Source organism: Phocoena sinus, chromosome 12 (assembly GCF_008692025.1).
Source record: "Phocoena sinus isolate mPhoSin1 chromosome 12, mPhoSin1.pri, whole genome shotgun sequence".
NCBI classification, from domain to species: Eukaryota; Metazoa; Chordata; class Mammalia; order Artiodactyla; family Phocoenidae; genus Phocoena; species Phocoena sinus.
In genome coordinates, this window is record NC_045774.1 from 36,655,749 (window position 1) to 36,716,696 (window position 60,948).

Sequence of the window (60,948 nt, forward strand, 5' to 3'; positions counted from 1 at the left end):
ATTGGTCTTTCATACAATTTTAAAAGTGAAATAGGGGCTTCCCTGGTGGCGCAGTGGTTGAGAGTCCGGCTGCCGATGCAGGGCACACGGGTTCATGCCCCGGTCCGGGAAGATACCACATGCCGCGGAGCGGCTGGGCCCGTGAGCCGCGGCCGCTGAGCCTGCGCGTCCGGAGCCTGTGCTCTGCAACGGGAGAGGCCACAACAGTGACAGGCCCGCGTACCGCAAAACAAACAAACAAACAAACCAAAAAAAAACCTGAAATAGAACACAACACTAGGCCATTTCATGATGATTATAGTATAGTTGGAGCATTCATGTCATTCATTTTGATGTTAAATTTCCAAACTTTTTTTTTTTTTTGGATTTAATTTCTGGTTGGGGGAACAGTTGCAAGTTTAATACCAGATCCATACTGGATTCTGGAACCCATTTTACTGTCTTGCTACTTATCAGCTGTGGATCTTGACCAAGACAATTAACATCTCTGAAATGTGGTCATCTTGTTTGTGAGCAAATGAAAAGGAATTAATGATGGATCAGAGATTTGGGAATAGTAGGACACCTATGTATATTTAAGTTATCCAAAGCAGGGTGGATATTGTGTACAGTATGTATGATTGTGTAAAAAGCGGGGAGGGCTAAATATAGATATTTGCTAGTATTGCTGTAGAATACTCTGGAAAAATAAGTGAGAAAGGAATAAGAGTAATTGTGGTGGGCATCTGGATGGCTGGAAAGGTGGGAGAAGGGACTTTCACAGTATGTCCCACTCTTCCTCCTTCTCTCCCCTCACCCATCCCTGTTGTTCTCATTGCCAGTAATAGCTATTTTAAGAGGTACCATTCTTCTCCTTGACTATCAGTCCGTATCTCAGCACTGTGAATTCTACTTCACAGAAAATGTAGAGATCCTCTCCAGACACGTTCCTCAGTTATATGACCATCTTCTTATATATCACCTGCCTTGGCATTAGATTTTACTTTCCACCATTTTAGATGATAAGATCCCATTCTCTCTCTCTCTTTGGTAGTATTAAAATACCCTTATGTTTTCCTATCCTTAAAAACCTCTCTGTACCCTAGAATTCTTTGCTGCCATTTCCCCCCTTTTCCCCTTTATAGCTAAGTTTCTTCATAGCTAAGTTTCTTCATAGCTAAGTTTCTTCAAGAGTTTTCCATATTTTCTCTCTCTATTTCATCATTAACAATTTACTCCCTACGTCACTGGATTTCCTTCCCTCCACTCCTCTGAAATAGTGTTCCCTCAGCTCACTGAAGACCTCCTTTGTAAATAAGCCTGATGAACATATTTTCTGTCTTTATCTTATTTGACCTCGGCCCAACATATTGTCACTGATTACTTCTCCCTTTCCAAATGTTTTCTTTTATGGCTTCCATAAAGCCTTCTTCCTTTCCCTCCCCCTTGCCTGAGTAGGGAGCTTAGCCTAGTTGTTCTCATAGAAAGCTATACCTACTTCTGTTATGTGATCACCTGTGAACACGAACAGGAATATCTTCTCCATTAAACTGTGGTATCCTGAAGGCAGGAAGTGTGTCATTTTGGTCTTTGATCTCAGTGCCTAGGTCAGTGTATTAATCAATAAATATTTGCTTACTGAATTTTGAATGAGTGAGAAATTTTTCTTCTATAACATCAGTTTTAATATTAACTATGGAAGGAACTGTTCGTTGCCTCTAATATCTGTTTCCCCGTGTTCAGCTGAAAAACTGCATTTCCCAGCCTCCTTGGCATGACCATGTGGCCATATTCAGGGTAATGAGATGGAGGTAGAAATCTCTAGAGTACTTACAGAAGGCTCTTTAGAAGGGACGTGCACCCCTTCTCTGCTTATTGTTTCCTCTAATGTGAAGTGAATGGCTGTAACTTTATCAGCCCTCTTATGACCCTGAGAATGGAGGGCAAAGCAGCAGAAGAAAAGGAGCCTGGCGCCCTGATATATTTTATAGGGTAACCCCGCCAGCCTTGTACCAAATACCGCTGGACTTTTTTTTTTTTTTTTTGGTACGCGGGCCTCTCACCATTGTGGCCTCTCCCGTTGTGGAGCGCAGGCTCAGCGGCCATGGCTCACGGGCCCAGCCGCTCCGCGGCATGTGGGATCTTCCCGGACCGGGGCACGAACCCATGTCCCCTGCATCGGCAGGCGGACTCTCAACCGCTGCGCCCCCAGGGAAGCCCTGGACTTTTAAAATGTAAATTAATGGACCCTTAAGCTGTTCAGTCCATTCTAGACGGCTCTCTGGTATTAGCAGCAGAACTTAATCCTAACCTACACACATCCTAGAATAAAAATTCTTAACAAAGTTTAGCACACCTCAGTGATGGAGAGTTGGAGCCTTTGGTTCCTTAATTCACTCACTGCACAGGGAAATGGGGGACAGATGGCAGTTTGAATTTGGGTAATACACAGAGACCAGACGATCACTGTCATGTTTGATGCCCATCGATTAATGGATTTATCTAGAGCAATGGGCTCCTGTAGGGAAAAAAGTGAGAGTTTATCAGACTAAGATACGTGATTATTCAGTAGACAGTTTTTGAGGGGGTAAGTGACTGGATTAAATCGACACTAGATTATTCAAAAGTGTGATTGGATTAAATAAGCCAGTTAATTCAGCCCAAGCAGTTATCTTCTTTTAAATAACTTTAAAATTGCAAGCTGATCATTCTAAGACAAAATGGAAATTTGGTCACAAAACAGGACATTTCAACACCATAGGATCATGTCACCCAGGAGCAGTCCAGGAATTGCCTTCATTCTAAGTATGGGAGCTAAAAGTAACATTTGGAAGAAGGACTGTGGATCTAAAAGGCATGGACCACAACAGGTAGAGATGCAGGCTGGGTGGTAACTAATGTTTTAGTGTCTTAGAAAGGCATGCAGTTGATTTATTCTTAGCAGGGCTCAAAAGATTTAGTGGACATAATCTTAAAATACATTTTCAAATAATTTGAATACCTGAAGTATGTGAGAGAGTCCAGACTCCTGCATTTACACTGGAAAGTTTGATAAGCCGGAGTTTTTCCCATATAGGCACGCAATTGATTTAACTATAGGCTTGACCCATGGAATTCCCTTGTCAACTGACAGCCATGAGAAAACCCACTCTTGCAGTGGAGTCCTCCTGAAAATAGAGCAGACGCTTCTTGCCCTTTCTCACAGGCCTCTTGGCTGCAGGGAAACAAGAATGCCCTTTGTCAAGGCATACCCAGGAGGAGCATTTTGGAGCTCAGTTTTCTCATGGTGTATTCAAATAAAAGGAATGATGATAATTCAATTTGAAATATGTCCAAGTGTTTCTAGTATCATCCCTGTGCTGTGGTATGTTTCTGAAGCAAATAAGATAATAAGGGATCAAATATGGAGAGTCAGCTAAATGTCTAATATCCTAAAAATAAGACAGATTGTAGATATTTGCCATGGCTTTCTTTTACCCCTCCTTTTCTGAAATAAAATGTTTGATAACCTGATCTCCTGAATCAAAGAAACATACAAACAGAAATGATTACCAGACCATGTCTGTGACCACATCGTGTCTGTGACCACAACGTATCTCAATATATAAAGGAACCATTTCTTCAGTAGTCCTGCAGCTTAACCAACTTCCTTCTGAACACAGTGAATGAGTCATGAGTCCAAGAAGACTTAGCTGGAGAAAGGGTACCCAGGTGCCATCCACACAGACTAAGCCTACAGGGCCCTGCATTGCCGCCTATAAAGGATACTTGGTGCCCTGAAATTATCCCATCCAGGAGCCTCAGTGGGAGGCAGCACCTCTTCAGAATATGACCTAGCAATTTGCTGCTGCGCTTGGCCTTGATCCAATGTGTTACTATAGTTGCAGGCAGCACCTACTAGGCACTCAGTTAAGATGAAATATTGAGGAGTATGTGAAGCTGTTTTCACTTTTTCCAACTTATATACACTTTACTCACCAACTAATGTCTCCATAACCATTATAGGTTTAAGGCTAACGGCTGAAAACTATCTTTAAACGAACACATGCAGTGTTTTAAATTTTGCTGAATGTGATTTTCACGCTATTCACATAACCAAGAAGGTTAAGTCAGACGCCTAGGATCAAATCCTAGATCTGCCATTTACTAGCTGTGTGATCAGGGAAAGTTACTTCACCTAGCTGTGCTTATTTGTCTTATGTAATAAAGGGGGATGATAGCAGCAAGTACTCAATAAAGCTGATTATATATAGTGGAAGGCATCAAATATATAGGATGGAAATTCAGTTGCTACATACATGGAAAGAATTCCAATGTTACAATTAACGTCTGTGTGTGAATGAATCTGGAGATTTGGAATTAGTCTAATTCAGTCTTGCACAACCATATAGAACTCTCTAGGTAAAATGTCTTTAACTGGATCACATCAGATAGTCTGATAATTCATTTGGCCTGCTGCAATGACATTATAGATGTGATTATAAAATTGCAGGATGACTGAAAAAAAAAAAAAAGCACAAACTGCTATGCTAAATTTACATATCAAAAGAACTGTTGACTTTCAAAGCTGTCACCTTGTGAGACATTTCTAAAACTTATTCTAATGCTACTCTGAGATTGCTGAAAATATTCTTGGTTCTTCTGTTTGGGAAGACAGTTTATAGGCTACAGGCAAGAAGTAATCAAACCTATTTTAATTTTCCATCACATCTGACACTGATTGTAACTATCCCCCAAAATCCTATTTAGTCTAAAAGACTTGTTAACACTAATAGAAATCCAAAGAATAACTGGCCCTGAAAGCAATAAATGAATGTATTCCCCATTCATCCATAAATATTTACTTCAATGCACTACAAAAGATGCTTTTACAATATCAATCACACTGGCTTTAGTAAAATATTTTAAGTGATTGCTTTGATAGGAATGTGTGTAAATTCCTGCCTACATTTGATTAAATAAAAGCTATTCAAATTAGTTTATAGACACACGCCAAACTTGAAAGGATCCACAAGGATGCCTGCTGAGGAGACCACGAGAAAATCATGGTAACTGTACTACTTTTTTAATAGAAGTGAAGTTTTAAATGTTGGTGATGTAGACATTATTTAAATTTATTATGACTTAGTGTTATGTTTAAGATTCTCTGCTTAGTTTCCTTGGGCTGCCATAAAAAATACCACAAACTGGCTTAAAACAACAGAAATTCATTGTCCTCACAGTTCTGAGGTTAGAAGATCAAAATCAAGGTGTTGGCAGGGCCACGCTCTTGCTGAAGGTGTCAGTGAAGGATCCTTCTTTGCTTCTTCCTAACTTCTGGTTTCCAGTAATCCTTGACATTCCTTGGCTTGTAAATACATCACTGCAATCTCTGACTCCATTGCCATATGGCATTCTTCCTGTGTGTCTGTGTCCAACTTCCATCCCCCTCTTATAAGGACACCAGTCATATCCAATTAAAGGTCACCCTACTCCAGTATGACCTCATCTTAACTTGATCACATCTGCAAAGATGCTGTTTCCAAGTAAGGTCACTTTCACAGATACCATGGGTTAGAACTTCAACATTACTTATGGGCGGAACACAATTCAAGTCTTAATACCTTATGTGTCAGTTTAGCTAGGCCATAGTCCCCAGTTATTCAAACACATAGACATTGCTGTGAAGATTTTTTTTTTGGTGTGATTAAAGTCTATAATCAGTTGCTTTACGTAAGGAAGATTATCCTAGATAATCTGAGCGCTTTCTGATCCAACCATTTGCAAGGCCTTAAAAGAAGAGCTGATGGGGCTTCCCCTGGTGGCGCAGTGGTTGAGAGTCCGCCTGCCGATGCAGGGGACATGGGTTCATGCCCCGGTCTGGGAAGATCCCACATGCCGCGGAGCGGCTAGGCCCGTGAGCCATGGCCACTGAGCCTGTGCGTCTGGCGCCTGTGCTCTGCAACGGGAGAGGCCACAACAGTGAGAGGCCCACGTACCACAAAAAAAAAAAAAAAAAAAAATAAGAACTGATGTTTCCCTGAGGAAGACAGTCTACCTGTGGACCACAGTCTCAGCTCCTGCCCCAGAGTTTCTAGCCTGCCCTTCCTGATGACCTGCCCTGCAGATTTCTGACTTGCCTATCCAGCTCTCACAATCACGTAAGCCAATTCACTGCAAGAAATCTCTTAATATATGTATATACATATATAGTACTGGTTCTTTCTCTGGTGGAACTCTGACTGATACAATACCTAAAGGAGTATACACTTCTTGAAATCAATATTTCATCATTCAGAAATCATTTACTGAACACCCACACGACAGCCTGCAGAATGGTACAGGGGTTAAGTGTGTGGACTCCAGTGTTAGGCTGCCTGGGCTCAAAGCCTGGCTCCACTGCTTACTGGTTTTGTCACTTTTGGCAAAGGAACATAACTTCCCCATGCCTCAGTTTCCTTATCGGTATGAGAGTATGTGATAATAGTATCACTCGATAGAGTAACTAACGCTTGTTAATACTCAAAGCAGTTGGTACCAGTTAATACTTAGTACCATCGGTATCCTGGAGCTGACTTGTACTGGCTCAGGAAAGCCAATTGTGATCATTTCTCTATTCCATATTCACTTTCAAGAACTTTGGCAGCTTGAACTATGCTGTGGAGGGAATATTTACACTATGGAAATCGACAAACACTGCAGTTCAGGGCTTTATTTTTTTCTTTCCAGAGCTAGATTACCAGCATAATACATGCTTAAACTAATGTCTGCTAGTCCTTGGTAAATAGTAATGATTATAATAGGTAAAGTGCAATATGAAAAAAAGAGGATACTGCTGGTCCATTATGGTCCCTTTGTACAAAACAAACAGACCAACAAAAAACATCCCTCCTTCCACAAATTTCACTGACACTTGCTAGGAAGTCATGATATTAAATTAAATCTATAGTGTGAATGGTGACACCTAGAGTTACATCATGCATAGCTTAGATAACTAACTACACTCAGTATTCCTGCAAGAAACTACACCCAGCGACAATTTCATTTTTCTATTTTTTTTTTTTAATAAATTTATTTATTTATTTTTGGCTGTGTTGCATCTTTGTTGCTGTGCACGGGCTCTCTAGTTGCGGCAAGTGGAGGCTATTCTTTGTTGCGGTGCGCGGGTTTCTCATTGCGGTGGCCTCTCGTTGCGGAGCACAGGCTCTAGGTGCGTGGGCTTCAGTAGTTGTGGCACGTGGGCTCAGTAGTTGTGCCTCGTGGGCTCTAGAGCACAGGCTCAGTAGTTGTGGTGCACGGGCTTAGTTGCTCCGCAGCATGTAGGATCTTCCCGGACCAGAGCTCGAACCCATGTACCCTGCATCGGCAGGCGGATTCTCAACCACTGCGCCACCAGGGAAGCCCCCTCTGTTATTGTTTTAAAGGTAATTTTTCTCAGTAAATATGTGAGTGGTCCCCCTATTTTCATTTTAACCTCAAATGAGCTTTAGTTCTTGTGAAGAAATTACTTGAAAATAAAGATATTTCTCAAATAAAAGAAAATATTTTCTATTCCAGGACATTTTGAAACATTTTTTTCAGAGGAGAAAAGAACCTCAGCAAGAGCATCAGAAAGAGAAATAACCAGTTACTGGGAAGAGCAATGCTGAAGGGAAGGGATGGGGGCACATATTTACAGAATATCTTGACTAAAGCTGGATAATACACAAGGACAGCCAAACAAAACACAACGACAACAAGGACTTCCACATGAAAGGGCCCTTAGAAACTTGTGAGAGCTAAATCTTTCTTGCTAGCGCCCAAGTTTGCATTAAGATGCCCTGCAGTTCAGCCCTTGGCCCGAGCTGGCCGATCCACGCAGCCAGCAATTCTTCACAGGCCCAGGGTGGCCGTCCTTGCGAGGCACCGTGAAGATAGCCTCCCTGGCACATTCTTGGTGCATCCACAGGGTCTGCTGCTTCCCAAGTCTTGAAGATGTGAAATGAAACCCCAAGGGCTACATTAACAAGGGCCCAAAACACAAGCAACCCCAGCCAGCAAAGCATCCTGGATTCCCATGAGAAACTCTCGGGATCTAGTTCATGTGAGTCACATGAGTCTGCAAACAGGAGGCCACAAGAGTTTAAAAATACTGTGACTGAAAAAAATAAAATAAAAATAAAAATACTGCGACGGTTGGAGATTTCCGTGGCCATATTTAGTTCATAGGTCTCGCAGTGGTAGGAAAGAACTGGAAAGAGACAAAGGCAGATGGAGGGAGAGAAAGAAGGCAAGGGGTGCTGCCCGCATTAGGAATCAGGATGCAATACTGCACCACCTTCCTGCCCCCCTCTTCCCTTCACCCCTCACCCCTCACGCCCCACCCGCAAGTCTCCGTTGAGCGCTTGTTTTCTCTCCAAGGAAGCTGCCCCCCAGCGTACTCCTCCGCCATCCCTGGACATCTGCTAGGCTTGTCTATTTTCTGCTACAGAAAATAGAGGACAGGAAGGAAGAGTTTGTTTCCTGTAAATAGAGGGAGAGAAAATTACAGCTATTATTGTTTTGACAACGGAAGCCCTCCCTGAAGCTTGTACCACGGTTCATTCTTGACAGGCATCGGGTCTGAGTTGCCGGCTCTCGGCAGAAATTCCTCTCAAGGGGTCCCCGGGGAAAGCTGAAAGCCTTGATGGCTTTGCATGAGATGTCTAATGGCCTAAAGATGTAATTCTGGGCAATCTTGATATCGGGCTGTGGCAATGGAATGCAGCCTGTGTTTTGATGAATGTTTTGAGGCAAACCTCTGCTACCCCAAATGAGCGTGCTGGAGCTTGACACACACACACCAGTTCATGCAAAACACATACCCCAGGGTTGAAAACACCTTGATAACACAAATTATTTATCTTTTAATTATCTCCCCTTGCTCCCTGCTCTCCCAAACTTCATTTCTTTTGAAGATTCCTGGGCTTTTTAAACTACAGACACATACATATTCAGTGGAAAGGTATAAAATTATCAACTACATACCGGGTGTCCGAGCTTCTACTTTCCACGTTTGATGTGTCCACATGTTCTTGTGAATATATTTGACCGTGATCCTCAGACATAAATTTGTTATTTTCAGATGTTTTAAAGTCACCTTTTACCTGATCACTGTTTGAAATCTAAAAAGAAAAGAGGAAGGAATTAACCAGAACTCAGGCTGGGAGCCAGGGGAAAATCTAATACTATGTGCATTTACTAAGAAGAATGAGATTTGTTACTCAAAGGGAGAGATTTCTCCTCTTGGTAGGAGAAATAAACTTAATTTTGATAGCTGAAGCAGGATTCATATTTTTGTCAAATATATTAAAGAAGGGTTGTTTAGATTTTTTCTTTTTTTTTTTTGGTGAACCTGTAACAGTAACAGAACACCCTATGCAGAATTAAATTGATGGGATCATTTTTACTCTTGGCCGTCTTGACAGTACACCCTTTGTTTGTCCTCTTTCACTGGCTGCTCCTTTTAGCATTCTTTCCTAGTCCCTTGTCCTCAACTCCACCCTGAATGTCCCAAGGCTCAATCTTGGTCTCTCTTCACTGTTCCTTCTAGGCTTATGGCTTTCATAGTATCTATATGCTGATGGTTTTCCAATTTGTGACTCCAGACGTCACCTGTCACTGGGATTCCAGATTCTTAGAAGCCACAGCCTACCTGATACATCCAGTTGACCATCTAACATATATCTCAAATTCGACATGCTTAAAACAGAGCTCTTGCTTTCCCCATCTCCAAACCTGCTCTTACTCAGCATCCCCTATCTCAATAATTGCTACCACCATTCACCTCGTTGCTCAATAAATCATCCCTGAGTCTTCTTTTCCCTTTATCTCCTATATCCAATCTGACAGTAATTTTTCTTATTTCTGCTTCCAGCTGACATCCTCTATTTGTCTGTCTTCCTCCAACCCCATGGCTGCTCTCCCAGTCCAAGCCACCTGGCATACTGCAGTAGCCCCTGTCTGATAGCTGTACTTAGACACTTGGACACCTAAAATCCTTCACACACAGCAGCCAGAGTGATCTTTTGGATATGTAATAAGGGCAGATCCTTTCTCTGCTTAAAGCACTTTAGTACCTTCTCATTGTACTTTGAATATAATTCAAACACCTTACCCTGACCTGCAGAATCCTGCCCCTGGAGATCTCTTCTACAGAACCTTATCCCCTTCACTTTTGCATTCTACCATCTTTCTACTCTCTAGAGCCTTCCTTCCACCACTAGAACCTCTGCTGGAAATGTTCTTCCCTTGGACTTTCATACGATGGGCTCCTTCTTGACACTCAGATCTAAGTCTAGATGTCACCTTCTCAGAGAGGTCTAATGCCTCACCCACTATTTCTATCATTGAGCTTATCACCTCCTGGTGGCTCCTTGTTCATTTATTTGTGCATTATTTCTTCCTCCAACTATATCGTAAGCTCATGTGAGCAGAGGTCTTGTCTTCATGTCCAGTGATATAGCTCATGTACCAAGAAGAGTGCCTGGCATACCCTGATGCTCGATAACTGTTGAATGAATGAGAGAATCAATAAACATACTCTCAGGGGCCCTGATCTGTTCTATGATATCAGGAAAGACTTGCCTGAAAGAGTGTTGTTTGAGCAGAATCCTGAATGATGAGTGGTAATTAACAGGAAGAATTTGGGAGGAGACAGAAGAAACAACAGGTGTAGAGACCTGGAGTTGGGAGGAACACGGAGCATTTGTTACAGCATAAGAAGGGACCCTGTTCAGCGTGCAAGGACAGAGGAGAGCAGTGTGAACTCAGACTGAGAGAGGTATGCAGAGCTTCTAGACCAAGTTAAGGATTCCCAGCTTTACTATGAAAGCTTTGGGAACCACTGTGCATTTTAGCAGGTAGATGCCATCTTAAGATTTGCCTTCTAAAAAGATCCCTTTGCCTGCAGTGTAAAGAAGAGGCTGAGGTGTGGGCAGTGTGGCTCTTATCCTTCCTGCCATTAGGATGTTGCTGCAGTAATCTAGAGGAAAGATCATGGGAGCATGGTCTAAACAAGTGGTGGAGGATAATGAGAAATTGGGACGATTCCAGAGACAATAAGGAGGTAACATAAATGGTGGTGTTCAATTCAGTAAAGGTAGAGTGATGGAAGGTGGGGAAAGATTGTGACATTAGGCCTGAAGCTCAGGTTTTTGACTTGCATGCCTACTTGTATGGATGGTGGCACTGCTTATGGAGAAAGAGAGTATGAAAGAGAATTAAAGTGGCAAAAAATATCAAAAGTTTGGTTTTCTGTATGTTGAGTCTGAATGCCTTTAAGATATCTAAGAGGAGATGTGGAAGTAGACAGTTGGAATTAGGAGTAGGAAGCTCAGGGACTCCCCTGGCAGTCCAGAAGTTAAGACTTGACGCTTCCACTACAAGGGACGTGGGTTCAGTCCCAGGTCTAGGACTAAGATCCCAGGTTGGGGAACTAAGATTCCCACATACCGGACTTCCCTGGTAGCACAGTGGTTGGCAATCGCCTGCCAATGCAGGGGAATGGGTTCAAGCCCTGATCCAGGAAGATCCCACATGCCACGGAGCAGCTAAGCCTGTGCGCCATAACTACTGAGCCTGCGCTCTAGAGCCCGTGAGCCACAACTACTGAAGCCCACGTGCCTAGAGCCCGTGCTCTGCAACAAGGGAAGCCACCGAAATGAGAATCCCTCACACCACAATGCAGAGTAGCCTCCGCTTATTGCAACTAGAGAAAGCCCACGCAGCAACGAAGACCCAATGCAGCCAAAAATAAATAAATTAATTAATTAAATAAATACATTTATTTTATTTATTTTTTTATTTATTCGCGGTACGTGGGCCTCTCACTGTTGTGGCCTCTCCCATTGCGGGGCACAGGCTCCGGACGCGCAGGCTCAGCGGCCGTGGCTCATGGGACTAGCCGCTCCGCGGCATGTGGGATCTTCCCAGACCAGGACACGAACCCGTGTCCCCTGCATCGGCAGGCGGACTCTCAACCACTGCGCCACCAGGGAAGCCGTACAAGGTGGTTCTTGACATCAAAGTGTTCATAGGCTATAACCAGTGTTCTGCAATTTACACCTCCTGCTCACCATATTTCTTTTGGCTCCTTACTCCTTTATTTTACTTTTTGGCCGCACCTCACAGCATGTCAGATCTTTCTCTTTTTTTTAATAAATGTATTTATGGGCTTCCCTGGTGGCGCAGTGGTTGAGAGTCCGCCTGCCGATGCAGGGGATACGGTTTCGTGCCCCGGTCCGGGAAGATCCCACATGCCGCGGAGCGGCTGGGCCTGCGCGTCCGGAGCCTGTGCTCCGCAACGGGAGAGGCCACAGCAGTGAGAGGCCCGCGTACCGCAAAAGAAAAAAAAAAAAAAAAAACCCCACCTTGTATTATTTATACTTGCCATAGAATCTAACACACAAATATAAGCTAACGTGACCATTGCAAGTAGTAAGTAGGTATGAAGGCAAATTGTACAGATTATGTTAAAGAAGCAAAATAAATGTCCATTTGGAAAGCTTTTTTATTTAAGCCTTAGTAAAAAAAAAAAAAAACAGGAAAGAGGAAAATCGTATATTTTAAATTTACTGTGAACATTCACAACACTTTTCTGTCAGAATTTCAAACTGGTTAAAAGTTACCCCATTAAAAACTCCTCAAATGACTTCTTCCTTTATGGGCAAGTTTATTGGGATTCCAAAACTAGATTAGTCATGGAATAAATATATCCTAAAGAAAGATTTTTATTATAATTATATCACAACTGTTTTCTGAGTTGAAGAATGATAAAGCAGTATGTTTTCCTTACTTCCAAAGCAGAGCACAAAGTAGCAGTTGCCCACCTTGCAATTCTGACTCATCTTTCATTTTATTCCAGACAGGACGGCCTGACATGAATTGATTGGAGTAGGAATGGCTGAGTTTATTGTGTTTAAGTTTGAATTGTTTTAAGTGAGACATAACACGAGTATGAAAATGTGTCAGAAGATGCATAACATGAAGTGCCATAAGTGTGAGGATGTCCATTTCCTAGAAGTAAACTATACTAGTTTCCTAGGGTTTTCATAACAAAATACCACAAACTGGCGATTTAAAACAACAGAAATTTGTCTCACAATTCTGGACACTAGAAGTCTGAAATTAAGGTGTTGGCAGGGCCATGATTCCTCCAAATCCTCTAGGGCAGGATCTTTCCTTGCCTCTTGTAGCCCCAGGCATTCCTTGGCTTGTGGCAACCTAACTCCATTGTCTGCCTCTGTGTCTGTATGTCTCTGTGTCTTCATGATACTTTCCTCCCTAGGTCTCTGTTTTCTCTTTTTATAAGGACACTAGTCATATTGGATTAGGGCCCACTCAATTCGAGTATGACCTCATCTTAACTCTACATCTGCAAAGACCCTACAGTATTTCCAAATAAGTGCCCATTCACAAACATTGAGAGTTAAGACTTCAACATATCTTTTTTTTTGGTGGAGACACAATTCAACCCACAGCCTGAACTATCAGAGCTAATGGAAATGCACACGTGAATGTGCAAGTGAGGGCTCAGTGTAAGAGTGTGTGTGTTTTTGTGTGAGTGTGCATTCATGTCGTAAAGAACTATGACCAAGTAACCAGTTCGTCGATCTCTATCCTGATTCCTAGTTCTTGCTTTCAGTGGTTACTTGGAGGGCTTTTATGCTGTGCCAGGACTCCATTCTCAATGAGTAATGGATCATTTCCGGGCTCTCACTCCCACTTTTAATGAATACCCACACTAATTAACTGACAGTAACATGTAGCTGCTCTTGGGTGCATGAATCTCTCACTGAGGTCATAACGGCTGTTGGTAACGTAAGTTATTACTTCGTAAGGCACACTCTGGGACTCGGCGTGAAGACCATTTTTGCAAGTGCCAAGGCAGCGTAAGGCAGGCCTTTAAGGTAATATGTTCCATAGCTCCTGGGCCTTGGTATAATGATGCATCCAAGACACAGTGGTTCCTCTGGAATGCTGTAAAGATTTCCAACCACAGTACCATCTGTGGGGAGGGACAGAGGACTATTGTTTGAACGAGGATTCCTGCTTATATCCTGAAATCAGAGACAGCAAGAGAACCCCCTAAATTATCAGAACACAGTGTATTATTAGTGTTATTTGTATTATCAGCCTTAGAATTGTTCTGGGAGTGAGAAAATTGCATCTCAGGAAGAAACAACACCAGACAAGCAATATCAAGGATGTCTGATTAGGAGAACGGCAGGCACCCCAACCCTTGTGTGCCCTGCAGTGAGGTCACTCGGGCAGCCTGCTTCAGGACCCAACTCTGTACTCCCCGTGAACTCTACCAAATTAGCTTTACACGAGGAAGCGGCCTTGCTTCTCTAGAGGATCAAAGTAGCTGGACCCAGTCCCAATGTTCTGTAGATAACCAGGTCACAGGATACGTTTGTGCCCTGTTCTGCTCCTAGCACACCATGCTGCAGATTCCTCTGTATTTTCCAGTTTACACCCACAGAGTGAACTTGGGTTCACACGCTTCCTTCTATTATCTGCGCTAACCTGGTGCCCTGAGACCATTTACGTACCCTCCACCCTTGTTACGGTGCCTCTGGAACCGTGTAACATTTTTTTCTCATGTATGGGGCTACTGTTCCCACCAAGTCCTTTTATCCTCTGTAACAGTAACAGCACCTCCTTGTAACACTTAAAATGCTTGTCTCCCAAGGGCAGCCTGACAAGGGAAAATATGTAAATATGATTTTCAAAATGACATCTGAATAGTGAAAAATCATAAGACTATGCAACCAAAGTAATAAAAACGACTGTGAAAAGATGTATTAACAAAATGAATAAAGAATGGAAGAGAATAAGTTAGAGCAAATTTTAGCTGTTAAGCCTGTGGCTTTTACTGGTCCATATTCCATGTTTAGATTCATTCTCCTTTTTCTGATGCTCAATTCTCATATACCAAGATCACTCTCTACATCCATCCTTATATGCAAATACACAGTAAATGTGACCATAAAGTTTTTTTGTTTTTTTTTTTTTGCGGTACGCAAGCATGTGGGATCTTCCTGGACCGGGACACGAACCCGTGTCCCCTGCATCGGCAGGCGGACGCTCAATCACTGCGCCACCAGGGAAGCCCCATAAAGTTTTGAGACTGACTTTTTTTTAAATGTCAGAACTTAAATAGCCAAATTATTATTTTCCTTAATCCTGGGAAACATGGTTATTCCAATGCAACTGTATTTACCTAAAAGCCTGTGAAACTGTTCTTTTAGAAACAACTTTGAATTTAGTTTCTGAAAACTAAAAACAGAAAGCATACTCATTACTTTGCGTTCACATCTGAAATATGTCCTCAAACTGTTTAATTATCTTGAATACTTATCATATTCAGAGAGTTAGTTCCAAACATCTTGTCTTTAACCCAGCCTCTTTGAATGAACATTTGCTATGATATTTTTAACTTTGTTAGATACTTTTAATAACAATACATTCATTATAATAAGTCAAAGATATGTATAAGGAAAAATAATAATCTCCATCCTCTCCCACTAATATCACCCTCATGAATGAATAGAATATGGTACATCCATATTAAAGAAAATAAACAGCTATATGCATTAATCTGAAGGGATTCCAAAGATATATCTTAAATAAAAAAGAAAGAGAAGGATACAGTATACAATATGTTTTTATTTTAAATTTTGTCTATAAATGTATAGATCTATAGCATGGATGCACCATATTTTACTCAAACTTTGCCCTATAGATGGGCAGTCAGGATATTTGCAGTTTGCCTCCACTACAAGCAATGTTCCAGAGGACTTTCTTAATCATAAGCCTTTATGCATAGGTACCTTTATATAGGCAGAAGAGATCCCCTAAGGTGGAATTTCTGGGTCAAAATGCATACATCACTTTTTTTGTTACTCCTAGGAAGAGGAAAAAAATACATAGAACTGGTAAAGTATAACTACATTTAATTAATAGAAAAATTAAAAGTCCAATCTGTGTTTCTCTATACTCATGAACAGAGAAAACTATCTAGATTATTGTTCAGTGTTTGGGGAGCACACGTTCATATGACACAACAAATACATCACAGTCACGGGCAGCTGTGCTTATTAAGGCGGTCACTTCAATTATGTCTCACTCTTCAAGTGTCTAAAGCCAAGTTTCAAAATGAAAATGCCAGTAATACAAGCATAAAAGAAAAAAATCTCCAGCTATACTATTAGATATAACCTAACAAAAAGTACCCAGATATGAATTTGGTCATCCTGTTTTATGACCACAAAGTATACAATAATCCAAGTCTAACATATTATTAAATCATTGTAAACTCTGCCTGAAAAAAGCAACCATTTCACCCATTTGTGACTTTCTCTAGTTAATAAATACGCACTATAGCAATGTCTGTGTTTCATCGCTGAGTCATTCTTCTAGCCCTATCACCTTCCTAATGTCATCACAGTGACTTGTCGGTACATAAGATGCACACTGATGAAAAATGCTGCTTGCCAGTTTGCAAAGAGTAACTGGTACAAAGACCATCAAATAGTGTGTCTACTAATAGCCATGAAGTGTTTTCTTCCATCTGTAATTATAATTTAGTGCCTTCAACTGTTCAGGAGAGAGGGAATACTCTTCATACTTTATAAAATAATGAGAACTGAGGTCACTGAGAACAGGAGAAAAGTTCTAGTATGTCCCATAAAGTATATATATTTCATTTGATATATACTTATTGAGTGCCTCCTCTATGCCAGCAATAGTCTAAGGTATAAGGGATATAGAAATGGAGAAACTAGTCACTGGCTCCAAAGAGGCAAGAGACAAACCGGTAGCCACAGTTCTAGCACAGTCTGAGAGGAGCTATGATGGAGATGTGTACAAGTTGCACTGGAAACCCAGAGATGGGTCACCTACAGTACCAAAGATTCTCTAAAATACTGTAGAGTCACCACATTTGGCAAAGAAGCCCATAGAGCTGAATGTTTAGTTTGCTAAATAGTACTGAAAGCTCAGTGATCGAGTTAAGTGGCAAGAGAATCGGGCAATAAATGATATAATAGCAAGTCAAAAATCTGCAAGGTTACATTTAAACCCTTCATTTTGAAAAATCTAAATACAGACTCACATATATTTATGGTGGAACCCTACAAGATGCTCATGTTGGGGAGAGGAACAAACAAACTTTCTAAATTGTGAAATCAATTTATCAAATAAAATTCTTATTTGGCCACATCCACGTAATAATACACCACGGTATCCTGAGGTTTGACTCTATTTCTACAAGCTTAATAAACAAAAGTCATTGCAAATAAAAATCTTATCTTTTTATTGAAATTTTACTGACAGGGATAGACTTCCATGTGCCACAGCAATTACAGCTTAATTCAGCTTCATAGATGAGCTATAAAACAAATTTTTTTTTAAATCCTAAAGAATCTATAAAATAAAAGAATCCCAAGAAATGTTTTAAAAATTGATGATGTGTTAGCTTTAAGAACACCTGCATAGTCCACTTAAATGGAAATAGTAAATGATGTGAGTGTAAAGAAGCACTCATAAAAAAAGTTTCCATCAGCGTTTACTTTTAATCTAAACACAATAATCCATAAAAGCACAATTTTAACCCTTGAGCTTTTCTTTTGAAAAAAATCCAGTTTTCTCTGTTCCCCCCTACTCCCCAGAGCAGAGGGGTATTTTCTGATATATATATCATTTGTTTGTATAACATAAAATATTCGTAAGTAGTTTGTGTAAGTGAAATATTGTGTATCTTCACTTAGTGTTTTCCTGCAAAGGAATAACAAATAAGGTCTTAATTGTTTTTTAAAGTACTTTTGCAAGGACTTCAAGATACCTTCACTTAGTACTCATCTACATATGAGTAAATGGCCCCTTCCTTCCTTCCCTCCTTCCTTCCTTCCTCTCTTCCTTCAACAGTATTGAGCAATAACAATTACATGTTTATCATGGTGCTATCTATACAGATTCCAAAAGTAGACTTAACAATTACATCACAACTGTTTTATTAAAGGGTTTCACAGAGCAGTGTGGTGTTAGATTGCAAATATACATGATTAAATTTAGAAAATTGAACACTTCTGATTCAGTATCATTTCGTAACTTCATTAGTAGGATGAATGATTGAATACAAGCCTAGTTATCAATACCTAGGGGCCAAAACTTTTCTACTGTGCCTTGGGAAATATGTTCTAAATTCTGAGTGATCATGGAAAATTGGAAATGTGGTCAGATGGAAACCGATCAAAATCAATGAGAAAAATCGCATGCTAATTTAAAAGTAGGAAAATACACAAATAAAATTATTGAGAAAGACTTTTTATGTGAAGAACAATAGAAAAATATTCGCCAGTCTTGGACTCAGAGTGACTGCAATATGACTGTTGCAACAATTTGCAAAAATCATTTCTCAGAGCAAGCATAATAGCCTGTAGGAGCCCAAAGGTTAATTCTTGCCCAACATGCAAATGTAGAATTACCAAAGTATACTACTCAGTTGGGATACACCTATTGAAAGAAACACTGGTGCTTATAGAAAATTCACAGATAAGTCTTATTTGTGATATTAAGATTATTAGATCTCTTGGGAAAGACTGTCCAGTGGCCCCTGAGGATATTTACAGCATGATCCCAAACCACCATTCCCCACTTCCATTGAAGATGGACACAAGGGACACACAGGTGAGGAAAGCACACGGGTGAAGGAAACACAAGAAATGAAAGCTGTCTCCCTGCCTTGGGATCATATCAGATTCTCATCTTTCTGAAATGTTTGAGGTGTGGACCTCCCTAGAAATAGGGAGGAGCAAAATCCAAAACCCCGACTTTAAAGAGCTAATTAATATGCAGGTAGCTTCTCAGGAGCTGCAAAAACAGCTATATTTCTCTTTCGACTAGAATATATCTGTATATATGAATTATTTACATGCAACATAAAGGCTTATAAAGTATGTGAAGGAGAACTTTAAATTTTATTTAATCACTTGTTTTATAGCCTACATCACATCAGAAAGGATTGTAAATAGCTTACAAGGATTCTGGGAAGATGGCAGTGGTGAAGGCATGGTATTTAAATATCCTTGAATCCCCTTATAAAGAACAGAGCAACTATGATACCAGAACCCAAAAACCCATGGGCAACGTGTGAAGCAAACTAAGTGACAAAGTATCCTCCACAAACCTCAAAATATGAGAAGCCAGAGCACCCACAGCTACAAGATCTGTGTGTGGTCATCCTTAGCACAGGAGGAAGCAGAGGGAAGCCAGCAGGCATCTGGCAGCCCTGAGAATAGAAGAGGCCCAGCAAGCTCAAACTGGGGCCCCACAGCCAACTGAGAGAGTGGTTAGGCTGGAGGGTTTCATCAAAGCTCCCTCCCGAGACAAAGCCCTGCAATGAGAAGAAATTGCTGGGATAGAATTCAATTTGGCCAGTCAGGAGCAACAGGAGCAAAGGAAAGGGAAGGTCCAGATAAATGCCATGACAGCAACAGAAGCAGTGAGCGCGAGAGTCATCAAACTAGAAAAGATATCCAAAACTACCACCAGCACTCTAAATAATAGAAAACTCATTTCCCTCGAGAATTAGCAACAGGGAAACATTAGAGAATCCCATACAAAGTGGTGAAATGAGAGAGCGAGAGAAAGACAGGGGAGCAAAACAACATCTCTACAAGCAATAAATATGTGTCAAAAAGATATGACCACAAAAAGATGTATAACCTAATATTTAGAAAACACCTACATGAAGAAAATGATAGAAGATATAAAGAATAACAAATTGGAATTGGGAAAAACTCAAAAACGAAATGATCAGAGGAAAGAAAATTTGAAAAGAAAGGTGACAGGACTTATGAAAGAATTAGAAGTAAAAGAAAAATGATATGATTTAAAGACTAAACTAGAAGGGATGCAAGACAAAGTAAACATAACAGATACCTTTCAGGAGTTAGGTGACTCAACAAACTAGAAATAGAAGGGAATTTCCTCAGCCCAATCTGGGCATCTATGAAAAACTCACAGCTAATACCATATTTAATGGTGAAAGGCTGAATGGTTTTCCTCTAAAATGAGAAACAAGACAAGGATATCTGCTCTCACCACTTCCATTCAACACTGTAGTAGAGGGGCTAGCCAGGACACTCAGACAAGAAAATGAACTAAAAGGCATCCAGATTGTAAATAAAGTAAAACTATCTTTATTGCTGCTGACATGATCAGCAGCGTGATACAGAAAATCTTAAGGAATCCACTTAAAAACCATTAGAACTAATAAACAATTAGAGCAAGTTTGCAAGATACAAATCAATATGCAAAAATCAATTATATTTCTATACACTTGCAATGGACTATTTGAAAATGAGATTAAGAAAACAACTCCATTTACAATAACATTAAAAGAATAATATTCTCGGGAAAAATTTAACAAAAAAAGTCCAAATTGTATACTCTGAGAACTACAAAACACTGATCAAAGAAATGAAAGAACATGTAAATCAAAACCCCGGCTGGCTTCTTTGCAGGTTGACAAGCTGATTCAAAAATCCTTAAGGGGGAATTCCTGGCAGTTCAATGATTAGTGCGCTTCCACAGCAGGGGGCACAAGTTCCCTCCCTGGAAGATACTGTAAGCTGCATGGGGCAAACAAAAAACAAAACAAAACAAAAAAATCCATAAGGAAATTCAATGAGCCCAAAGTGGACTAAATAAATAAATAAATATTGAATAAAGAACAAATATGGGGGGCTACCCTGGTGGTACAGTAATTAAGAATCCGCCTGCCAGTGCAGGGGATATGGGTTCGGTCCCTGGTCCGGGAAGATCCCACATGCCGCGGAGCAACTAAGCCCGTGAGCCACAAATACTGAGCCCGCATGCCACAATTACTGAAGCCCATGCGCCTAAAGCCCATGCTCCGCAACAAGAGAAGCCACCGCAACGAGAAGCCCACGCACGGCAACAAAAAGTAGCCCCCGCTCACCGCAATGAGAGAAAGCTCACAGGCAGCAACGAAGACCCAACACAGCCAAAAATAAATAAATTTATTTTAAAAAAACAGCTGGAATATAAAAGAACAAATATGGGAGCCTTCCTGCTTTCAAAGCTTAATAGAAAATTACATTAAACCTGACAGTGTGGTGATGGCATAAGAATAGATATAGAATCATAATAATATCAGTCAATAAAATAGAATAAAGAATCCAGAAATAAACACACTCAGAGTCAATTTAAGATCTTCACTCAAGATCTTCAATAAGGTACCAAGTCAATTCAATGGGGGAAAGAATAGGCTTTTCAAAAAATGATGCTGGGACAACTGGATATTTACATTATAAAAAAATGAAGTTGGACTGCTACCTTTCCTAATATACAAAATCTATAATTCAAGAAAGCTTTCCTGAGAAAAAGAAATTTGAAAATATATTGAATCACCGACGCTGATAATTACTATTGATTTAAAGAAAAATGTTTGAATGGAGTTTACCGATAATGAAGAGGATGAAAGTGGATGAGATTTGGAAGGAATACTCAAGGGCCTCCCTGGAAATTAGTACTATTCTATATGCAAAGCTTGGTCATGGAGATACAGATGTTGGTATCATTGTTCATCTTTATACCCCTCACATACACTGGAGGTATTCTATTCCGAGTATGTTCACTATTTACTGAAAGCAATTAAATTGACTACTACCAAAAGAGAGCATCTAATGAGTGCCTAATAAAGAACGTAGACAAAGTAGGGGAGAATTATCCTACAATGAGGGTATGAGCTTTTAAGTTGAATAATATACAACGATGTTATCTAAAGTACTTTACATTCATTAATTAATTTGATCCTCTGAACAATCCTATGAGATGCACACTATTATTTTCCCCATTTGGCAGATAAGAATAGTGAAGTACAAAGTAACTTATCTAAAGTTTACAAAGTGAGATGGTAAATAAGAGGGAATTTGAATCCAGGCAGCCTAGCATGAGAGTTCATGCCCTTCATTTGCAATGCTTCACTCTCTGGGTAGTGGTGATGGTGGTGAAGCTGGTGGTGGTGGTGGTGGAGGTTGTGGAAGTGGTGGAGGTGAAGGTGGTGGTGGAGGTGGTGGTGGTGGTGGAGGTGAAGGTGGAGGTGGAGGTGGTGATGAGGTGGTGGAGGTGGTGGTGGATGTGATGGAGGTGGAGGTGGAGGTGGAGGTGGAGGTGGTGGTGGTGGAGGTGGAGGTGGAGGTGGAGGTGGTGGAGGTGGAGGTGGTGGAGGTGGTGGTGGAGGTGGTGGAGGTGGAGGTGGAGGTGGAGGTGATGAAGGTGGAGGTGGAGGTGGTGGAGGTGGTGGTGGTGGTGGAGGTGGTGGAAGTGGTGGAGGTGGAGGTGGTGGAGGTGGAGGTGGTGGAAGTGGAGGTAGTGGAGGTGGAGGTGGTGGTGGTGGAGGTGGTGGAGGTGGAGGTGGTGGAGGTGGTGGAGGTGGAGGTGGTGGAGGTGATGGAGGTGATGGTGGAGGTGGAGGTGGAGGTGGTACAGGTGGAGGTGGTGCAGGTGGAGGTGATGGAGGTGGTGGTGGAGGTGGAGGTGGAGGTGGAGGTGGTGCAGGTGGAGGTGGTGGAGGTGGAGGTGGAGGTGGTGGAGAGAGGTGGTGGAGGAGGTGGTCGTTGTGGAAGCAGCGGTGGTGTTGGTGTTAGAAAGTTTGGCGTCATGCCAGCTATTCACAAGGACAGTCGGGAGAAGTGCAGACAATTTTTGTTATTAGTCTTATTGTTAATTTGTGGCCAGATTTGGAAATGCCTTGAATGCCATGCAGAAGTGGGGGTCTTTATCCTTTAATCAGTGGCAGGTATTGATCATTTTTCAGCAAGCCATTTATAAGCTGAAAGTCATATTTAAAAAATGATAATAATAAACTGGGCTGGAAAGTTGATGAAAGAACTAAATGAAGGCAGAAAATCTATTTGCAGACTTTGGGGGAGGGAGGAATACCTGAATTTAAAAGAGATGACTTTGAGCCAGGAGCCAGAATCCTCAAATACTTTTTATTTTTTTACTTTTTGGCCATGCCCTGAGGCATGTGGGATCTTAATTCCCCAACCAGGAACCGAACCTGCAGCCCCTGTATTGGAAGCGCAGAGTCTTAACCACTCGACCGCCAAGGAAATTCCTCAAATACTATTTTTGACCACAATGCTGAGCAGTTCCTGAGGGAAACTGTGTACAGAGGACCAGGCCCAGCAAAAGCATTTCTTTAATACTACGGAGTCTTGACTCCTAACGAATGACATCTCTTGCTTGAAGCCAGATGGACGGATTGTGTGGAGAACTCTGTCTAATTGGAGGCAGGACTAGAACGTAGACCAAAAGATGCCAAGAAGTCTCAGAATTCTTAAGCCTCCTCAGCCTACCCTTGTCATGATGATTGCAGTGAGAGGAGTCTAAGAGGGGCAGCTCAGAGAGGTGAGAGCAAGCATCTGCAAGTGCAAGAGGGCCCAGAGCATCTCTTGAAACAGGCTTAACACATGCCCTCCTGCTACAATTTCATCCCTGGCAACCAGGTCATGCTACCCATTATGGACAGAAGTTAGGGAGAGAAGGGCTTCCAGCCGCACCTGCAATAGTCAAAGCATAGGTGATCTAAATGCTGATTATGGTGGTGGATATGGGAGCAGAAAAGGACTTGATAAGAGATCACACTGACTGAAAGAATGGAACCATCAAAAATAACAGTTTTGAGCCAAAATAATGTGCCAAGAGAACTATGGGGACCAGAAAGAGATGCTTGCTCTGAGTAGACAATTATTCCTCCCTTTTTTTTATGCATCACAGTATAGCAAAGCTCACCAAACTTAAATGAAATTTCAAATTCCTGCTGCACCATCTTGAAGTCTTCAACAAAGGCTAGTAATTCAATATGCAAGTTTCTCTACAGGTTTATGTCTTTTTTAATTTGGAGAGATTTTTTAAAGGGAGTGTACATATAAGATACTCATACTTCTTATTATGAGGTAGGACAGAAAATGATTTCTTAATAAAAAATAATAGTTTCTATTTCTTGAGTACTGATTTTGTTCCAAGCATTATGCTAAGTGCTTTATACACACTACAGCAATAATGCTCACAATAGCACTGCAAAGGCTATTGTTCTCATTTTGCTGATGAGGAAATTTAGGCACTGAGAAGTTAAAAATGTTAAGAAATTCGTCCCAAGACACGTGGCTAGGAAATGGCCAATTCATGCTGCAAACCTAGATCTGACTTCAACATGTCTTATCTAGAGTTACAAAATGGTGTTCATATTGCCTCTGATTTCATTTTTCTAGTATCTATCAAACCTACAAGTTTTGCTCAGGTGGTCACTACAAAATTAAAAGGTGTTCTTTTAACTAGCTCGCAACTCACTGGTTATTTAACTAAATTACTGATCAGTCAGTTTAGTCAATACGCTTAATTCTTTCTTTATTAAAGCATGAAATCGACCATGTGCCAAGCTCATCAATCTGCTGGAGAAACTGAAAATAGAGACTTTCCTTCCATGTCCTCTGTTTATCATCCATGGAGAGACACACTTTGAGAAATAAGGTACAGCATTCCAAAACGATGCAGAACATCACTACACAGCATACCAATTAGACCCTTATTGTAGTACAGAATTCTATTCTGGAGTCACCAATTTGAGTCCAGTTTGGAGAAAGGCTACACCTAGTATGCAAAATGACAGCAATGATTGGGATGATAATCTAATGTAAACCCTACCACCAATTCTTGCGAAGAGACTAAGGCAGTAACTTTTTTTTCTCATCTATATTTAAAATTTGTTTCTTTTTACCTTTTGACCCCCTTCATCCATTTCTCTCATCCTCCACCCCCCAACCTCTTGACAACCACCAATCTGTTCTTTGTATCTATGAGTAATAACTTTAAAAAAAAATTAAAACTATAGTAAGTCAACAATACTTCAATTAAAAAATAAACGTTTTAAAGGATGAATAAAAGAATACATGTAAAAAATTAAACTTCAATTGATACAAACCAAAGACAATAACTGAAATAACTTTTGAGAATCAATCCAACAGAATAGCTATTTTTCATTGCATTATTCAGGTACTTCCTTTCCCAAATAGTTATTTGGTCCTGAAAAACCCAAGTAATTAATTCTCTCCTTTGCTTTAGCAGCAAAGATCTAGAATGATAAAAATATTTCAGACTGAAATTTTAGAAAGTAAAGTTAGAAGGGAAAAGTCACACATCTGAGTTACCTCAGCCTGCACGGGAACATTAATTCAGTAAATCCTCAAGTACAGGAGAGGTTGCTGACCGCCTTCTCCACTGCCGCGAGCACAGAGGGGCAAGGCAGCACCGTGCCTGGCATTGTAGCAGCTGCACAAACAATTCATAACAACAAGGTCCCTCCCAAACAGGAACAATGCAGGAAAAGGTAACCCTCTTGGTGAGAGTTGTCTCTTGCTCAAAGTCGTTAAAAACCAAGTATAGTTTAGATCTAGGGATGACATTTCTTGGAATATTCCTCAAAGGGAGCCGGTTGTGCTCCCAGCCATGCTTTGGGCCCAAAGCTACTATTTCCTCATGAAAATTTGCCACTTTTATCTGGTCGCTGCCACCCACGCCATGCTCTATGATCTCAAGAAATGAAACTCACTTCCCTAAATCAATCACCAAAAGGGATTTTAGACCTAAGTGATGCTAAACTTAGAGAAAGGGAGAAAAAAAGGATAGTGACTCCTTAACAACCTTCAATATTTTTCTCTCCAGTTTTATCTTAAAATCACATCTTTTCTATATTGGGGATGAATGTAGAACCCTTGGTAAGCCGTTTCATGAACGCTCAGGCTTCTGGCATTGAAAACAGAGTTAAAGTGATGAGGTAAAGGCCTTGCTTGGGAATGCAATGACTTAGAGGTAAGCTCAACAGCTCACATCTGCTGAATCTCAACCCAAATAATACTTTAAAATTTTGTCTCATCTTAAGTCATCAGGAGAATGTTTCTTGTGATATTGCTCCATTTAATAGGGGATCTATCATTATTCAGAAGCATCAGGGACTTAAGCTCACATCTCACTGTAATAAGTTCCAATGCAGCCCTCAAATTAGTCACACAGAGAAATACACTGTGTATTGAAATACAACCATTTTCTGCATGTTCAGTAGAACACAGAAGCTATTTTGTTTCACAAGTATAACATGATGATTTTTATGGGGGAAGTGAAGAATAATTTATCCAGTGGGGGAGGAATGTAATTAGCTTGAATAGAGAGGATTGGAATTGGGCCAGAACAATAGCCAAGTTACTGAAAAAAATATCCCAGTTCGGACACCAAAAATTAAACCGGTGTCCCCCTGTAGAAGCTTGCATTCTCGTGGTTGTATTATCTCTCTCTCAAAGTAGAAAATACGTAATAAGGTACTAAAGGACTACATCAGAAATAACATTTGCAGGGGATCCACTGCATGCTAGACACGGTGCTAAACGTTCTTAGTCTTCATGATTCCTCTGTGCCAGTCTGCACAGGCAAGCTCCCTCCACACCCCCAAAAATGCCTGTCCCTTGGCCCCCTCTTCAGCCTACAAGTGACCCCCAGTGGCGCAATGCTCTTTCAGAAAAACAGACCTGGAAAGAAAGAGGCCTGAGCAGATTGAAAATAGGCTGCGGCTGTGAAGCAGGAAATTCCAAGGTCCCTGGCACCCGGATGATGGCTTAATAGGCAGCATGGGTGCATAGAACACAAGCTCCAGGGGAGTGTGTCGCTTGAACTGCACACTCCTCAATGTGACGCCCAGAGGCAAGAACAGGGATTTCCAAAATGTGGAACCTGGTGCGGATCCCCATGTCCCTTTCCACCTCCTGCCTTGGTCTAAGGCTAGTGCTACCAACCTGGGTCTAACTCAAAGCTTATGCTCTGAACCACTAGGCAAACAGTTTCATAGAACACAACTGGGTTCAAAAATTGCTACCTGAAGGAGTGATTACATGAGACCGGGGACCTGTCCTCTTGAAGTTTAGTAGAAAAAGACTTGTATTTTATCTATGGAACAAAATTGAAAAGATGTTGGGCTAAAGGAGCAAAAGAGCTCTGATCATCACCAGTTTTCATTCCTGTGACATTTGGTTAGACTTGCCTTGAGGTGCCCCGATGGCTTAGCTGTCAGGAAAGTCACTGGTTTCCCAGAGCATGGGCTCCAGCCTGGGGCCTCGCCACCACAGCTCAGGACTCAACGTTCTACCCGTCTCAAACAGCCCAGAGGCAGTACTGGGTTATGTTGCTTAACCTGTTGTCTACTTTCGGGGTGGATCAAGAAGAAAATAAAGGAACTGAAAGTCTGTCTAATCAGCATCAAAAACTATCTCAGCAGGGCCTCCTGGTAACAGGTTAAGGTGTTGTTCATTTGTATTGTGTTCAAATAAAATAACCCCTAAGTGTAAGGGAAGTAGAAATTTAGATTCTTTATTAGCCTTTCTACAACACAAGAAAAGGGATTTTTTCTTTTTTTGTTGAAGTATAGTTGATGTACAATGTTATATTAGTTTCAGGTGTACAGCAAAGTGATTCAGATATATATATATATATATATATGTATATATGTATATATATATATGTATTCTTTTTCAGATTCCTTTCCCATACAGGTTATTACAAAATATTGAGGACAGTTCCCTGTGCCATACAGTAGGTCCTTGTTGTTTACCTATTTTATATATAGTAGTGTGTATATGTTACTCCCAAATTCCTAATTTATCCCTCCCCCACACTGAAAAAAGAATTAAAAAAAAATAATGTTTTCTTTTATGATTACAAAAAAATGACATGCTTTTGGGGAATAATTTTAAAACTGTGGAAATGTACAATGAAAAGTCAATCATAATCCCACCAACCAAGACAATGACCATTAGTATTTTATTGCACTTTCACATTCTAAAATCATTACCAGTTACTTAATTACAGCTTATCTTTTCATCTAACATTTAAATAAGCATTCTCCCATATTACTAAGAGTCTTTGGATACATTAGTTTATTAGCTATGTTGTATCCCATTGTGTAGATTTACTTAGGGTTAACAATTTACTTAATTAACTCATTGTTCCCATGTTGTTTTAGGGCTTTGTTTTTCCTGTTGTTTGTTTTTGCTTTTATTTTCATTTTGATGAATAATATTGTATTTATTTCCTTATTTTGCCTTTAATATAATGTTATGTGTGAATCTATAGAATATATAAATACATAAAATATATTTGAGGAAGTAGGATAACTGGGTCAAAGGGGCAGACTATTATTAAGGTTCTGCTAAATTGCTTTCTAAAACCAGGGATCCAGTTTAAACACCAGATTCTTATTCCACCTCTCCCATCAGCATGGAGCACAACAATTTGTTTGAATATCTGACGACTGATAAGTAAGCATGGCATCTCATTATTGTAATCTGTATTTATAAGGAAGACAATTTAAATGAATGGAATTATGCCACTTTTACCATTAAAATGTATTAAAAGATCATTTTATCTGATTATCAAAAATATTTCCTGACTTCCAATCAATGATAAAGTCATAAAAAAAATCTCTGAATTTACTTTGTTCTTAAACATTTTATTTTATTTATTGCTATTCTTAAAATCAGAGTTGTAAATGTCCTTGGCACCTGGTCTACAGAAAGGGCAGACTTTGGGGTGCATGTCAAAAAACTTAAATGAGTTAATATGATTCCATTTTATTCCTGAAAACTCTAGTCTATTCCCCCCAAATTCAACTTCTTAAGAATCATAGTGGCCTCTAGCACTAGATGGAATTATTGCTTCTTATCTTTGAAGCTTATTATGAACTTTCATTTTTATTATACTTCCCATTCTCCAAAGTATTGCATGCCATGTGATTATTTTTCAAAACTCAAACATAATTTTTTGGTGGCGTCAATGAGGATTATGCCTTACCATTCAAGCTAACTGTATTTAAAAACAAGCACACAAAAAAGCACAAGGAAACAGGTATGAGGATTACCAGCTTGAAGGGAGACTCACTTGCTAGAAAAGCATCCACACACTAACTTCAGCAGGATGTGGGACTTTTGCCACTGACTTTTTTCTATTCATGGTCTCACTTGTGAACAGCAGAAGCGAATGGAGCTGGTTGGTGGTCTGCACTTGTCCAGTCAATGCTGGGAAACTGTCAGGATTACAATGCTCCTTTGTTGGCTGGCTTGGCAGCGATGCCAAGAGCTGAATGGGCCACAGAGACTGAACTAGTTATGACGACTGCTGGGTCCTCCCAAATGACCAGAGGGCCTCCCCACCTCATTGCCCAGCCACCCTGAGATGACTGCATGGACGTGGAGATGCCCCAATTCCTCCTACCAATATGCTGCACCAAGTTGGCCAGTGGAGAATGCTGACTTCCTGACGACCAATCTAATTCAGTAGGGGTACCAAGCTCACTGGAAACTCGCAAAAAGAACGCAGATAAACGAGATAGAAAGTAAATCCTGAAACTGCTATGCTGTAATGATGTGCTAATCTCTCCCACTGAAATTGCACAGGGATTTTTGGAGATGGAGAGTAAAGGATTAAAAAATAAACTCAGAAGAAAACAGAAAAAGAAGCTCCCCTATGATGATATTCATGGGAAAAAATCTGATCTGACCAATTTAGGTCATAAGGATTTTTATGTTTGTTTTTGACAAATCACATGTCCCAGAGCCCCAGTTTTCAGATTTAGATGCAGCCCCCAATAACAGAGAGAAGGAAACTGAAGATTATGAAGCGGGTAGGACAAAAAGATTACTAAACAAAAGATGAGTTGTTTTCTAACAGCTTTGTGCTAACCCAGACACCCTGGTTTTGTTTAAGAAGTCCACTGCCTTTGAAAATACACAGGGTCTTTTCAATAGCAAAAGATCAAATGATGGGGGCTTCCCTGGTGGCGCAGTGGTTGAGAGTCCGCCTGTCGATGCAGGGGACGCGGGTTCGTGCCGCAGTCCGGGAGGATCCCACATGCAGCGGAGCGGCTGGGCCCGTGAGCCATGGCCACTGAGCCTGCGCGTCCGGAGCCTGTGCTCCGCAATGGGAGAGGCCACAACAGTGAGAGGCCAGCGTGCCGCAAAAAAAAAAAAAAAAAAAGATCAAAAGATGTTAATCAGGCAGTGAGTCCTAACCCTTTAAGGCAGCTGTTGTCTCTTTACATTATAAACATCCCGGCTATACAAGCTGGAACAATTTTTATCTTAGCCTGTCTTTTCTTCTTCTTCCTCTCTCTTTAAATTTTAGGTTTCGCCAATCTTTCTTCTACCTCCTTTCTAACCCCCATCAAGGAACAGTTTGTTGTGCCTTAGAATGAAGGAAGACAAGAAGATGGGGCAGTGAGTACACCCATCTCCACATTTTCAACTCCATGTCCTCCACACTTCTGAGCTGGTCATTGTAGACTACGTTCTAGTAGAAAAGCCGCATCCACAGGGCACTGCATATAGCTCAGGGTTCTGTCTGCTTCTGCTCAGCTACTGGTTTGGCCTGATGGGTTCACTTCCACAGTTATGGATATATTTACAGATATGATCAGCAGCTTTTTTTTTTTTTTTGGATACAATCTTTGCTTCAGAAAGATAATAATCATATTTTGAATTCTGTAGCATGTTTAGCTGAAAGAAGAATTGATTGGGGTAGAGAGAAGGATGTATGACAGTTGTCTTCAGATATTTGACCTACCACCCTGTTGACATAGGATTGGACTTCTTTAGGAATACAGAACCATCACAGCAGTGATTCTTCAGGGGGAGTGGTGGTAGTGAATAGAGACAGTTAAGGTTGTCTTCAGTTTACATCTCTGCTGAGATGCTAATGCATCTGCAGTAGAATGCCATTGTTATCCTGAGAGTTGGACCTATTTCTTAGGAGGGTTAGGATGGAAAAAATTGAGATGGATCAAACTGGACTATAAATTTTGCCAAATCAGTTGAACTATATGTAATTCTCTTATCTTTTTACTCCTAAAGCCCAACAGGGCCTGACACGTGGCAGATGCTCAAAAATGCTTTTCAAAGTATTATTTTGTTGATGAATTAAAACAAAACTTCAGGGAAGCAAATTTCACCTTAATATAAGTGGAATGATCTAATAAGAAGCACTGTCCAAGGTGGGCTATGACAGACAGTGAGCTCTCCATCTTTGGAGGAATTCAGACATAAACTGTGGATACTGTTATGTAAGCTGGGGGGTTGACCCGGTTTATGAGGCGAAAACAGTGGCAGCCCATTAGCCCCTGGCCAAGGAAAAGCTCCAACACTTTCTACTTCATGACCATGAACAGATTCATCTTTCGAAGGGTATTAAAAGATGCATCCTGTAATATCATCAGTTTAAGACAGGAACCAAATCCTTGTGCTCTGCTTTCTGGGAGTTTTGTTCAGTTTGAGCCACAGTTTATTAAATCCTAGGTTTTTAATTTCTATTCAGGATACTAAAGTTTTTTTTTTTTTTTTTTACTAAGAATAATACTTGTACCTTTGAAACTCTCCGTGGACATGGTCTTCTTCACTAGAGCACCATTTGAATGCTGATACATATTAGTCTAGAGCTGTGGTTGATAGGTCCTAAAAACCCAGTTCCTTCTTCCTACAGAACCAAAGGCTTCTAAACCCATCTCTTTGTCACACTAATTTGGAACCCAAATTTCCAAATTAACTTAAGAATGGCCCACAAGAGAATTTCAACGCTTCTTGAAACATTGGATGTTTTTTAAGATTTTCCCTTCCCTTCTCCTATTCTTCCTTTTCCTCCTCCTTCCTCTTCTTTTTCTTCTCCTCCTTCTTCTTTTAATTGTGAATGAAGTTTATCATCTCAGGAAATGTGGTACCTTGATAATCTCTTTGATATCCATGCATCCCACATTGATTTACACTGAACAACTGTGGTCCATTAAAAAGACTTAATAAAGTGGAAGCCTCGCGCCCAACCATAAGATTTGCTGTGATGATCTTTTGGTGAAGAGCGCCACCTCTCAAAGAGCAAACCAAGGTGGCCTTTCTGTGGGCCAGAGTCGGAGGAACCGTCCGCCAGAAGAGTGAATCAGGGATCGCTCGCATTTTCTCCTTGCACAGCATTCAATTACCTTTTGGGCCAACAATGGTAAAGTACCTGTGATTGTACCTCATGACTGTTTTAGCGAGAGTGTCTCTGGGCTCTAAAATTATTATTCACCGTCTATGAATTCACTTTTAGAAGACAGTAATTCTTAATCTATTTCTCAGTCTGTACCATTCTTTAAAATCTTGGATTTTCTACTGAATAAAACAAGTCTCCAGACTTTGTTCAGATTAAGAATTCTTTCTTAGCATTTTAGCTATCTCACAGGTCTTCTAGGCTTCTCTTGTTACAGGTGCAGAAGGTGAGGTCTGGAGTAGACCAGTGATGGCATATACCTCCCCTGTTGACCCCACACCTGTTGACTACTACCCTCAGGCCCTCCCCTTTGGGCCACATTCCCCTGTCTTGGGTTCCCAGAATTTTGCAGTTTAGAGGGTAACTGGAAAGACTGGAACTGTATCGAAACTAATTGTGATATCTTAGGTCATATGCATTTTATCTTTATAACTTTATCATGTTCTGTTTGTGCTAATAAAGTACAAATCTCTCTATTCACAGCACATAAAAAACCACGGATGTTGATTCTAAATTGAATTATATTAGTCACTGCCTATGCCTCTAAAATCATTCATGTAAACTTTTTGAAAAAAGCATTTTAGGTTCTTCTTCCTTTCTCAGGAGTTTTAAGTGATTTAAAATATATACCTGCATGTATTATTTGATGTTAATACAGCTTTTCCTAAATAGCATGCTTGACGTTTAACAGAGATTTTTGGAGCTAGCGTATTCTGAGTGCCAGTGGAGGGAAATTTACCTTATAATATATGATTTACTATAAAGGGGTGTTGCTACTGCAGAAGAAAGGCAAGGAGCAAAGGATGAGAACTTTGGGTTCAAGTCCAGTGTCTGACACTTAGCAGCTCTGTGAATTAACCCCAAAAAACTCTCCTGGTGGAGGCATGTGTGTTGCTCACAGGGACGGGGGGTGGAGGGGAAGGAGTGGTAGGAAAATCTCTGCTGCCTTTCTCATTGAATTGTTGTTAGCATCAAGGTCAATAATATAGTTGAACGTTCTTTGAAACTTATAAATCAAAGTTAAGGGCTTCCCTGGTGGCACAGTGGTTGAGAGTCCGCCTGCCGATGCAGGGGACACGGGTTCGTGCCCCGGTCCGGGAGGATCCCACATGCCGCGGAGCGGTTGGGCCCGTGAGCCATGGCCGCTGAGCCTGCGCGTCCGGAGCCTGTGCTCCGCAACGGGAGAGGCCACGACAGTGAGAGGCCCGCGTACCGCAAAAAAAAAAAAAGTTAAGTCAGTATTATAATGGCCAGAGCATTTGCTTGCTGCCATGTAGCATGTGAAGTGGAAGTCATGTTTAAAGGTTAAAATCTGGGCTCTGATCTGCCAGTTTGGATGGAATCCTAACTTCACTACTTCCTAGCTGTGTGCCCTCTGGTGAGTTACTAAACCTGCCTAAGCCCGACATCCTGAGGGAATGTAAATTGGTGCTGCCACTATGGAGAACAGTATGGAGGTTCCTTAAAAAACTAAACATAGAGCTACCATATGATCCTGCAATCCCACTCCTAGGCATATTATCTGGAGAAAATTTTAATTCGAAAAGGCAGGGAATTCCCTCGCAGTCCCGTGGTTAGGACCAGGCACTTTCACTGCGGAGGGCCCAGGTTCAATCCCTGAAAAGATACATGCACCATAATGTTCATAGCAGCACTACTTACAACAGCCAAGACATGCAAGCAACCTAGATGTCCACGGACAGAGGAATGGATAAAGAAGATGTGAGATATATATATAATGGAATATTAGCCATAAAAAAGAAGGAAATAATGCCATCTGCAGCAACATGGATGGACCTAGAGATTACCATACTAAGTGAAGTAAGTCAGAAAGAGAAAGACAAATATTATATGATATAATTTATATGTGAAATATAAAATATGCACAAAGGAACTTATTTACAAAACAGAAACAGACTCAGACATAGAAAACAAACTTATGGTTACTAAAGGGGAAAGGGGGTGGGGGAGGGATAAGTTAGGAGTTTGGGATTAGCAGATACACACACACTATATATAAAATAGATAAACAACAAGGTCCTACTGTATAGCACAGGGAACTACATTCAATATCCTGTAATAAAACATAATGGAAAAGAATATGAAAAAGAATATATATATATATATATATATATATATATATAAAACTGACTCACTTTGCTGTACACCTGAAACTAACACACTTTATTGTAAATCAACTACACTTCAATAAAAAATAAATAAAAGATAGAGCACAGTGATGCATGCCAGGCACCAAGTGGGATGTCCAGCCCACAGCAAATAAACATTAGTTTGTTTTAGCACTATGAGATTCCTGGTTTTTTCTTTTCATACAGTTCTGTGGGATAAATAATCTGGGAGAGTTGAGCCTTTTAGCCCTTAAAATATTTTACTTAGGTCTCCCTCCCCTATGACTAGAGCTCTAGCTGAGACATCGCCTCAAAGGACACAGAGCAAATGAAAGTGTCATGAAACAAAATTATGAACAGAAGCATTCATAAGTTTGAGGGATAAATCCAAGAATATCTGCTTTTTATCCTGCCCCCCCATTCTCGTCTTCAGAACTATGTCCCTTAAAAAAATTTCAACTCCAAGAGAAGAGTCGATTTCAGGATGTCTTCTTGACTCTGTTCCTAGTAAGCGTCCCCAGTAATCTTAGACCCTTTATAAACCTTATGAACTTATAAATAAGTCATTATTTTAAAAAATTACGTTATAAATAACTTGGTTCATTTACCCTATTTCTTCTTTTAGGTTATGAACTTCGTGAAGCCTAGCCTCTTCCTGTTTTTCTCACTGTACCCGATGTTTAAGTTCCATGAATGGTCCAAAGATCATTAATGCCTTAACGTTACAAGCACTTGGACTCACGTTGTGCTTCTATCACCTACTTGTTGGGTATCCTTGGGAAAGTTGCTTCAATTCTCTGAACCTTGGTTTCTTTGCTCATAAAATGAAGGCAACCTTGCAGAGTCCTCAAGAATCTTGGTAGTAATACCTGGAAAGCCCTTAACACATAATAAGACTTCAATAAAAGGTCACAATCAATGTTTCTCTCCTTTAAGTTGTCTGATATGATTATTATCACCATGGTGGCCACCATTTCTATGCCTATCATTGGCCCAGATTCCCAAGAACTAAAGGAAAACTGAAGAAAGGATATAGAAAAAGCCAGAGAAGCATGATGAGAGCAGAAAGAGTTTGCTAAAACCAAATCAGCAAACACAGGACAATAGATGTATTCCACCATCCAAAGGTGACGGTGGCTTCATCATGCTGATAAAAGAGAACACTGGTGAGACAGTGCCACTTAGTGGTGGTCTCTTAATATTACATGCAGCGACCTCGTAAGCGGTGGGGAAATATTAATAATTGCCAAAGGGGCCTCCCGTTTATTCCTCTTGTCTCTTTTGAGAAGGTGGGGATGTACCGCTTGTGCATTCCTCTCTCTCACCCATCCTGAGTTGGGCTGTGCACAGCGCTGTGCTCACAGACCTGCTCAGCAGCACTTTGTTGTTTGCTTGTTACTTCTACATTAATAGTTAGAGCCTCTCTGGGCTTATAAATTAGCTCATTAGCAACAAGTCAACATATTAATCAATCACAAAGTAACAAAGGATGATGAGATTCTTGACATTTGCAAGTTAAGCTGTGGTCTTGATCACCATTTCCCCATCTGCAAGGAAGGAAGGAAATACTTTTTTTTTTATAAGTTTATCAAAATTAAGTTCATAAAATTATGAACGTTTAAGGAAGAATGTTTTCTCTATCATGATAGTGCGTCCTGCAGTTACTTACTCAAAATTATAATCTTTTAAACACAGTGATGTTAAGTGAGGAGTTTTACAGTGCTCTACAGACATTCAGTCCCAAGTCCCTGGGAAAGAAAAAATAAGCAGATTCGATTAACTTTATATTATTTATTCACTTGTTCATAGTAGGATCTATGAAGACAAACTAACTCCACCGATAAAAGAAAACTCCAATAGCCCAAGTATAAAGCAGCATACCCTTCAACTGTAAGGAAATCTTTTTTAAAGTTTAGAATTTTAGAATTAGCAGGCACTTTAAAAATTAGAAGGTTCAGCTCCTTCTTTTACAGATGACTCTGTTTATCTAACTCACATATTTTGTGATTTTGTCTTTTACCCTTGACTGCTGTGTTAGGATTTGTCACAGAGCAGTCTGGTTCTATTAACAAGTCAGGCTGTAAAACACCTTCTACAATGTGTCATTTATTTGGAGAGAGCGGGCCTGGGAGACAATTAGAAACAGCTGAAGGCATATACACGCCCATTGCTGCTCCGGTTTTAAAGGCAGTTTAAAAGCTCAGATGAAGAGAGAATAGGCAGAAACAGAAAGTTAGAGCAGGACAGATGTTGCTGCTGCTGTCTCTCTGGCCCTAGACGGGCCCTGGCCTCAGAGACAGGAAGGACCATCCCGGCAGTTTGATATGCCTCCTCCCCCAACACCCTGCCACCCAGCCTCACGTGGGCATGGAAGAAGAGGGGAACACATGTGTCCCAATCCTGAATGCCCTTGCTTTATAGAAATGCCATGGCTTTTGGACCAATGGCATCTCTTCTGGTAGAAGTTGGAAGACATCTCCCAGATTTTGTTCATTAAATTAACATTTTTGAGCTCCTGACTTGGGCTATTCTACAAATCTCACAACGATCCATCCCTGAAGGGCATCTCCTTTTTACACCTCCACCACCACCATCACCATCTTCTTGTCACCACATCTAGGGGAATGTCATGCTAGGTTCCGAGGATAAAAGATGGATCAGACAGAGTGTCTACCCCCCAGGAGCCTTTCTGTCTAGTATCACCATCAGGACAAAACTGCCTGGGAAATATTCCCTGAGCTCAGAAATGTACTTCCAAAAAGTTAAAGAATTCTTCTGTGGCTTCGTGGTTTGCCATTTGATTTTCGCACCTTCTGAGGTCAAGTCCTACTTTGAAATGGCAGGGGCAACCACCAGAAAAGAAACTTGACCTAATTTATAAGCTCAAAAATTACCATTTCAATTAAGTTGAACCAAAGACACATGCAGAACCTGATTTGTCCCTAGAGAAAGCTTGAGATGCACTTTACCTAGAAGAACCTTTCTGTTCCATATCCCCTTCCAAGCTCTGAAATATGATTCCTTGGCAATATAGCCACTTCAGTATTTACATAATGATGGCATATTCTGACACAGCCTCTCTCTCTGTGTGTGAAATGATCTCCCCACACAGGAGAACTTGATGGCTGCCAGGATTCCCCCACTGCCATTCTAGAAAGTCCTAGGAGGCTGTATGGATACTAGAAAATACATGAGCCATGGTGCTATAAAGCTTTAGTCCTGACACAGCAACTTAATAGGTGTACAATCTTGGGCAAATTATTTAACCTTTCTGAGCCTGTTTCCTCACCTACAGAAAGCAGATAACGATACTCTGAAGGATGGTACAAATTTGAATAATATGGCAGAACTCCTAGTGAAGTGTCTGGCACAAATGAGGTGTTCTTTAAAGAAAGGTATTACCACTGCCATCTAAATACTCCCTGTACTCACTTCCTGATACCCTCTCACAACGCCATGCAAGACCACCTGACTGTCCTGTGCTTTTAGTGAGGCCAAACCCTTCAGTTTTAGTATCTGTCCTTGTATCTAATTGCTTTCCTAGAGTCAATGTTCGTTGCCACCACTTGTAATATTCACCACTTGCTGCCTTTGTTGTTTGCTGTTCCCTCGCTTGTTTTCTTCCCTCTTCCATCAAACTTCCTCTATACTTCCTGGCCTGAGTGTTGCTGTGGTTTGCCTTTTATGACTCTTAAAAGGCACTGAAGTATCTCTATTCTTTCTGAACATTAAACCAAGAGACCATTAAGTGCCATCTTGGACCCAGTCCAATCAGGTTTCGGTTCAATGGCTTAAAGCTGGATGCTCTGGTTGTTTTTCTTCTTTTTCCTGTTAGACACACTTTAAAAATTCCCCACGCCCCCCCTTTAATCCTCTGGGTTCCATGCCACTCCAGATGTATAAGATTACTAGAATTTTGGCCTCTGGGATAACTGAGGTGTTGCTACAAAACATATAGGTTTACTCTTTAACAGTTAGGAATGTGCTAGAACAATAGCATTTCTTTTAGTTAGAAGTTAAAAAAAAAATTCCAAATCGTTGAAAGCTGCATATTATCAGAATTGTTTTTCTGGCTTTCTTTTAATATAATTTATTCTCTATATTACTTAACTTGACTGCTGTTTTATAGGAGTAACTATTTTTCTTTATTTAACAGGAAAATGCTACTGCTGAGTACGTACGATAGTATCATTTCTTTTTCTGTGTGCGGAGAAGACACACCTGAAAGGTCTAAGACACCTGGTCTAAGACACCTGAAAGGTCACCGTGTAACAGCTCCCAAAACAGTGGCTGGCATCAAGGACCTCTGTGAAATTCACCTGGAACCCTGCTCTATTCCTGATGATGCATGCTGATGGACAGGGGCAAACTGTAACTTCAGTCACTCTAGAGGGATAATAGTTCCAGTCTGTTCCATCTGATAAGGATGGAGTGATAGAGCAGCTGAAGGTTCTTGTACAATTATGAAACCCTTTAGTCACTGAAGGTGGGCATCAGTGGAGATTTGGGGGCTTGCCACAAAACTGGTGTAAGGGATTATTAACTCAGATAATAATTTAAAACAAAAAACAAAACAGTAATGTTGTCTTTATACATGCAGAACCCCTCCACTCTGTAATCCAGATGTGTCCAGGGGTGACTCTAACACACCCATTAGTGGCAATTAGCTTGGAGCCAAACCGTTCTTGCTCAGCTTAAGGTTAACTGTCAAGAAGGCACATCTTTCTTGGCAATGTCTCTGACACCACCCTCAGCCACCACAGACAGGGTGCACTCTACAGCTGCGCATCTGAGCAGAAAGCCCTCCCTTACCTCTGCCGTTAATGGCTGGTTTTATGGGGGACTGGTGCCCACTCTGACTTTTTTGCTGCACTGCAATACTGCACCACCGGCAAGAAAAGTGGCAAAAGAGAACAAAGCCCAATCTCTTTGAGCAAATATTCCTTTTGTAATATTCCCCCACTGCTAGACTTACCATCCTGCATTTTTCTTCGGGGAGCTGAATTGCTCTGCTTAACCTAGTAACATAACTGATCAAAGCCTTCCTCGAATTCCCCTCATCTTTCCAGAGTCTCTGTGGCCAACCTCCAGAGCCTTTCTACACTACTTTAAAAAGGGGTTACATGTGAAAATTGTGCTTATTTTATTTCCTCACTCATTTTAATATAAGTGTAACATCCATTTTCACCAATTATAATTCATCAACAATACAAGGAGTTTAATTCTAAGCATTTTCATTTCGGACCTACAGACTACAGCTTCTTAACTGCAACATTAGTGATATTTGTGCCGGATAATTCTTTGTTGTGGCAGGTCGTCGTGTGCTTTGTGGGAATTTATTAGCAGCCCTGACATCTGCCTTTTAGATGCACACTGCCCTGCTTTGTGACAACCAGACATGTCTCCAAACATTGCCACATGTTCCTTTGGGGCAAAGTCACCCGGAGACTGAGGGTCGCTGATATAAACCAACTATTAACCTTTTTGTCAGTGAAGATATAGCAGGCAGAAGCATCATTTCTTCCTTGGGAGAAGCATCATTTCTTCCTTGGGAGAAGAAATCTCCATCATTTCTTCCTTGGGTGTCTAAAGGAAAAAAAGAAAAGAAAGTAGGTTTTGGTCAGACATGGTCTCTGTTCTTTCATCAGTTCCTGAAAGCATTTTTATAAATGTTTTCTGGGCAAAGTTTCTCAGATCAATCCATTGCTATCTGTTCTCTTGCTCAATGCTTTACCTGAATGACAGTATACGAAATCTATTTTATACACAGGATCTCATTTAATTTCCACAGTGATAAGATGTGGTACTCACAGCCAGTTAGCTGGCAAGCAGCAGGGTGTCATGGAAAGGAAGATTTGGAGGAAGACAGGCCAGAGCTTCAATTCTGGCAGCCCTGTTCACTGGCTATGAAAACTTAGAATAGATACATGAATTATGTGTAACTGAATCACTTTGCTGTATACCTGAAACTATCACAACATTGTTAATCAACTATACTCCAATATAAAATAAAAAGTTAAAAAAAAAAAGAAAGAAAAGTCAGGCCAGTTCTTCAGCTTCTGTGCCACTCAGTTTTCTCTTGGAAATGTGCGATTACTATCTTGGAGAAATGTTGGGTGAATTAAAATGAGGAGAGATGTGTGACAATATATCTCACTTAGTGGAGGCTTAAGCAGTGATAGCTTTTTGTGTTAGAACACCAAGACCAGAGCTTTGTGGACTACCCCACAGCTGCATACTGAAGCAGCTTTCTCAATAGCAGCAGATTTTGCCCCCATTCTGGTCACAGGCCTCCTTAGGGACCTGATAAATAGAAAAGCCCTCAAATGCAACACAATTTCAGGAGATTTCCATATTCCCCAGAAGTGTATATTAAACCCAAGGGATGAATCCCTCTAATGAGAGCCTTCTGATTTCACCTTTTCTTCTAGTTGACTCAGTAAGTGATCCAAATTGTTTTCCTTGCCCATTGCTTTAAATTGGCACCCGCTTCTAGGGAAACAAATGGGTTCCAAGTCCCCTGATGTTAGTGGTTGGCCAACAAGGCTTTGAAATAAGCCATTGGTCTGGTAGAGTGCAAACAGGCTTGCCAATTTCCGAGCAACAGACATTTAGCATCAGAGAGAAGTAAACCTTTGACGTGTTAAACCCCTCAGATACAGAGGTTGCGTATTACTACAACATAACCCAGTCTAGACTTCACTTCCTATTTCAGTGAGAAAATAGAGGCAATCAGAAGAGAGCTCCACAATCTCCCACAACCACAACTGCCGTTAATTAGTCACCATATATTCTCCCTTCCTCATGTTTTATGGATGAATGCTCCATATTCCTAAGACCAATCTTTCATCTTGTACCCTAGATTGTATCCTCTTCTATCTACTCAAGGCCGTCATTCCAGTATTTCTCTCCTTTGCCTCCTACAATACGTCATTAATTTTCCCTCTCTACTAGATCACCTCCATCAGTAAACAAAAATACTGTAACATCTCCTGTCTTAAAAAGAAATCTTTCCTCCAGTAGCCCCACTCATTTTAAATGAGTAGCATTTCTCACTCCTGTTCTCTCTGGAACATCTCCAGGTAGGGTTCTGCTTGCCCCAGCAGACCAAAGCTGCTCTTGTCAAGGTCAGTAGTGACAATGAATTTGCTAAATCCAGTAGTCAAATCTGTCTTTATCTGATATAATGTTGACTTAATTGATCACATTCCTTCCTTCTTTAAGTATTTTCTTCATCTGGCCTCCAGGACACAACCACCTCTTAATCCTCTACCTACTTCACTGGCCACTTCTTTCTGGTCTCCCAAACTCTAAACGTTGGTTTGCCTGAGAGCTGAGGCTTCAGACATCTTTTCTTCATCCACACTTTTCCACCAGGTGGTCTCATCCAGTTGCTTGGTTTTACAAACCATCTTATGTGCTGATGACACAAAGTTGTCACCCTTCCCCTGACCTCCCGATTTATCTCTCTACTAGGATCTCTAATAGGTATCTCAACATGTCCTAAACTAAACTTCTGATTCCTACCCTTCCCCACAACCTACTCTTCTTGCAGTTTTCTCTGGCTCAATACATAGCAACTCCATTCTTTCAGTTGGTCAGGCCAAGATTCATGGAGTCATCATTGACTCCTCTCTTTCTCTCATACCCCATGTCCAATCTGTCACAAATCCTGTTAGTCCTACCTTTAAATTGTACCCCAAATTTAACATCTCACCACCTCCACTACTAGAATCCTGGATTAAACCAAAATCATCTCCCCAAAGAATTACTTCAATAGACTCCTAACTGGTTTTCCAACTTCCTTCCTCCCTATACAGTCTATTCTCCATGTTACCCTCTCTCATTGAGTCCTTCAGTATGCATGTCACTAAGTGCCTTTAAAAACTGGTACCATCGGTTTTTGATAGAATTAGGACAGATAGTTGAGACAGGCCTTGACCAACTTTTGGGGATTCTTCAGCACTTGAAGTGTCAGGGGGTTGTGATTTCAACATGGAATTGTATTCACTCCCTAGCCATTTATACTAACCTCTAAAGTTCTCTAGCTGTGGCTAGCCTCCAATCCTTGCAGTACTTTTGTCACTCCTAACTAATGTCTCCCTTCCAAAGCATCTTCCTTGTGCCTCTGTTAAAATGTTTATAGATTGCTCGCCTTCAAGTAGGGTTCCTTATCTCTCCCTCTAGTCAGAGGTTGAATTGCTAAAAGGCAAGATTTTGGTGCATTATGGCATAACCTTCCTCCACCTCCTCGGCACCCCAACCCCTCTGTCCCTCCCCAAGGAACGGCAATCCCTTTAAAAGTTTGATGGAGCTCAGTTGAGCGGAGTTTAGCAAACAAGTAACGCATACCTAGATGCTCCAAGTACAGTGCTCTTGGATGGTGCAATGCCCAGCTGCAGCCACTACGGCCAGGAAGGTGGAAGACTGGACAGACAGTCGGAGAAAACCAGGGTGAGGAAATGGAGGAGTAAGGAGAGGAGGAGAGGGAAGGAGGGGTAGGGAGGAAGAAGGGGAGGAGCTTCAGTGGGAGGGGCTTCGGGGGGAGGAGCTTCGAGCGGCGGTCGCGCTGCTGGCTCAGACCTGTCCGGATCGGTGGCCGCATGGCTGCGCCCATCTCGGGCCGCGGGGCCCGGGACCTGCTGCAGTTCCTGCGGCTGGTGGGGCAGCTCAAGGTGAGCGGGCGCCGGGAGGGCCGCCGGGGGCCGGGGTCGCGGCTGCGCGGAGAGAGGCCGGGGCCGGCCGCGGGGCGACGAGGCTCCTGCTCCCCACCTGGCCCGAGGCCAGCCCCCTTCCTCAGTTCTCCCGGCCTCTTGGGGTCGACAGAGGAAACCCCTCCGGATGGATGCGGTCGTGCGTCCGGACCGTGGTCGGAGGAAGCAAGTGGCGGAGACTGCGTGGCCGGGCTGCTAGGGCCGACCCCAGGCCGGGAGGAGTCCGAGACGCGCCGTTTCCTGTGTCGGCCTGGCGCTCCGATGGGGCCGGCCCAGGCGGCCTTTCGAGAGGTTTCTGGAGGGGATCCGGCGCGGTGATGTGCTGGTCCCTCTGCCCGCGTCTGCCCCGAGTACTTTTGGGGCTCACGACCCCACAACCGGCCAAGTGGGAAGATCAGAACCCATTGGTCCTGCAGGGTTTAAGTGGAGTGCTTAAAATCTGTCTCACAATTACTTATAGAAATAACAAGACTTTTTTTTTTTTTTAACGGAGGATTTTATGTAGCACACACTGGAGTTACATCCCAGGGGTCCTCCTCCTGCCGGTCCACCCCTGGCCACACGTTTTGCAGAATTTCTCCAAGTTCAAAGCAGATTATCTGTTTCATGCCATTGTTTCTACAGTTCATAAAATTCTTTAGAAATGTGAACTCCCGAGTCTCACAGGATCACATCATGATCTGAGTAAAAGGAAGAGTCATGACTGGTGGGTAGCATGAAGCAGTTAGAAATGCCTTATCCTTTCTGCTTCAGAATTTGGAAGTCTGTCGCTTGTTCACGACGCTCTCACCACAGTGTTTTCTACTTGTGTCTAATGAGTTGTTTGAAGTAAAACTTAACAACTCTTATAGTTAGGAAAGATACTTTACAGTTTTGTTCTTATGTTTTAAGGACTTGTATATGATCTGTACATCAGTAAATCGGTAACACGGAGTAACTTGACTTTTGGACTTATGTATTGTATACTTGTGAATTATTCCTCCCTCCCTCTCTCTTTCTCATTCTCTGCCCTCACTGGTTTATTTGATTCCAGAAGTTGATCATTTAGGTTAGTTAAGCGTTTTTTAATATGTACTGAAACCATGACCCAGCTTCTGTGCCCTGTTCCCTGGACTTCTCTTGAAGAGCACCGTAGATAAAATACTTATTTTTATCAATTGTTTTCTGTTCATTTTTATCAGAGAGTCCCGCGTACTGGCTGGGTATACAGAAATGTCCAGAAGCCAGAGAGCGTATCAGATCACATGTATAGGATGGCAATTATGGCTCTGGTGACCAAAGATGAACATCTTAACAAAGACCGGTAAGCTGTGAACTTTGGTGCCGGTTAGGGTCTGTGGGTATGCATGACTCTTCATGACTGAGGCCTGTGTCAAATTCTTGTAGCTTAGTGTATATGTCAAGAAAAATTACTTGAGGCAAACCATACAGATTCAGGATGTGGGAAGGGGCACTATATGCTGATCACTTCAGTTGTTGTAAACTGTACTCTGGGTTTTCTCCTGGCAAGTGAAAGAGGCTGCCTTGGTCTCAAGGAAACTTAAGTGTGATGTGAGGGTTTCCGGGGCCTTGAAGGTAAAGTGTCTTTTGTCTAAAATTGTATCCATACACTGTGTGTACCTTCATTTCACCCCTTTTCTGAATAGTAGCACTTATTTGTGAAGTGACTTTTTGAAATTGTATGTGCAGCAAAGAGCTGAGAAAGATATCCTCTCTCCTTTCAGTCAACCAACAAGTGTTTAAAATGCTTTTTGAGGGACTTCCCTGGTGGTCCAGTGGGTAAGACTCCACGCCCAATGCAAGGGCCCTGAGTTTGATACCTGGGTGGGGAACTAGATCCGTCATGAATGCCGCAACTAAGACTTGACTCAGCCAAAATAAATAAATAAAATAAAAAATAAAATGCTTTTTGAGCGCAGGACAAACTTTCCTAGCAATACAGTATAAGATAGTAAATAAAACCCAGATGAATTACACAGGCCCAGAGTGGCTTCCATACAGAGCACAAAATAAATTAAGTTAGAAAATTTAACCGAAGAGATCACCTGTTCTTGGGCAGTCTTAATGGAGGATACAGAATCGGAGTTGACCTCTAAGGTGCTGATTAGGTGGAGAAGTAGAAGACAGCACATAAAGAGAAGGGCAGAGAAACCAAATCTCTGATGGTAGGAAAGTAAAGGTATATTTTGGAATTGATAAGTAAATCAAATTGATTGAAACAAAGGTCCATTAGGGAGTCTCCGGAGGCCTGTTACTCTGTAGATGGTGTAGAATTTAGGAGATTTTTAGCAGATAGTATGAGATGAGCACGGTGTCAAATGGAGAGGCTCGTAAGGACAGTCTGAGATTTGAACTAGATGAGAGAGCAACTGCAGGCAGGGACACCTGTGAGGAGGCTTTGAGGCCTTCTGCCTTGGTGATGGTGGGAACATAAAACAGGCTGGCCCTCTGGGGCATTTATCTCATGAACTGCCTTTATTATTTTGATGATGATTATCATTATCACTAATAATTATAATCGTTTGTTGAATAATGAACATGTTTCAGGAACATAAATTATCTAATTTAGTTTTCATACCAAAGTTAGGAAGTATTATTACCCCTTTTTACGGATGTTAAAAATGAAGGCTGCAAAACTCAGCATTTAAAGAAATTAAGTACCTTGGCAAAGGTCACACAGCTATTAGATGTTGATTGCTGGATGCAAACTCAGATCTGTCCAACTGTACTCATTTCTCTAGAAAGGGCATCATTTTGACATCTGACTAGTACATTGGGGAAATGATAGTTTTTGAATTTTGTATAGGTAAGTAAATGCTCTAACTAGATCACCTCCTGGCTTTTTAATCTAAAGTTAGCAAGCTTTTAAAGTGACATTTGAGAAACCAGCTATTTTTTTTTTAATTCATGCTAACAATTTCCCCTGTATTCTCATGTATTGTGCTGAATATTAACTAACTGTTTTGACTCAGAACTGTTGCAGGCTGGCAGAATATAATTACTTTAGGAAATACTGCATTAAAATAACATACTCTGTGAGGCTGGAGAAAGAAAACTGTATTATGTAACTTCAAAGTAGTATAGAGAAGGAATCTGTAGTGAATATAATTCTGTGTAATTATTCACCATTTCTTGCCTGGTCAGATGTGTACGCCTAGCCCTGGTTCATGATATGGCAGAATGCATCGTTGGGGACATAGCACCAGCAGATAACATCCCCAAAGAAGAAAAACATAGGCGAGAAGAGGTCAGTGTTGACTGTTGACTCCACAAAAGACCCCCAGAAAAACCCACTGCTGAAACAAAGCTAAGTTTATTAGACCTATTGCAGTAAGGGAGAGTACCTCCTTGACGGAGTTTTAGTAGTGTCTCAGAAAGGAGGGTGAAGGGAGGGTATTTATAGAGTTTTAGGGCCTGGGCTGGAGGATGTTTGGATGCATCTTACAAGAGGAGCTGCTGTCTTACAAGATGGGATTGCATAGAGTTTAGGACATAATAACTTTGGGGTGGTAGGGCTGGTGAGCCAAGGTCTTAACAAGCGTCTTGAAGGGTCAGCTGTTAGTGCTTACTCTATTTTGGGTGGTTTACAATCTTACCTTCCAGATGTAAGGATCTCTTGGAATAAGCAGTGAATTGGTTTTGCTTATTCTAAGCCTTGTTTAACACAGAGACAGGGCATTTTGTTGGTTTCAGTTCTCATGGAGGGGCATAGAGGGCACCTGAACACAGAGTACAGATAGTACGGCTTTCAGTAGGACAATGGAAATAGCTGGAACTTGAAGGAATTCTCCATGCTAGTTTAAGCTCTTTGGAGAGAAGTTCTATAAAGCCCAAGAATAATCATTATTATAATTAGTATTTAGTAAATTTTAACTTAGTCCTTTGATTTAGTGGTTAAAAGTAAAGAAAAAAATTTTGTATTAGTAAAAAATGAATAACATCAATAAAACATTGTCTGCTGATTTGGACTCTAAACCAGAGTCCAGGGACAAAGAGGAAGACATATTTGAAACAGAGACTGGAAAATCCAGGAAGGTTTTTTTTTTAAATGCTGAATGGCTGGTTTTTTTTAAAAATGCTGAATGGCTGGTTCCCAATTCAGGGTTTATTGCAAGCTGCTTTTATTGTAGGCCAGAGAGATTGAGTCAACAGATCCTTCATCAAGGTGGTTTAACAGGGAAGGTGGGCTCAAATAGCTGTTCTCGGAGCTGGCGGAGGCTAGAGCTCAGTAGCCAACAGCATTTTTGCCCCTCTAGAGGCAAGAAGATCTATAAGGAATCTCAGTTTAGGAGTTCCAACACACCCTAAATTATGGTAGTAAGGGGAATAGTGTAAGGAATGTGTTCTTAGTGTAAATACAGGTCCAGAACACACGAGCATCATGACAGTCTGTGGAAAGGGAGGAGCTAAGGAACTGTTTCCCTGTAGGAGTCTAGACTGTCCTGAATAAAGAACTCCTAGGTTGACTGGCAGGATTAACACAAAAAGAAAACAATTAGCTCAAGATGCTGAGTTGTGGAGAGGAGTTAGCCCCAAACCAGAGGATGTTGGGTATTGACATATGACATAGAGAAAAAGGAGGAGGAAAAGACTCCTCAATTATATAGCACGTTTCAGGATGTACAATAGTTTCATTCAAGGGTAAATGTATACCTTGTGGAGGAGAAATCACATACTGAAGTACCAGAGGGTGATCAGAGACCCTTAAAGTGACGCAAAGGAAGAAGAGAGTGTTCCCGTATAGGCACACAAGGAATGTGAGGTTCATTCCACAGAGGAGCGAGTCAGAACCTTCTGAAGAAAAAACATTCAGTAGGAAGGATCTCCAACCACTGGGGACAGAGAAAACCCACCTCTGTCCTGACAGAAGCTGAGTCCTGGCTAGTGACACCCCCCGGAGCGGGGCATAGAGGGGACTTGACACTCAGTGCTGCTGCTTCCTGGACGCCGTATGCAGGCAATGATGAAAAGCCTGCCCAGCCTCATTAAACCTCCTGGCTGCTGCCCACTCCATCTGATTTACAGGAGAATAAATATCATCAGAAGGGACAGGGGAAACATCTTAAAGAACCCCAAGTTCTTGGACGGGAAACCAAAGGCTTGGGGAGTGCGCTGATACTCCATTGCCTCTTCCTCTGCTAGTTAGGATTTGGGACAGAGAAAAAGATCTGGGAGGTGAACAGTTCTTTATGCAGATAGTGTTCATGAATAAGATGTGGATGTCTGAGCCATAACTTAAGATAATTAAATGAGGGTTTCTTGGCTCCTTGAGGTGGAATGCACATACTGAAAACCAGGAAGTATCATTTGCCCAGAGGCTAGCCAACGGCATCAGAAAGGCTTTAAACCAAAGTAGGAATGGGAGGAAAAATACTTGATAAAATTGGAAGGCTGATTGTCTTGGAGGAGAGTAGGTATTAAGATGAAAGGGAGAATGAAGGTGTAGAAGAGAAAATTCAGGGGGGCCAAAAGTAATACTTGTAGTCTGACTCCCCTCCTAAACAGGATAAAATAAACTTCATATTATAACCCTAGTTGGTAAATGATGCCTGGTAGGGATCATTAAGAAGTAGTGGGATGAAGCTTGACTCTGGAATATAGCAATAGCAGGTTATATTCCTTTGCAAAGGGAAAACTTACTAAAACAGAAGGCAGAGTTATGATATATATGTACCTGAGAGTTAAAGTTGCTGAAGAACTAGAGGTTAAAAGGGGAAGAACAAAACTTTATTATGGGAGTAAACATGGCAAGATGGAGAAAGTGAAAAATACAGTGAACATTTTACAGAGTGCTTTTCCTGTGCCAGATAATGAGCACTTTATATATATATTAACTATTTAATCCTCGCAGCAATCCTTTCAGGTGGGTACCACTATTAACCCCATTTTACAGATGAGAAACCTGAAGGACAAAGAAGTAACTTGCACAGGGTTCCACGGCTAGTAAATGGCAAGCAGGGTTTCAAACCCCATCTGAATCTACAGTTTGTCATTAACTGTTGCACTCTTCAGCCCCACCAAAGATGTGTGAGTGATGAATACTGCTTTCTGGGTGCTTGTCACGAAACTGACAGACATTTGCTGAAAGCTTCACTCAGCTCAGAACTGTAGGCAGATTCTTGACATGCTTTGCTAACAGGAAGAAGCTAGGGAGATTATCACTCTAAATCTGTGTGAACAAGACAAAACTCAGTTTAGAAGTGGGAGTGGCAGGGCTCACCATCAGGCAGGGAAAGTCTGACATCTTCAGCCATTTGTCCTGGACTTTAATGAAGTCGATTTCAGTGGCTCATTTGAAAAGGTAGGCATGATTCTGTGGCATATGAGGCCAAACAAGGAATAACAACTAAGAGGTCTCAAAATGCAATTCTGATTGTATAATGACAAATGATATCAATGAGTTTAGGTCCAGAAAATCATTGCTCAATTTCAGGAAGAGAGCAAAAACATATTTGTTTGCTATGTATTGTTTTTTAAAAGACATGGTGATTTTAGTCACCAGGAAGCTTATTAATAAGTCAGTAATCATATGTGATTTTCAAAAAGCCAGCTCAGCCTTGGGCTGCATTTATAGAAATAGAGCATTTGGCATGATGGAAGCTTTGGTTCCATTGTGTTTCGGGGTCAGACCACATATCAATCACCGTATTCAGTGCTGGGTGCATCGCTCTGAAGGAAATAAAGTAATCCCTTGTCACAGCAGGACTTTTATGTTTATATTCTAAAAGTTTAGATTTTGATATGTCTCTGTACCTATATGTTATTCAGTTCGTTCTTTTCAAACAAAAGCAATGGGCAAACTTATGTTTCTAGAATGGTGTAGAGAAAAGCGATCTATTTATAAAGACACTATTAATTTTTGAAAGTGCAAAGTATTTTCTCAAATACTTTGCTGAGATTTATGAAAAAGAAACAAGGGAGAACGCAGGTGCAAAATACTCTAAATTTCATACCACTAAGCCTGCTGTAATGGTACAAACCATTCAAGATGGTGATGTTAGTTACAAGAGCAGATTGTTGACACTGGCCAATATGGTTTGCTCTGGAAGTGGTTGTATTCTATAACATTTTTTTCTCCCGGTAATAAATAATTATATATACAAATATTCATTTTTATTTTTATTGCTTTTTCCCATCTCACCATTTGATTTTATGTGAGACCTTTGCCAAAAGTGGTTCTTACAACCATATTCTTTTCAAAGAGCCTAAGCTCTAGTTAGAAGAACTGGACCAGATTAAGAGGCATAGGATGAGGATAGTGAAGGAATTGGAAGCCATTTGAGAGTAGATTGCAGACCTCATGCCCCCAAAATGTGATATTTTAGAATTTTGGAGCAACATAGAAATGAAGGAAGAGATGGGAATGAGAGGGGCTCCTGGGAGTTGGAGACTAGAAATACATACTGAACACCCTCCATGCTCTCACTCCCTCATCTCTGCTTTTCTGTGGATTTTGGCTCTCCAGGCTCTACTCGGGGCTTCTGTCTCCCAGCCTGTGCTGGACAACTCATGCAGATGGTCCCTGAGTGGCTGGTTTGAGTTACATGGCCATCCCTTGGACCAATCACTGGTCGCAGAGATTCTGGCCCACCCGGGCCACTGCCCACCTGTTTGACATTGTGTTTTTATGAGGGAGGAAGGCAGAAGAGCTGGGGCTATAGGCATGGTGGAAGGACTACAGGGACAATTTTCAGCTTGATGTAAGAAAGTACTTTCTACCAATGCTGCCTAAAGCCCATTTGGGTAACCTCTTGAGGTGCTAGGTTCCCACCCCTGGACATGTTTATGGAGGGAGACTAAGAAGTGCCCAGTGATGCTGCTGGATGGTTTGGCTCATTACCCTTTAACATCTCTTTTCAGTCTGTGAGTCTGTGAGCCTACGAAATGCTGCTTGTAGTTTCATTTATGTTAATAACAATATCTGCCCATTTGTGTATTGCTTTACATTTTGCAATAAAAACATTTTAACAATAAAAAATAACATAATGTATACAAAAAATTTCTTTGAGATTTGTAATTCACTGATACTTTCCTATTCTCCCCACACTCAGGTTTGTTTTGAACTCTAGTATGCTTATGGTTGAAATTCATGTGGGCATCTTGCAATTCATCCACAAGATATAAAATCCATAAAACTCTTAGAGGAAAACATAGGCAGAACACTCTATGAAATAAATCACAGCAAGATCCTTTTTGACCCACCTCCTAGAGTAATGGAAATAAAAACAAAAATAAGCAAATGGGACCTAATGAAACTTAAAAGCTTTTGCACAGCAAAGGAAACCATAAACAAGACAAAAAGACAACCCTCAGAATGGGAGAAACTGTTTTCAGATGAAGCAACTGACAAAGGATTAATCTCCAAAATATACAAGCAGCTCATGGAGCTCGATATCATAAAAAACAACACAATCCAAAAATGGGTAGAAGACCTAAATAGACATTTCTCCAAAGAAGATATACAGATGGCCAACAAACACATGAAAGGATGCTCAACATCACTAATGATTAGAGAAATGCAAATCAAAACCACAATGAGGTATCACCTCACACTGGTCAGAATGACCATCATCACAAAATCTACAAACAATAAATGCTGGAGAGGGTGTGGAGAAAAGGGAACCCTCTTGCACTGTTGATGGGAATGTAAATTGATACAGCCACTATGGAGAACAGTATGGAGATTCCTTAAAAAACTAAAAACAACTACCATATGACCCAGCAATCCCACTACTGGGCATATACCCTGAGAAAACCATAATTCAAAAGGAGTCATGTATCACAATGTTCACTGCAGCACTATTTACAATAGCCAGGACATGCAAGCAACCTAAGTGTCCATCGACAGATGAATGGATAAAGAAGATGTGGTACATATATACAATGGAATATTACTCAGCCATAAAAAGAAACGAATTTGAGTTATTTGTAGTGAGGTGGATGGACCTAGAGTCTGTCATACAGGGTAAAGTAAGTCAGAAAGAGAAAAATACCATATGGTAACACATATACATGGAATCTAAAAAACAAAAAATGTTCTGACGAACTTAGGAGCAGGACAGGAATAAAGATGCAGATGTAGAGAATGGACTTGAGGACACGGGGAGGGGGAAGGGTAAGCTGGGACGAAGTGAGAGAGTGGCATGGACATATATACACTACCAAATGTAAAATAGATACCTAGTGAGAAGCAGCTGCATAGCACAGGGAGATCAGCTCGGTGCTTTATGACCACCTAGAGGAGTGGGATAGGGAGAGTGGGAGGGAGATGCAAGAGGGAGGAGATATGGGGATATATGTATATGTATAGCTGATTCACTCTGTTATACAGCAGAAACTAACACAATGTAAAGCAATTGTACTCCAATAAAGATGTTAAAAAAAAAAAAAGATGGAAGCTCCTTGGCCTTGCTACTGATATTTCTGTAATCATTTCACACCCTTCTCATTGTCCTTATTTGTGTCTGGTATGCTGTAGGCCACAAAATAAGTGCTCGTGAATAAATACATATGAACAAATACATTTATTTAATGTACACAACTGCCCTCCTTGTAAGCCTAAATATTGTCCAATATTCTGCTGCCCCTTTGGGAGTTATTTGTAAGAGTTTGAGTCCATTATTTGGCATTTGTAGATGAGTTGTTAAATAAATGTGAATATGATTAAAGTAATGATTTGGTATTTCAGGAAGCTATGAAGCAGCTAACCCAGCTCCTCCCAGAGGATCTCAGAAAAGAGCTCTATGAACTTTGGGAAGTAAGTATATCTGATGGGTCGCTTTTTATTGTAACTGAATTTATATGGCTCATCAGTGTTTTATTTGACTTAGACTATCTCAATAAGCTGTCTCCAACTTGTTGCTTTTTCGGTCGTGTCAGTTTCTCACCTCCCAGCTGCTGCAGGAACTTCTCAGGACTAATAGTAGTTTTTCTTCCCATTTCCCTTGTCACCGTAAAGCCTGGTATGGATACTGACTCACAGCCCCTGGATTTCCTGATGCATGGCTCTCATCCTCCACCCTGTCAACCTCACACACCCCCACCCCCGTCTCTGGTCCTTGAAAGGAATGTAGGCTTTGGGGTAGTTCAGAACTGGGTTCCCACCTCACTCACCACTTCCTGGCTCAGTGACCTTGGACTCCTTCCCCTCCCTGAGTCAGTTGTCCATCTCTGAAACCATTAAGGGGTGTTAGGGCTGAGTGAGGTCAAGGCCAGGTGCTGCCATGGAGCCTAGCGCAGAACGTGGGCTTTGTGGGTGCTCAGTCCCTCCCTGGTGCTGTTTTCCAGCAGTGAAGGGAAAACGACAAACAATCCCTGCCTACTGCAGTTTCTCACTCCCCTCCAGCCCCACTGACCCTCCCTTGCTTGAGCCTCTAGCCCCACCCCTTACGCTTGGGTAGCCCTGCCTCTCACTCTCACTTTTCACGTTTCCTTCAAAGCCCTGCTCCCTCCTCCTGTCTTCTGAACCTGACCTTCCACCTTTTCTTTCAACCCTAAAACTCATATGTACCTCCAAATAAGACCTTATTTGGAACTAGGATTCTTACAGAGGTAATCAAGTTAAAATGAGGTCATTTGGGTGGGGCGCTTTTCCAATATGACTGGTGTCCTTATAAAAAGGGGAGTTTGGATGTAGAGACACACATATTGGAAGAATACCATGTGAGCATGAAGAAGGCCATCTGTAAACCAAGGACAGAGGCCTGGAGCAGTTCCTTCCCTCACAGCCCTCAGAAGGAACCAACCCTGCAAATACCTTGATTTCCAATTCCCAGCCTCCAGAACTGGGAGATAATAAATTTCTGTTGCTTAAGCCACCCGGTTTGTGGTACTTTTTACAGCAGCCTTAGAAAACTAATTCTCTCTCTCTTTCTTCCTCTTTCCCTGATTCTGTGCAGTGGCTACTTTATTATATTCTTCATTATTTTTTAATTATCTCTATATTCTCTCTGTTTGGCTCTTTACTGTATCTGTTAGAGTTTTGTACAGTTATAGCTGAAAGAAAGCCTGTTTCCAACTCCCTTATTTTATAGATAAGAAGACTGGAGACTAAAGAGTTTTGCCTTCCCCAAGGTCTCTTAGCCAGCTGGTGACAAAGCAAGGCCACAAGCCTGCCTCCTAACTCAGCATTTTCTTTATGTCATTACGCTGTATGTTAATTAATTGAACAAGCATTTATAGTTCTTATGTATTCATGATACTATGTCAGTTACTTACTATTAATTGTAAGAGACCCTGGGTTTCCAGGGGCTGCTGTAACAAATTACCATGAACTCGGATGGCTTAAAACAACCATGTATTGTCTCACAGTTTTGGAGGCCAGAAGTCCGAATCAAGGTGCTGGCAGGGCCATGCTCCCTGAAGGCTCTGGGAGAGGATCCTTCCTTGCCTCTCCCTAGCTTCTGGTGAATGCGTCTTCCAGCTTTGACATCCTTGCCTTCAGAATACTTTGTTTGAGTCTCTGCCTCCTTAGGTGATGTTCTTCCTGTGTCTGTATCTGTGCCCAGATTTCCCTCCCATAAGGATGTCGGTCATTGGGTTGAGGTCCATCCTAATCCATTATGACTTTATCTTAATTTGATTACATCTGCAAAGACTCTATGTCCAAATAAGGTTACATTCGTGCATTACAGGTAGACATGATTTTGTGGGAACGCTATTCAACAGAGAACACAGACTCTCATTAACTTATGCATGTTTTAGATTCATGTACATTGGCTTCAATACCAGATTTCCAAGGTTCAAATTACTGGCTCCTCTGTTTACTAGCTATTTGATCTTGGGCAACTTACTGAACCTGTCTGTGTCTCAATTTCCTCATCTATAAAATGGTACTAATAGTAGTATACCTATTTTACAGGGTTGCGTGGCAATCAAATGAATATATGTAAAGCAGTTAGAATATTTCCTGACACATAGTACACTCTGTTTTTCTGTCTCCAGTCCATATGTTCTGATTTTGATTTAAGAAAACAGGGTCATTCTGTACCCAGGGAACTGAGTACTGGTTACATAGAAAATGGCAGTTGATCGATTTCTGAAACGTTAATCACTGCTATTCACAACTGTAAATAGCTATCAGCCCACAGGGTCACATCTAGTTAAAGCAATTAGATATCCTCGATTATAATTTATCTTTTACCATAGAAGTGTGAAGTCAAATTTTAGTAAGTCAAGGGAAAACATTTTCATTTTTTTCCTCGAAGTATCACAGAAAGATATCCTCCCTACCACCTGCATTTTGCTTTAAGGAAATAACCCTTGGAATCCCGAGGCAAAGCAAGAGGTGCTCCCTGCCATATGCTGAATGCCTGGCACACTCACCTGCCCTTGGATTGTTTCCCAACATACAGCTGAAGATACTGTTGTTTTAACAAGTACCCCTTAAAAAAGCCTCTCTCTGTTCTATCCTTTGAAGTACAAGTGCAGTATTTTGGTGGGGAGTTTGATATACAGCAACATGAGGGTCCTGGGTCCCAGAGGGAGCGTCATGAGGAGGTGGGAAAGTGGAACACATAAAAGACAAACTTTATATATGTCAGTACTTCATGTAGTGCCAATCTTTCCCCAAGGGAGAGGGAGGTAACCTTTGATCTTCCTCTCCTTTCCTCTCTTTCTCTTTCCTTCGGTCCTCCATGTTGAGAACCTGGAACTTGTATCTCTTTCCTGCTTGAAATCCTCATCCTTCTGTTGTTCTGAAAACCCCAATCAGAGCTGCATCTAATAAAAAACAAGAAATCTTCAGTGATTCACATCACATCACCCTGCTGAGAAGGCATGACAGGTTCATTATCTGAACACATCTAGGGTGGAATTACAAATGAGAACTTGGCAGGGAAATCAGTTGGGAATACTTTGGTCTTAATAGAAGAATGGTTCTGTATAGTATTAATTGGGACGGTGGTTTTGTGACATGTGTCATGCACTATGAAGCAGACTGCCTCTTATTTCTGGTCTGCACTGAGGAGGGAGGGAACAAAGGGAAGAGGAGAGGTAAAAAGGCCACACCCCGTCCACTACCTTCACCGCCTCCCTGCCACCAACACATGCACATACCCATGGCATGAAGAGTTCTCAGACCCTGGCTGTATCCTCAAGAGTCATAACCTGGTGGGACTTGATTAACTTCTCCCTATTTGGAAAGCAGGGACAGAGATTTTCATTGTAGAGTGGTAACCGAAATTAAATGAGAAAGCTAGAAATTCATTTCAAAAGGAAAAGGAAACGCGACATTAAATGGAGAGGGAAATAATTTGAGAAGCATAAGATGAAATATTAGCTTGAAGTTGAAAAGACCTGCTCTACTCAGGTGGATTAAAGAATAATGATCTTGAAGATAAGTTACTAAACAGGAAGGAAAATGCTTGGAAGTGTCCATGTGAACACATGAGGCCTCGCAGGCATCGGGTGGAATAGATGGAGCTGTGAGCACCGCCTTCCCACATACAGCGCCTCTGTTAAGCTGTGGAATTGCAGGTGACTAGTCTCTGTGATGGGTTTGTATGCAGTGGAGAAATGTGGCCAGTGCAGAATGTGCGTTTAGCTGTGACTCTGATTTCAGGTACCAGAATGAGAATTTTCCTGGAATAACCTATCATGCAGCCCTAATCATGTGGCTTTAATTGTCCCTTTACTTAGGAATATGAGACCCAATCTAGTGCAGAAGCTAAATTTGTGAAGCAGCTGGACCAATGTGAAATGATTCTTCAGGCATCAGAATATGAAGACCTTGAGAACAAACCTGGGAGACTGCAGGACTTCTACAATTCCACAGCAGGTGCGCACTGCTGCTTTCAATAAGCATCACTTTGGTTCGGCTTAATTTACTCCTAGTGTATAAAATGTTAGTCATAACATTATATTATATGTCCACTGTTGTCACCCTCCTCTGACACTTGCGTACGGAGCATCTAAGAAGCAAATGGTGGGGTTTATGGTATGAGGTGACCTAGTACACAAGAGCATTGCCGCCCTGGAGTCTGAGCACCAGGTTCACGTCACACATACTAGCTGTGTGCTTCCAGGCAGTCTCCTGACCTCTCTGAAAAATGGAAATCATAATACCCTACTTAAGACATAGGCTGGTTTTGAGATTCAAGAGAGATAATGTATGTCAAATGCATTATAATATGTAAGTGCTTTACAGATGTCAGGTCATGTTAAGGTGGAGGTAGAAATAGAGACTTAAAAAGAGAAAACTCCAAACAGCTGAAGTCACCGTCGTCATTATAGCTCTTCAGAGCACAGGCCTAAAGTCAAACTGCATGGGTTTGAATCCTGGTTCTGCCACATACAATTTACGTAACTTCCAGTAAATTAATACTTAACCTAGCTCTGGGCCTTTGTTTCCTTATTTTTAACTTGAGGATAATTACAAAATCTACTTTATAGGGTTATTTGAGGATATATGTGAAGTGCTTAGAAAATGGCTGGCAATAAGCCTTAGCTATCTTCTTTTTTTTTTTTTTTTTTTTTGCGGTACGCGGGCCTCTCACTGTTGTGGCCTCTCCCGTTGCGGAGCACAGGCTCCGTCCGGACGCGCAGGCTCAGTAGCCATGGCTCACGGGCCCAGCCGCTCCGCGGCATGTGAGATCTTCCCGGACCGGGGAACGAACCTGCGTCCCCTGCGTCGGCAGGCGGACTCCCAACCACTGCGCCACCAGGGAAGCCCGCTATCTTCATTTTGATTCAGCTTCTAGAGTGAGGCACCAGGTGCACTGACCGCTGGTGTTCATGTTGCTCCCTGGAGTAGAACTCCATCTGTCTTCCCTGGGAGTTCTTCAGGCTCAGCTCAGCCTCCATCTCCCCTGAGAATACTGTTAGCGATGATTTTGGGGGGACCTCTCTGGACCCTTTTGTGACCTCATCAAGTAGAGGAAAGTCCCAGCTCCAAAATATGCTCCAAACTATGATTTGCTTTGTAATGAAGTTGATGTGATTTTCCTTCTCTCTTTTCCAGCCCCACTACCTCTGCCCTAGACAAGGCCCTCATTATTTCTGTATTGAACTGTTGTTATAACCACCTAATTTAATCTGCTAGGCTCATGAGTTCATCCTGCATGTCTCAGTGCTTTCCTCCTTTGTAGATATAGGTATCATCACCTCTTTGTTTTTTAAACGTTTGTGGCTTTCCTCTTCCTTAAAAATAAAATCTTGACAATTTTTAAGTCATCTGAACAGCTCTGCAGGCTAAGGCCACTCAGCTGTCTGGTTTCCTCTCCTAATCTTCCCTGTCACAGCTGAGCGTTCCCTTCTTTTTGCTCAATCTCCCCTTGGCCTGCAGCTTGCCTTAGCGTTGTCACAGTCTGACTTGCATCCTCTGTAATGATGTTCCTCGTTGGGTTTCTTTCCAAAACCCCACTTGCCCACCCCACCCTATCGTAAGCTGTTTGAGGGCTGAGACCAACCAGCTTTGTCTTATCTGTCCTTGATATAGGTGATGCTCAAAATGTTTGACTTTGGTTCAGTGGAATAATGTTGTAAACCAGGTGTCAGCCAACTATAGCCCGTGGGCCAAACTGGCTGCTGCTTGTTTCTATCAATAAAGCTTTACTGAAACAGCCACGCTCTTTCTTTCTCTGTTGTCTATACTGTTTTCATGCTACAGCAGCAGAGCTGAGTAGTTGGCAGCAAAGACCAAATAGTTCACAAAACCTAAAATATTTACTATCTGACTCTTTACACGAAAAAAGGTTTGACCAATGATTGGGTTACTAGATAGCATATTTCCCCAATAAGGTAATAAAATATGTCATGTTTATGTTGTTCTTTGCATTTTAATACTATTATCTTCTGTTTTGGTACATTCACAATGAAAAACAGAAAATGAAACATGAGAATACTAGTACAATCAAAAACTATGGGAGCTGGAAGGTCATCTGGTTTAAACTCCACATTATATTGTGGAAGAAACTTGAGCCTGGAAAGAGGGTGATGTGCGCACAGCTGATGAGATTAAAATTCACTGCACTTTCCACTGTGGTGCACTATTTCTAGTAAAAAATTAGTAAACTTAAACAGTGTAAATGATGTAAGAAATGGTTTCTTCCTATTTCTTGCCCTGGTTTGGACCAGGGTAGTAATGGTAGAAAGAGTAAGAAGTCAGATTCTGGATATATTTTGAGTATAGAGTCGACAGGATTTGTGTATGGGGTGTTTATAAGAGGAGTCTGAGGATTTTGGACTTTCCACTAGACAGGAAAGATGGGGGGAAGAATAGGTTTGGAGGAAGAAAATCAGGGGTCCCAGAAGCCAAGGGAAGAAAGTGTTTCAAGAGGGCAGGAGTAGCCGTCGGATTTAGCAACATGGAGCTGATCGGTGTCCTTGGTAAAAGCAGTTTTGGTGGAATGACGTTAAGTCTGACAGCACGACTTTTACACCGTGGGGCAGAGGATAGCCTGGAAGCAACGAGGAGTGTGGAGGACAAGCCCTGGCCTGGTGGTAGGAGCTGCATGAGACGGAAGACAGCCACGGGTGGAGGGGCTGCAGAGAAAGCTGTATCCTCAGGACGAGTAGGTGTCAGTTAGGGCAAGAAAGTGAAGGGGACGTTCAGAGAAGAGATTGAGCATAGTGAATCAATGGAATAGAGTTAACTGTGGAATGAAGAGCAAGCAACAAAAGGCACTGGCAAGAGAAGACAGTCAGGGAAGAAGGGACGGTGGGTTTAACCACCCCCCCGCCCACCGCGTGCTAGCCACCACCCACCTAAGATAGTTCGGAGCTTGGTTGCTGCCCAGGGCAGAAACCCAGAGGGGCCAAGGAGCCAGGAAGATAGCACAGACTAGCTGGTTTCATTGTAGATGTTTGCACTCTTGTTTGCATCCTGGGACAGCCCAGACCCCCTGGTCTTCCTATCAGTCTTTTTATATGTAGGTGCATTGTTCCCCACAACTAATTGCAGATGCAGAATGGACAGCAATTGTTCTCAGTTCTCTGGACTCCATCCTCCCTGAGTTTCCCTGGAGTTCCTGGTCGGGGTACTCAGAGGCTGCCTGGTGAGGTTTTCCCCAGGTCTGCCTGAGCTGTAGTTCTTTGCCTGATTCTCATCCTTACGCTTGATAGCATCTGGGGTGACTAGCGTAAGCTCCGAGTGGTTGCCTTTGGCCTCTCTCCAGGACCTGGACTCTTACTCTGCGTTGGAGTCAAGTATGGGTCAGATCACAGAATCGGGCTCCTGACAAGCCCTAGGATCCAGCTGGAGAAACTGATGTATTCACTTGTCATTATCTTTTTCCCTATCTTCTTGCATTGCAGGAAAATTCAGTCACCCTGAGATAGCCCAGCTTGTTTCTGAACTTGAGGCAGAAAGAAACGCTAACATAGCTGCCGCCGCCAGTGAGCCACACTCGTGAGATGCACTCCTGTAACAAACATTTTATTTTTCTGTTTCATGGTATTGTGTTTTGCCACTGTTGGTCTGTTGATTCCCCAGATGTGAGTCTATTTTCAATTGCCTGGACTCCAGCAAGAAACGTGATAAAATTTGGACAGTAAAAGAAGCGACAGAACAGGGTGTGGTCCTGAAAATGCCATGGATGAAGACTTGGAGGGTGGGGGGCTTTTTATGAACTGAATAAATAAAATTTTAAAACCTTAAACTTTGGAATATTTATTACTGATTTTAAGTCATCTTATTCTGAGTTAATAACCTAACTCCCTGAAGGCCAGATTCGTTGAACAATAGAAAATTTAATTATGATTGCTTTTAAGAAGATTCTTCAGCTGGCTTAGTGATAAGGATCCAGGAAAGACAAAAGTATCATAATGCATTCTCCCATCAGATGAAATGTTGCTTTATTCAGATTCTGCAGCCAGATTTTTAATTCACTATGATCTGCTTTAGGCCCCTGATCATAGACTTGTAAACCTGGTAACTGGTTCTGCCCCCGCCCCCGTCAATCCTTTCTGTCATTTGGGGATATAAATCTGGGCATGCGATCTCAAATGGCATTTCTCCTCCTCTGTTTTCCCCTGGCTGATTT

The 60,948-nt window shown here is 41.5% G+C and overlaps 1 protein-coding gene across 1 annotated transcript; it reads left to right on the forward strand.

Moving 5' to 3' along the window:
* Positions 1–42,800: 42,800 nt before the first annotated feature.
* HDDC2 (HD domain containing 2) lies at positions 42,801–60,564 on the forward strand. Its single transcript, XM_032651801.1, has 6 exons — positions 42,801–42,928; positions 44,149–44,270; positions 46,112–46,214; positions 52,656–52,724; positions 56,606–56,744; positions 60,221–60,564. The coding sequence occupies exons 1-6, from the start codon at positions 42,857–42,859 to the stop codon at positions 60,316–60,318; spliced, it is 603 nt and encodes a 200-aa protein (XP_032507692.1). The 5' UTR covers positions 42,801–42,856; the 3' UTR covers positions 60,319–60,564.
* Positions 60,565–60,948: the final 384 nt, after the last annotated feature.

Bases quoted from the DNA above. Each gene is read 5' to 3' on its own strand.
- HDDC2 (XM_032651801.1), top strand. From the start codon at position 42,857: ATGGCTGCGCCCATCTCGGGCCGCGGGGCCCGGGACCTGCTGCAGTTC. The intron at 42,929-44,148 runs GTGAGCGGGCGC...CATTTTTATCAG, and splicing joins GGCTGGTGGGGCAGCTCAAG to AGAGTCCCGCGTACTGGCTG. The intron at 52,725-56,605 runs GTAAGTATATCT...CCCTTTACTTAG, and splicing joins AGCTCTATGAACTTTGGGAA to GAATATGAGACCCAATCTAG.